This window comes from Ambystoma mexicanum, chromosome 1q, assembly GCF_040938575.1.
Source record: "Ambystoma mexicanum isolate Mex_15411 chromosome 1q, UKY_AmexF1_1, whole genome shotgun sequence".
NCBI classification, from domain to species: Eukaryota; Metazoa; Chordata; class Amphibia; order Caudata; family Ambystomatidae; genus Ambystoma; species Ambystoma mexicanum.
Window position 1 is genome coordinate 406,769,323 of NC_090922.1, and position 72,089 is coordinate 406,841,411.

A 72,089-nucleotide genomic window follows, 5' to 3' on the forward strand; every position below is an offset into this window, starting at 1 on the left:
TGGAAAGACTTCTGGTTTGGCTATCTCAGCGGCCTCCTCCAGCTGGTTGGAGAAGTCCCTGGTCAGAGTGCTGATTTGGACTGGAGGCTTCAGGTGGGAAAGGCAGCCCTCATGGACCTGGGAAATCACCTCAGCCCTCCTGAAATCACAAGTCACATCTTCCTTACCATAAGGGCAAGAAGTATACACAAGGAAGGTCCCCTCATGCCGGATGAAAATCCTGTCTGGTGTTGTATTTTCCTCACTGTCACTGTCAAAACAGTCCTTGGGGATTGGTCCTAACAGTTCATTTCCTAAATCAATGGAGAAATGTCGGTCATCAACTGCCATTCCAATAATGGTGCCTCCGGCTAGAGTAATATTCTTTAAGTGGCTGTTATCCACCTCTATTGGAATGGTGTCATGTTCTATGTTGACTAATGGTGTTGGGTTTACCCCTAACCCTTGCTGTTGAAGAGAAGCATTTAGATGAATATAAGCATCAGGGTTTTTCAATTTTTGTCCTCTTTTAACTTTCACTTCCAGGCAGAATTGTCGGGTCCTTTCTGGGATGGTGACTTCTTCTTTAAGCTGAATTTCAACTGCATAAGGTAGCAATTGAGCTGACCTAAATGCTTTTTCTTGATCATCAAAGCCCATGGGATTATCCGCTAATCGGGACCAAGCTTTGAAGTTGATTATGTCCAAACTAATGGCGAAGCGATTGAGAATGTCACTGCCTAAGTAAAAGGCGGCAGTGACGTCTCGCACGACCCAACAATTATGGACTATGCTCTTGTTGCCAATGGAGATTTTGAGCACACACCTGCTTGGCAGGAGATGTTTGGAATTGGGTGTTTCGAGATCCATTTCCCATTAGTCTATCAGTTTGAATGTGGGAATGGCTGGATCTTTTGGGAGTTGGTGGAACATGGCTTCGCTGATGAAGCTCTTACCGTTGTGCACTCACACTCGAGCGAGAACAGAGTCCTTCCCATCATTTAACTGAACAGGGATGAACAACTGCTCTCCAATTTGCTGAATATCAGCCAGGCTCTGAGCTGATTTCACATCTTTCTGGACTATAGGAGTGGGAGTTTCTGATAGTGGATTGGTAAAGAATTTCAGAGTGTTTCCTTCCAGTTTTGAATACCACCTTAAACTAGAAGGAAGGTTGATTTTCAGAAATAGAGAGGACCCCCCACCACCAGTCTGTTGTCCTACTGCTATTACTGTCACGTCTGGAATTTGGTTGTTCTGGAAGTGAAATTCTACTTGGTCTGATTTTTGTTCAACCATGTGGCAGGTGCCGTTTAAAGTAACATGGTTGACACTCTGTTTTAATTTTATTGGTCTGCTAGTCTGGGTCCAGAGGACCTTGTTTACACAATCTATTAGGTGTGACAACCTTCTCAGGAGGTCATTCCCTAGTAAACAAGGGGTGCCCTCTGGAGTCTACTATAACCGGGTGTTTCACCTTGTGTCGCCCAATTTTGATGTCCAAATCTGCAGTCCCCTCGACAGGAATTTCCTTCCCGTCAAAGTACTGCAGTTGTCCAGGAAGAGAGGGGAGAGGAATACGGTAATTCTCCCCCCTTCCTGCATTTAGTTCATCAAAGGCCCTTTTGGACAGAAGTGTAGCTTGGGATCCAGTGTCTACCAGTGCCAAAATTGTACCCTGACCCTGTACTTGTACCAGGGCATAGTATCTTCCCTCCTTCTCCTCAAGGGGGCACAGATAATGCACATTTTTGGACAACTGGTGGGCTAATTTTCTGGTTTTGGACATTGCTAGCGAAGAGATTTGGGCAGAATTCTGTGGAGAGCCTGGGGAATCTGAAAGAAAAACTTGGCAACTGGAAATGGTTTCGGGTTCTGGGCCGCCCCCCCCTTTTTGGAGGCAGTCATCAGGATGGGTTTGACCCATGGGATTTTGGTATTGGTGGTTCTGGGATAGAAAGATGGGCGGCGACAGCTCAATCCCCACATCTACCCAGTCTGGATTGGAATCTCTTGGGACCCATTTTTCCTTGGGAGGAGTTCCCCCATCTCTGAAGGAGAAGATTCTATTCCCAGGCTCTTCCGAGGATCCCTCTCCCTCAAATTGTAAGACCTGTACCTCCTCCACAAAGTGGGTCTGTTTGGGTCTTTTGTTTCTCCTACCTCCTCTCTGCTCCTTGGGTGGCAGACTTTCAGGGGTAGGAGATTTTGTTTCCGGTTCCTGGTTTTCCAGGGGCTGTTTACAAGTTGGGAAGTAAGCTTCCTCCAAGGCTTTACACCCCCCTTCCCTTTGTGCCTCCTCCCTGGGAACCGGTGGGTTATCGGGGTGCTGCCCCATCATTGTTCTGGAGCACCAGGCCCAGAGTTTGGGGCATTATGCGGTGGCATGCTCATCTGAGGGTTCTGTTGAGTCCTCAGCATGTGACCCAGATCCCGTGCCATATTTTGGACCTGGTGCTCAAGTTGTGAAACCCTCCCACGCTGATACGGGGCTCTATTTTCTCCCCTGGGCTGATCCCGGGAAGGGTAGCTATCCCTTCTCTGGTAATACCCCGGATTGGGAAGATTTGGGTACCCCTCCACCCTTGGCCTCCCCTCTCCCGGATTAGGTTGTCTGGGCTCAGGGAATTGGGGAAAGAAGGATGGATGGTTTTGGGGTTGGAAATTGGGTGGATACCTGGGAAAAAAGTTCTGCCCAGGATTTGGTGAATTTCTGCCCTCCTGGGGGAAGTTATGAGGGAAGTTCCCTGGGTTAGGTGCTTGGCTGGATCCCCCCCTTGGGCTGGAGGAGTCCACACATAACCCAGGATGGGTCGGTTTCCCTTGTAGTGGGGACTTACATAATCAGGGGAGCGGGGGACCCCATTTGTGGGACTACCTGCTCGACTCCCTGTCTGTGACTGGCCCGAGGGCCTTCTGGGCTGTGAATTATTTGGTGCAGGCAGGTTTTTAGGCCCCCCCATCTCCAAATCTAAAACGGGGGCAACCTTTACCTCCGCCACCTTGGCAGCAGCAGGGGTGCTGTTGGTTTTGGGGTTTTTCTGCGCATTACTTTTATTTTCTATGGGCTTCTGCACCTCATAGATCCGGGTAGCCTGTTCAATGACCCAGTCTAGTGACCTCTTCTCGTGAAAATCTCTCACTAGCTGGGTCATGATGTATTTGGGCAAGGCATGGAAAAAAGTATTGACAAATTCTCTGCTGTCTGTGCGCACCCTTCTGGTGGTCTGCGCAAAGGCACGCTTCAATTCTTGTACAAATTCTTGTGGGGCCTGATCCTCCCCACATTGCAAATTGTAGGCTGCCTTGCGAGCCTCTTGAGGATTTCTATGAACAGAAAAATGTTTCAAGATGGCCGCCCTATATGCGGACCATCTTGAATGGTTTTGGTCCTCCAGCCCTGCAAAGAAACTGGAGTATTCTGGGGAGAATGTCCATTTGACGTACTGGATGCAGCTACTGCTGTCCTTCAAATGGAAAGTCTCCATCATTTGCTCATAGAGCTCCAAGTGTTCCCAAACAGAATACTTGGCGTTCTTATGATAAGGCGTGATTACACTCCTTATTGCCTTTATTTGTTTCAATGGGTCCTTAAGCAAGGCCCTTTTTGCCTTATTGGCCTTTTTGGTTCGGGTAACCCTGGTCCATTCATCCTCTGACTCCGAAGCACTGCTCCCAGAGGTGCCCGTCTGATCTTCCAGGTTTTCCCGGATTCTGCGAGCCTGGGAATGGCTGGCAGAATGTGGGGACCTGGTCTCTTGCATCCTGTAACGCTCAGAGGAGTCTTCAGATCCCTCCTTGCTGCCAGGATTTGATGGGTACCCCCCCCACTGACCTAACTGGGCAGAGGTTTTCAGGATACCCTTAATGGGCCTACTCTCCTGGGGTTCCCCACTAAATTGCACTGTGCTTGGGTGCCCATACCCGGATGCCCGCCCCTCCATTCCTGGGTGGTACTGGCCTATGAGCCCCATACTTTTGGCTGGATAGTAATCTGCCATCCCTGTGGCCCTGTGCTCATGTGCGCCAGGGGACATGGGGGTGACCTAGTCCAGGGACTGAGAGAGATGAAGGCCTCTGGTACTAGGGCTTCTGAGGTTATGCTCAGGTGTTTCCCTTTCCCAGCGAACTTCATCTCTGTCAGCCCCTGCTCCCTGTTGCAATGCAAGAGCCTGTGCTTTCAGTTCCTCAGTTAAGGCCTTACTAGACTCTATCAGTCTCTCCTGCATGGCTACCTGTTGCTGGAGCCTATCATTGTGCTGACAGAGAGCCTCATTCTCTCTCTCTGTGCCTCCTGATTGGTCCTGGAGTACTGGGCCAGTCTTTGCTGCAGTAGGGTTACCTCCTGAGTCCCATCCCTACTGGCCTGATCCTTTCTTGCCAGAGCCTCTTCCACCCTCTGGTGTGTTCTGGCAAGTCGTGATGATCTTTTTGGAGGTCACCCAGCCCCTGGAGGGCCAAGTGATTTTCTTCAATGTTTTCTTTTAATTGGCAGACTTCCTGGCCTAAGGTGTCCCTTTCCTGGCTAAGAGCCTGCATCTGTGCCGCCAGGTCGTCCCTCTGCCTTTGAAAGGCACCAGCTTTCTGGCGCTCTTCCTGAAATTCTGTCTGGGTGTCCAGGTCTTTCAGAATCAGTTTATTGCTCTCCTCTTTTTCTCTATCCAATTGGCTTTGCAGGGTGGCTACCTGCTTTGTGCATGCCCTATTGAAATCTATCTGTTGCTCCAGCTTTTTCTGGCTCTGCAGTAAGGAGTCCAACCTGTCTTGGTGCTCGTTCTGCAAAGCCAGAATTCGGGTATCCTGGTCAGCCTTTTCCTGTTGCAGGATGTCCCTATCCTCCTTCATTTTAATGATGTATTGTCTACTCTTGTTTTCTGACTCCTGGCTTCTGTGCAGCCTCTGCTCAGAAGAGACCAGGTCAGATTGGGCCTTTTCTAACGCCATCTGTTGCCTATTTGCCAGATCTTGGCCTTCAGCACATTTGTCCTGCATGGCTCCCATATATAGATACAAATATGCCGCTATCCTGGCAATCTTATTGTGTTCATCTTTGGCCTTAGAAGCCATATATAGTTCACTCAGGGCCACATGTAAGGGACCCTGATCTCTCCACATATCTGACCCAGTTGTAGTGACCTGTTGTGTGATCGCCTACAACCATACATTTTGGCCCTGCTCAGACCATTCACCTCTCACAAACAGTTTATGTAAGAGGTGCTCCCTAGCAATCTTCATATCTACCAAGGTCGTCATTCTGGAATTTGAGTTCCTTCCTGACTTACAGAAGTTTGTATTTTATTTTGCAAAAAAGACCGTTTCCTTAGAGCGTTCCTTTGAGGAGTGCTTTCACAGTGTAAAACAGTGTGGTGATCTAACCGGATATGTGTATCCGGTCAGTTGGCACACTGTATTAAGCTGCACAAGTGGTAATTCTAACCCAGAATATCCCGGCTCCAAGCCCCCACTCTGTAAGTACTCCAATCAAGCAATCCCACTAAGTCAGTGCCTTGTCTGGGATGCCCAAGGGAAGCCCTTATTTATATATTTTTATGGCAAGTTATAATATGGATGATGAACCCTTGTATAACACCCCTCTCTTAGAATCCCCCTTGACCCCACTGAGCCAAGAAGTAGGCTTGTTTTGCAAATTTAAAAGGTTTATTTGAAAAATTAAACAATATATATATATATATATATATCACACTTTTATAATACATTAATAATTGATATCACACTTATGAATATAATGTTGATCAACAATGGGTAATCTGACACTAGCACACTTCTTTACAATCAATGAGGAGTTGGTATAGGATGGATAAGGCAGCGAAAATACTTTTAGGGTTTCAAGGGAAAAGCAATGAGGAATAAAATGCAGTACGGAAATAACTTGATATGATTTTAGCAAAAGATAATATAATCACCTTTTCTCTGGCAATTCACCCCCCCCCCCTATGCAATGTAAGAAATGGAAGGAGAGCACACAGTCGTCAAGAATCCCAACAAAATGCAATACGAAATGCAGTTCCCCCCTAGCAAGCTTAGAGAAAAACAGGTATGATTATAAAACACAGGCCCAAAATGCTTTGAATGTGGTGGCAATGAAGTGAAATGATGCTAAAATTGATTTTAATTCCCTGTAGGAGGTTCAGGGTGAGTGATATCTAGTTTATATTGGTTCAGGCTCACTTTAGCAATGCTCTATGAGTAACTTGCAGGTTAAAACGAGTTTTAGCAAAGGAAAGCAAGGAGCTGCTGATTTTTACACGTGGCTGAAATTGTGCAAAATGTCAAATCGCGGCAAATTTAATTGCGTGCGTCGAGCGTAATTACGGAGGCCCTATAGGGATAAGCCGTCAAGGTCTAGTCAGGTTGGACGGGACTTCCGACGGGTGGTTCTGAAGTCCTGGCTATCTGGGTCAGCTCTGCTCTGTCTGTCTGTCAAGCACCAGTTCTGGTCTCTCTGGATCTCTGGTCTCTCTGGATCTCTGGTCTCTCTGGATCTCTGGTCTCTGGAGGTTGATGGATTTGAAGTCTGGAGTCTCCCGGCAAAGCGTCCCGCAAGAAAGTGGAAAGTGAATGTCCTGCCTGTCTTTCAGTGGTCCTTTTTATGTCTTTAGAAAGTGGGTGTGTGTGTGGCATAACTGAGCCTGCCCCTCTCTACTTGTCATTGGCCCAATTCTCCCCTCTCCCATGATTGGGGGAAGGAAATGGATTGTCATCATGATGAGGTCTGTTTATGGGTCAGAGGATCCTCCCCTGGTCAATTTGCCCACAAATCTATTTCTGACTCAAATACATATTTCCAAGATACACAAGTGGTTGACATTACATGTACATATTACAGATGAATTAAGACAGGTCTCTGTTCAAGCCCCATGTTCCTGCGAGCTGAGATTCAGAAATGACAACATTTTGCGCTTTTTGGTCAGTTTACCAATATCGGACATTTACCAAAAATTACACAAATGTGCGCAAGGAGTATGGACATTAATTGATGAACTGTCAGATTTTTAACATGCAGACATTTGGAGTAAGAACCTATTTTCTGCTAGCAACCACCCAGAATACACCACAGGGTCCTAACACCTCTTAAAACGTGCACAGAAAAATCACAAGAATAATGATATTACTTATATAATTTTGACCAGGCCGCACTATGAGTTATCTATCTTTTTAAAATTATGCCCTGGTCAAAAAGGGGTGTGGCTTCCCACATCACATGGTGGAATAACTGGTTTATCCACTTCCCCCAAGCTCAGCTTGCTAGCAGAGGCACTGCCCCTTCCAGTTTCTCCCAAGAGGAAGCCACTTTACGGCCCCCCCCAATATAACATTTGCCTGAGTCCAGGACAGGGCTTTGTTCAACTTCCTGCAGTCCCCAGGTGCCCCTCCCCTAACCCAATCAGAGAGGTGTCATCTCCTATTGGCAGGGGCAGCAGGATGCAGCTAGGCCTGGGAAGAGTGGCTGAGCCGGTTTCTCCTGTCGGGGGTAGTTGTCAGGCAGAATTCAGCTAAATGTCACTTTAGTTCCCAGTTTTCTACATTCAAATCCAACTTACATGCAGCTATTTTTTATATATACATTAAATAATTACTTCCTTCAAGTCATTTCAGAATATAGTTTTACATTGTATCCACCTCTTAGCAAGTCTTTCCTTGGCCTGGTTTGGGTTCATCTGTTCAGTTTTACACAAAAGTCTGGTGGTTTTAAAACGCTGGCTTTCTGATATTGGTGAGCACCGGTATTGCATCCATTTTTGACATTAAGAAAATGAATTCCCCACAGTTCTGGGTTGCTTTTGGCAATCAGCATTGCCATTCCCAATGGTTTCAGGCTACTGTGTGTGTAGCCCAATGGTGGTTTTAGGCAGTGCCCTCCTGTGCACACAACATAGGCAAAAATGGGTGGCAGCCTATTCTTCATGTTTTCCCTGTGCACTCTCTGGGGATTTCTGGCCATCATGATGTTTTCAATGCCAGTAATGCACAGTTTTATGGTAGGGCTTGGATGCATGGGTAAAAACATCCCACAGAGCTGACCTCCAACCTGTCAGAATCGGGACACAGACAAAGAATATTTCTCCCCCAGGATGAGTATTACAACATGACCATAAAAACATTAGCAAGTACTTAACTCAGTAGCTAGCCTATGCTGGAGGAATGATGTGATGGCATAGTAATTAGGAATCATTTACCTACAGGTGATATCCAACTAGAGAGGGCAACTGATCTAGCTCTGAAGACATCAGGAGAACGTCATAAAAATATTCCTTAGACACTCTGAGAGGTAAGCCTTGTAAGTTTGAATAGTCACAACAGAAGCAACTTCAGACATGTTACGTACTGACAGTCCCCCCTTTGTATATATTCTCTTTCAAGGATTGGAAAAGAAAATTGAGATGTCCCACATCAAAATCAAGATCCCCTCCCCAATGTGAAAGATGGAGCACAAGACAACAACTGAGAAGATTGTCTTTGTAACTGTTTTTCTGTGACAATAATTGCCACAGGGAAAGTCCTGAACAATGCAGAGAGACGATCCAATTCCACTGAAACCGGTAGACTAGGAGAGGATTAGGCCGATGACCTGATCCCCTGGACTCATAGATAACAAGATTGCGCTTGTGTAAATCACATTGCTATTTTAATAAGCAGCACTAACCTATACAGAGATACATATGGAATAAGATTACTATTCACATGTTGTTGCTTTTTCAGTAACTTGATAAGTCACACAAATTGGAAGCAATAGGAATACAAGTATTAGGATTTGAATTCCAATAAGAAGTGTGTGCCTAGTTTTAATGGATGAGTAAAGTAGTGAGAGAGGATAGGGCGAGATTTCTCTTCTATCCCCTAACCGTGATAGTCGATACACCAGGGCATTAACAGGGTGAGTTACATATAACTGAGGGATAAAGAGTTATTCTGTAGGGACAGTTAGTTATCTGTAGGGAACTGAGATTGAGGAATAAACTTAAAAATAAATGTGTTCTGGACTTAGTTGGAGCCAAGATCTGGAGGTGTGTCTTGTGTGTTTGAAACGCTATACCCCTTGCAGCACTCAGATTTCAGTTAGGTCTGATTTCGATAAAAGCACATGCTCAGTGAAAATTATTGTCTTTTTTAAAAAAAATTGCTCTCACCAATTCCTGGCTCTTTTTATGCAGAAATGTATATGTGTATGGTGCAGGATTTTTGTGGTGGCACTACTAATTTTGTATTACTGCTCTGTGTGTCATGTGAAAATGTATTGAACGGATTAAATCTGGACAGAGACCTGATCAATAACCCTGACCAGGTTAAAAACCTTCTCTATGATACAGAATGGATTGAGACAGTGGAACATTTCCATAGTTATCCTTCCATGAGTCATCTTGTCCATGAACATTAAATGTCACCCTACTTAATCCAGTTCCCTAATAGTCACTACAGATCAATCATATTGAGATTCCGCAGGGATCTATTACCGACCAATGAGGTTCCTCTTAGGAGGGGTATGGTCACATCAGAAGAATCATTGTGTACGTTTTGCAGGAGTAGGGATATTAAGGAAACATCTAGACACTTGATCGTTGCTCTGTCCTTTACTAAATGGTCCGAGGGTGAGCTATTTAGGGATGTTGTTTGTATCCATTAATTGTATTAATGTGACATCTTGTGGCAAAGATGCTTGCAAAGTGAAAATATTTGAGATGGTTTAGCAGTGGCAGCCTTTTTTTAATCTATTGAACTTAAGTCAAGTAATTGGTATTTTTTATTTTGTATGTCTTCGCTGGGGTTTTTAACTATGTATTAAATAGTGTAATCAATGTAATAGATTATGTAATACTGTGTATGGCATTTTGTAGGCTTGTTTGTTGTTTGGTATACATGTGTGTTTATGATGCATCCGTTTTCTTGTGGTAAAGGTTTTTTTTATAAACCATAAACAATAAAAAAAATCTGTTTGTGGAGTGCGGCTACAAAAGGATTTGGGTGAAGGAGGACATCCTTGAGGTAGTAAGCATTGTGAGTTGGAAGGGGGGGACTATGTGTAAAGAGAGTACCAGTACTTAATGCAAGAATTGCAGCTCATCAGATGATTATAGCTCATCCACGCAGGAGCTGAGCACCTAGATTGAAAGCAAAACACTCCAAAATATTGGGCGATGCATAACATATGCAAAAACGTGAACAAACCCTTGAGTGAGCTCCCCTTTTAGGGTGACAGCACCCCAACAGAGATGTGTCAATCACACCAGCGGACACTCATCAGGGGAGTACGCCTCCAGGCAGGAGCTGAGCGCCCAATAACGATGAGGACAAATCACTCGGAACCAATAAGGTGGCATGCAAAGATGGTGGAGGTCAGCGTCCCAGGTGAGATGCACTGATCACACCAGTTGCACACAATCTTGCCCGCACACATGCCTCTATTTTAGAAAAGTCTTCCAGCATAGTGTCAGGGCTGCCCAATGGAGAAATATGTGGATGGATGTTAGCCTAGTGGCATAGAGAACATCTTCCTACTGTAAGAAGCGTCCCCGTTTCTATGCTGGCCTGGCCGGGCGACAGAGGACAGGAGAAGTTGTCTTTCTACTCGGGATGCTGCTCGGCACAGGGGTACAATGATCTAGAACATTCTTTAGCCGTTACTCTAGACAAGCGTTGCCCCCTTGCATGCCTGCAATATAGTTAAATACATTGTCTAGTGAAAGCTGTCCGTTGTCAGCGTTTCAGCACAGGCTGCCTGCCGGGTTGAAAGGATGCATTTGAGAGGGAACAGTAAAATTGCCGCGGTAACCGAGATATGTGAAACCGCAAAGTCGAAAACTGGTGAAAGTGCACACCTGTGTGGTTCGAAACAGTAAGGGAGCTGGCGTTGCAAGTCTGGCCACATGAACACGGGCTTGTGTGGAGAGGGGGGTTGCTGGCGGGGGGGGGGGACATCGCGCTGTCTGTCTGGGCCGCTGCTACCTACTGCTGCCAGCTAATTGATGCAAGTGGGCAAACATTGGAAGCGGCATTATGACTGAATGCAAATGGCCACGCACACTGCCAGGCAGAGGCAGGCAAATGGAAGGCGAGCGCAGCGTGTGAGTAGTTTGCCGTTCACATCCACGGCAAATGCCGTGTTCTTTTCAAACAAACTGCTTAATAAGATTCACTGTGCGGCTGGCCCGTGGTAATCCGCTTAAACCGTGGCGTGTATACACAGCGACCCAGCCCTTCGTACTCGCGCTCCAATTTACGTCACCTCCCAACCGCCTCCTGAAATATCGTTATGACGGATCGGCCGTTCGGGCTCTCCTCCAATCGTGACATGATGAGCAACATTGCCAACACCTGGTAGGGCACATGACGCCATGGCAGCTAATACCATTCAAGACACTCTGGGGTTGGGTGTGGGGGGGTTTTAGGGGGCATAATCTTGGCGAGAATAGGCCAATCAAACAGACACAAAACGACTGAAGTTACACGTAGGTTATGGCTTAATGGGATACTCCTTCAATGCGTTAAGAAGCACAAACTACAGCACGCCCACCCTCAAAGATCCCCTTGCAGAGTGACACAGAGCGCACGCTCTCATGAATGATATGATTGGTTATTTATAACGCGCTTAATACCCAGAGGTTTCTAAGCGCAGACCTGGGGATCGAACCTGTGTTGCTCTGTGTTGTCTTGCTTCCAAAGCGAGCACGTTGCTGCTATCCTCCCGAGGCAGTGCGTGGTAGCATCTCGGGCGTGTCAGTACATTGGCAAAGTGGCGTGGAGTGGGGAAAACAGGGAAGGCAGCACCGCCTGTTTACTCGCCTGCATTTCCTCGCAGCCTCGTCCCAGGCCCTCTTCCTTCCCGTTCCTTGCGCACACCCTCACATGCTCCTCCTCAAGCATCCACGCATTCCGTGCCTTTGTCTCCCTCCTCTGGCTGCAGCAGCCTTCCCCTGGCTGCGTTTGCTCCCCTCCTGGTCCATGCCACACGCTCTCTTTTCATCTACCTCCCTATGCTTCCCGTTCTCATGTCATGTGCATTGGTGTGCACGTTGCAAGAACCCCCACTTTCTCCTACCCTCGGTTCTGCAGGCTGGCTCTTTCTTTCCCGAATACCCTTCTTTGCAACTTCTTCCCACGGTCAGAGGTGTTCTAGGTCCTCGCGTTGGCCATGTGCCCTCTCTCCTCCCAGGGCCCCCCCCTTTTCCTGTAGACACGCATTCCTCCCACCTGCTTGGTTTGTCCTGTTATGCCATCCTGCAACCATGCGTACCCCTCATGGGCACCCCACTGCAGCAATGGTGTGACCCTGTGCATATGCTTTCTCCTGCTCCATACCTCCTATTTGTGTTGCCCTTGTTTATCTTGTCTGCCTCTCCTCATTAAGAGGTATATGATACCACATTGGTTTTTTAAATTTATTTTTTTAGTGTGCACGTGTATGTGGTGCTTAAGTGCCATCTAAAAGATGGAACTATTGTATTGAAGCATAGATAGGGGGGAAAGGGGTTGTCCGGAGGGGTAGGCAGCTTGTGGAAAGTCGCTGACAGCTCAAGACGATGCTAAACCCTAGGGTAAAATAAACCCACTACCTGTTCCTCCCCACCCAAAACATCCCCTGGGAACTCTTTCAGCTAGCTCTATCAAGTAGTGACATCAAACGTTATGTTGTATAGGGCCGCCCCATTTCTAAGCAGTGTTCTGAGAATTAAAGCCTTAAAAGTGTTACCTGTCCCAAAAACATGTCTTTACCGAGTGTGCACTCACTTGATTTACATACCATGTATGACACCTCACATCTGTGCCTTCCACTGAAATCCTGTTAAAAACAGGCAAAGGCAAAATAAAATGTGTGCCTTGTGTACAGTTATTAAGTAAGCATTTACAAGGCACTGGTATTGTGTACCTATGTACTTACATTATTGCAACAGCTGTTGTCAGGTTACCAGACATTTGGTCGAAAAAAATTGGTCGACCAGACAAATGGTCGAACCAATTTGGTCGAAAACCAAATGGTCGAATTTTTTTATTTTTTTATTTTAACCCTTTTTTTTATTTTTTTGGGGGGGTCCCCCCCCAACCCCCTTTTTTTCTCTAAAAACCCCTTTTTTTACAAAACGAAAACCCAAAAAATGAATATATAAATAAAAAAAAAAATTCGACCATTTGGTTTTCGACCAAATTGCGTCGACCAAATTGCAGTCGACCAGTTTTTTTTCGACCAATTGACTGGACACCCTGTTTTCTGTTGTCATATTATGGCAAAGTAGTACCATTATAGGTTTTCCAGTCAAATGCCTTTCCCATGGCCACACAGATTCCACAAATAAAGTTACTGCAAGGTGACTTGGCACCCTCTCCTGGGCGCCGACTTACTGCTGCGCCATGTGCCTTTCGCCCAGTTAGGCCACGTACTTTTCTTGCTCTAAGCCCGCCAACCCTATGGGCCTCATTACGACCCAGGCGGATTTCGCGGTGCTAAATGCACCGCGAAGCATGGCGGAAAGCCGCCGATAGCGCCATGGGGGTTGGCGGATTTACCGCCCCATTCCGACCTCGGCGGAGCGGTAAATCCCCAATCCCCATTCTGCCCTTCCCCATTCCCATTTTTGCCCCATAGGGTATAATGGGAGTGGGGAAGGAGTTAATTACGCCACCGTAAAATACGGTGGCGTAATTAACAACGAGGTCCCGTAGCGCCATGGTTTTCTCCGGCTGGTAAAACCAGGCGGAGAAAACCTCCATGGCGCTACGGGAACTCGTAGTATGGCGGAGAGGTACGCCATGCACTACGCTGGCGTAATACCCTCTCCGCCAGGGTCCTAATGAGGCCCTATGTTGCTTGTGTCCTAGGAAAGAGGCCATGTGTGCATTGCACACCCTCCAATGCCAGTCAGTACTAGTTGGTGTCCCTGGAATTTGCCCTTAAGCCACTCCTTTTCTGATATGTTAATTAACCCTCAAGTCACTGGGCGGGAATCACCTGCTGTGGACTGGGTTAAAGCAAGCCCCAGACATATCCAAGACTCCAAAGGTCTCTCACCCATCCAAAACAAAAAATATCTGATTCCAACCGGCCTGGTGACCCAACAGGTTGAGAGGTATATGTTAGCGTCCCTGTACACCACGATCTGGTGATGCCCCTACCCCCCTGTATTTATCAGACCCAGCTCCCGCCTCACCACTTTAACTGCGACTGTAACAGTGTTCCGGTGTTCTTAGTGGGTGATAGGCATTAATGCGGCTTCAGTGCCAGTGGTGACAAAAGGCGGCAGTCGAAATCTTACCCAAGCCACGAGCACCACACCAAAGGACGGACACCCCCGGCAGTCTATGACCTAAGGCCTAGACTTGGTGAGGGAACAACCAGAAGAGGACTGGCCTATGGGGAACTCTGGAGATTTCCCAATAGGCCTCTGCACCCTGGCCCTCTCCGCACCCTGGCCCTCTTTTGTGTGGCAACCTGTGTATTTCCAGATTTTCTCATAGGAAAAGGGTGGGGCTTGTGGAAAATGTGTAATATGGGGCCACTTTGAAAATGGTTTCCAGGGCCTCTTTTGGTTCCCAGTCCACGCCTGGTAACAACTCCGATGCCGAAGGTCTCTACGCACATAGCGCAAAACGACGCAATGTAGACACTGATTGTTGTGTACAGATTGGACGATCTCACACAGGTTATGCGACTGGAGATGGATTGAGCCTGTGCTTTCCACACGTCCAGGCTCCAACAGACCTAACATTCACCAGCAGAACTCTGGGACAGAAACTCTGACAGGGCGCCCTTCACCTGGAACCCAGTAAGTGCCCGACTGGGCTCGCTACCATGCTACCAAGCTAGGTGCAGCGATCACACAGCGGAGTCCGGGGACGCGGTCATTTTCTGACGAGACAAGCCCACGTTCGCTTTGCCCTTTCGTCGGTGGGATTGTCTCTGCCACTTTTCTTTCAGATTTGAGTATAATAAGGATTGCAATTAAGCGAGTAGCAGGACGAAAAGGCGCACCGGCCAGAGAACGAAAGAAGAGGGACTCTTCTGCGCAACATCCATGCCTCGGAAAGGGCGCAGGGGACTTGCACGCATTCCTTAATCGTGGAAAGGGCGCATGGGACTTGCACGCATTCCTTAATCGTGGAAAGGGCGCAGGGGACTTGCACGCATTCCTTTTTCGTGGAAAGGGCGCAGGGGACTTGCACGCATTCCTTAATCGTGGAAAGGGCGCAGGGGACTTGCACGCATTCCTTTTTCGTGGAAAGGGCGCAGGGGACTTGCACGCATTCCTTTTTCGTGGAAAGGGCGCAGGGGACTTGCACGCATTCCTTTTCCTTGGAAAGGGCGCAGAGGACTTGCACGCAATTCCTTATTCGTGGAAAGGGCGCAGGGGACTTGCACGCATTCCTTTTTCGTGGAAAGGGCGCAGGGGACTTGCACGCATTCCTTTTCCTTGGAAAGGGCGCAGGGGACTTGCACGCAATTCCTTATTCGTGGAAAGGGCGCAGGGGGCTTGCGCGCATTCCTTATTCGTGGTGAAGCAGTGCAAAGTCACTCTTAACCGTGCCCAAAATTCCACGAATCGGGCCCTAAAAGGGGCAAATTCACAGAAGCGTTTTATAATTGTGCAATCCAATTTGAAAACGCTCTGCGAATCAGGCCGCGAACGTGCTAATGAAATCACTCATCCATTGGTTCCAGTAGATTTGAGGTAGGCATGTCCGAATGATAAGTGCGTGCGAAGTATTTTCCCACGGTCAAATTGCACTCTGCTGGAGCACCTGCAAGGCTGCTCATTTGCACCAACAATTGTGAACTTGGTGGGCCCGATTCATGGAATTCGTGGAATTTTTTGCACGGTTCAAAGTGAATTGGCACTGCTCAAACGTGACTTGGCAGTGCCGACACAAACCCTGATTTGTGGAACTGTGCATACTGTATTTTTGCCCTGCAAAGTGCGGCCGTCATTTTGCACTGCAAAAATACACTTTGCATGGCTCCATGAATCGGGGTTTGTTTTGGCGGTGCAACGTCACTTTTCAGCAGTGCAAATTCACTTTGAAATCGGGCAAATATTCCATGAATCGGCCCAGTGATTCTCTAGCATTGAAAGCTGCTTTCTTTTTATTGCATTTAAAGTGGTGGTGGGGTGGGCAATTAATAATTCACAGAAGCGTTGTGTAATGGGCAGTCTCTATTTCCGGTATAGCGAGATGTCCTCCAGTGCATTTTCTTGGAATGTCCCCTTTTAGGAAAGACTGAAAGGGATTGAGTTTTGGGCTCGAGGTCGCCTGCCACCCCAGTACAGTGCCGGGTCCGTGCAGCGTTACAATCCCCATCGTTCGCAGCCACATATCTCCCGGCCTTGCACAGCAAAAGCGGGACTAATTGAGTCAGTACTCTGAGGTACGGAGGGGGAAACAGCGGCGGTTTCTAAGCGTGAATCACAAGCTGGAGCTTTGAAGGGCGTATGCACGCAAATCCCACACATATGTGCGCACGAGATGCACCACACAGCTGGCATTTTCGCAGCGTGCTGTTGCTGCGTTACCCCGGCTTTTGCTTTAGACTTTCTTTTGTGTTGGTAAACAAGACACGAGCGATTTTAGGCTTCAGGGAAGAGAAAGCACGAGCCCGGCCGTTAACCCGAGAAATGCGCTCAGCTTTCAGCGCAGACTTGATTTACGAAAGTTGCCCCAGCCGCGCGCAGAACTGCAATTGTTTGGCCCTTTCTCCTCTATCCCTGCCACCGTCTCCCTGCGACCACACCACGGAACGGGCACGTCTGGCCGACATCTGGCTCCTAAGTACCGACTCGGGGAGCGCTTTCAAAACAAAACCGGAGCACGTGACTCCATCAGGCATGCGGTGCACAGGGGAGAGCGCCCCTCCCTCTGCACGCATTGTAATAGCCTTTCTACGGCGAGAGCGCGGAGTCCCACCGCGCAGCGCCCGCGTATGCGCGCAGAATGCCCCGGCCCCACATATGGCGCGCAGCACGGCCCTGCGAGCCGGTGTGGGCTGCGAGACACGCCTGTATAGAGGACCCCCTTCCTGCGCGGGGTGATGAGCGGGAGCGGGCAGCCGGCGCGGCGGGGATCGATGCTAGGACTCATTAGGGCAAAGTGAGGTGCGGGAGTAATTAAAGAAATAGAGCCGTCAGCGCTTTCCGGGCTGCCGGGGAAACGCGACGCCCCTCTGCACGAGTGTTGGGGAAGCTGGTCGTCCTTAGAGCTCCCCAAGCCCACGGCGGTAGGTGCAGGGGAGGGGGCGCGCCGCGATACGTCCCTGTGGGGAAAGGGATCGGCTGCAATCTGAACAGATTACACGCCCTGATCGGCGGGGATGGCCCGGGCTTCTTATGCTTTTAATCTGCTTTTGCCACGATCCTTTTATGAGATACGGAGCGAGAGACCCATCTAGTTAATCGCCTGATAAAATCTCTCCCAAGCACCCCTGAATCGCGCTCCATTCGAAGAGGCCGAGTCTGCGAAAGCAGGGGGTCATTCTGTCACTTGGATGACGTTTTCAAGTAATTTGCCGAGGGTGCATTTAGGTATTGAAGAAAAAAAAACACATTTGTATTATTAACCTTTAATAAAAATACTATTACCCAGAATATGATGACCATAGTCTTTGTTTTACCCAGGAAGCACTGTCTTTTTTATTTCTTTTTATTTGATGTTTACCAACTTCTAGGCACCGTGCTTTACCTCCATCTATGCACACGCAGCGCTATGCAATAAACTCACTTGGCGTACACGCATGCATAGGTACGCACGCGCGGCATTAGGCTAAATGCATTTACTATGTGGTGTGCAAATCCAGCTGCGGTCCATGCCTTGCATGTACCCATAACTGTTGTCAGGGAGAACCAATCACCAGAATTAACCTCGTTTATTTCCAATGCGTCTCTTCCTATTAGCAGTGCTCTGTCTTGTTGCTTGTGTCTTCTCGAGGCATCCATGCCCTCACCCCTGGAAGGGGAGACGGGGCGATTCAAGTGCCCACACATCTTGCCCTTTTTAACTAAAAATGATTGTCTCGCTTTGCGGCAAAGGCTGCACAGGGGCAAGGGTGGCGGTCCCCGCTCACGCTTCTCAGAGGCAGAAAGTTGGCGCGGCCGGTGTGTGTGCGTGTGTGTGTGTGTGTGTGTGCACCGCGGCTGCCCGAGTGCCATGGCCATCCAGAGGCCGGCCCTGCTCCGGGGACCAGGAACAGGAGACTGTGGGTGCCGGGGAAGCTCTGAACAGCCCACAGGATCCTTCAGTTTCTTCCAGACTGACACCACCCCGGGAGGAGGAGGAGCATCGCCTGCGTAAAAGGCGTCAGAATCCTCAATTTCCAACTTAGCATCTTGGCAGGACCTTTTCCCAGCCCCCCACCTCCTCCCCTCCTATCCTTCAGTCCGAAGGCAAAAAACGCTGCTTGAGAAGAAGTAGGCAGGCAGCGAGAGGAGCGCAGGGGACGTAGCAGCAGCGGCAGCAGCAGCAACAGCAGGCAGCAGGCAGGCGGATCCGAGCCGGCTCCAGGTCCGCTCCGCCTGCAGCCCAGAGCAGCCCGGGCAGGCACATGGAATAAGGCGGCTCCGCGGACCCGGGCTTGGGCTTTTTCTGGCTCTGTGAGCGCGCGCACAGACAGGGTGTATGCATGTGCCTGGCCATGTCCTATCCCCAGGGTTACTTGTACCAGCCGTCGGCTTCCTTGGCTCTCTACTCGTGCCCGGCTTACAGCACGAGCGTCCTCTCGGGACCCCGGACAGATGAGCTGGGGCGCTCCTCCTCGGGCTCTGCCTTCTCGCCTTACGCCGGATCCACCGCCTTCTCGGCCCCTTCTCCGGGCTACAACTCCCACCTGCAGTACAGCTCGGACCCGGCGGCGGCGGCGGCGGCAGCGGCTGCGGCGGCCGCCTTCAGCGCTTCGTACGTGGTAAGCAGCCTCTGGGACTGGTGGGCGCTACTGTTGCCTCGGACTGCCCCGGGGACCCCTCTGCCCTGCACAATGTGCCCCGTTTCGCAAGCGCAACAGCAGCTCTGTGCCGCCACGGACTCTGGGCGCCTCCCTATCCTCACACGCACCCCCGTCCCGTCCCCTGGGGCACTGACACCTCTGTCACCCGTATAACTGGGTCAGCTTCATATTATCACCCGTGCGCTAGTGCTGGCGTGCAACCTCACAAGACCCGGGATTTTCTATGTAGTGTAACGTGTTGTCTGTCCATCCCACGGGCACTCTCCTGCCCCGCAGCTATATGTGTGCCTGCAAAATGCATTTCCCCATTAACACTTAAATAGAAAAGCACTGCCCCTCCCGTTCTGTATTCTGGTAGCTTCGCTTTGAGCGGTTCATCTCATTCTATAACTCTTCCCCCCATGGCCGAGTGGCTGCTCCCAACTGACGCAGAAGCGCGTCCCGTTCCACTGCCACCCGTCCTGGGAATACCAGAGGCATTTGGGCCCCGGCCCCGCGTCGGTTCAGCGCATGCCCAACTTTCCGCACTACGAAAGTGCGGAGCTAATTCGGCCTCACCGTAGCCCCCTTTACCGCCTGAAGGACAGTGGCCCAGTCCGCATAGAATTCTGTTCAAGTGCCCTGGAGAAAGAACAGCGCCCGCCCTCTTATTTCCAGCCCCTCGCAGCCCGTGCCACATTACACCCTGGTAACAGCGCTACACAATATCCACAGTGAAGTGAAAGGAACACTGCCCGCCTGTCCCCCAGCTCCCAATCTGTAATCCCGCGCTAGAGCGGTAAATGGGGCTATTTTATTGTAAAGGTTGACCCCCAAACGCCAGAGATTAAAGGCCGATTTCCAGCCCGAACTTTAATACGCACATGCCCAGACTCAGCTCTGGTGGGCCGCCACTTGGGCGTCAGATCATCTCGCCCCTGCTCTTTACCGCATGGGGGGTCGGGGGGGGGGGGGGGGGTACACCTAATACACTGCAGATTGAAATGCATATTTTAGTTCTCCCTGTAAAAGTGTCGCGCGTATAAGGGCAGCGTTTGCATACTTTTGTTCCCTGAGCATTTCTGGAATGGCGATTCCACAAGTAGTGAAAGAGTGGGAAGATGTGCTCGGACGCCAGAGAATCGGTGGTCCGCGGACTTTGGTGTTTCCCCGTGGCCTGTATTGGGAACTGGGTGAAAAATGTGGGGCGTAATTGGCGTGCAGGTGTGCAGTACACCCATTATTTCTGCGCGTGGAAGATTACCCGGTACAATGGGAGACCCGAGTCAGTCCTGCGTGGTAAATGCCAGGGCGGGCTGGGATTTTTCATCAATATGTGTGTTGTTATTTATTTTATTTTTTTACTAACTAGTAACGTGGATTGTTTTGTACACACTGGATTTCCTGGCATTAGCAGCTACTTATTGTTACGTGTGAGTGTGAACTACGGGTCAGGGGGCAATTAACTGAGCCCGCGTCCGTTCATAGCAGATGAAGGGGGTGGGGGGGACCCAAAGCGCCGTTTTGATGGTTACATATTTGCTTCAGCTGTGGAAGATAACCTAGCGCCTTATTAAAAGGTGCAGTGCCGGGTTGTCCTCCCTGGGCGCACGCCTGGACGCGTGGCCTCCCGTCCTATATGAGGGCCTCTGGGCGGTTATTTGGGATTATGGACTGCGGCGGCCGGGCTCAGGCCCCTTCACTGCGGCTGTTTGCTTGGCCCGCTGCGCGGTGCTCCGCTGTCAGTTCAGAGGCCATCCCCCCGTTATTGCCCGCGCATAAACGCGAGAATAAATCTCCGGATCTTTTCAGCGTTAATTAGCATATGCCGGCGTTATTAATGCGCGCGTGTTCACCGTAACGGCCATACACATACATAATTAATTCCTGTGTGTGTTTATTACGCTTCTGCATTTGGCAAAGGCGGTGGAGGTCATAGGGCATGCATTTCAGTTTTCCTCAATGTCACAACAGACACCTTTCCCCATCTGAGAGGTTCTATGGCGGAAACCCCCGTAGTGTCGCGTGGATTGTGTGGTGCGGTGCAAATGTGCATGCAGAGACTGCTGCTGTTATCGTTCACACGATGGCAATGTGTGCCAGCATTGGTGTGCATGTTTGGCTGTGGTGGGGTGCCTTGTCGTTGTAACTCTTTACTCTATAAATGACCACCCTCCTCACCTGTGTCTTGGCTCTTCTTTCCCAGGGCTCCCCGTATGACCACACCACGGGCATGGCAGGCTCCTTGGGCTACCACCCCTACGCTGCGCCCCTGGGCTCCTACCCCTACGGAGACCCGGCCTACAGGAAGAACGCCACCCGAGACGCCACGGCCACGCTCAAGGCCTGGCTCAACGAGCACCGCAAGAACCCGTACCCCACCAAGGGCGAGAAGATCATGCTGGCCATCATCACCAAGATGACCCTGACCCAGGTCTCCACCTGGTTCGCCAACGCCCGGCGGCGCCTCAAGAAGGAGAACAAGATGACCTGGACGCCGCGGAACCGCAGCGAGGACGAGGACGAGGACGAGAACATCGACCTGGAGAAGAACGACGACGAGGCGCCCCTGCACAAGCTCGACGAGAAGGGCGACCCCGACGCCGACGCAGGTGGGTGCCCGGCGCGCGCATTGCTTCTGGCGGTTCCGCCTCAAACCGCCGCAGGGGGCTGCCGGTGCATTTAAAAAACTCCGCACCTGTGGGGCCGAGGACGGGGGCGAGCCTGGCTGTGGAGGCCGCGCGGCTCCGCTCATCGGGTGGGGTGCCAGCATGTGGGCCAAAGCCGGTGCCCTCTTGCCAGTCTAGCACTTAGTCTGTGGGCGCCAGGCTACCGGTCACTAGCACCCGCATGGCGGGGGGGGGGGGGGGGAAGGGAGGGGGAGGGGGGGTTCCTGGCCTAGCAATGCAAACTCCCCCAAACAGTATTTTGAACAATCTGAATCGGCAGAGCATGCGTTTGGAATTTTTCTTTTGAACTGAAGGCGCATGATTTACAAATATGTGTTTAAATGGGAAAGTCCAATTAAAAACATGTTTGTAAACCAGGCCCTACGTGTTGCCTAAATGATACCTGTAGGAGACTTTAATGCATACCTGTGGGGGTTGGGGGGTCGGGGGGACAGTATTTTGAGAAAATTATTCTGTATAAGAAAGCGTAATATTTAGTCATATTACGTTCGCTTTTTGATTGTTACGTGGTTTAATAGCTGTTCGATCCCCAGAGGAAATCTGTTGGATATTACGTGCGTAATGCGCTCACATCTAAACTGTGTGCTTTTCCCCGCAGGAGAGCTGAAGAGTCCCTGTGAGAGCGAGTTCGACCGACTGGATTCCGACAGCCCCCCGGATAAAGAAGTGGACCCAATCAGGTGTGACTCTGCGCTGAAAGATCCCGAGGACAGAGGGGATCTGCTGTCCGGGTGCTCCTCCAAGAGCCCCACATCTCCCCCGGCAGCTGCGTGCCCGGGGGCCCAGCCCGCCCCGGAGGCGGAGGACCCCCAGCATCAGCAGCACTCGAGCACCCCGCACAGCCTCCACCCACCCCACCAGCACCACCTCCTCCACCTTCCGCATCAGCTGCAGCCCATGGACCTGGCCCAGCCCAGCGTCCTCCACTCCGGCAGCGGCGGCAGCGGGACCTCTGTGATCCACTCCCCCCCGTCGGTCATCACCAAACCCAAACTCTGGTCCCTGGCTGAAATCGCGACCTCCTCGGACAAGTCCAAAGAGAGCGGCGGCGGCGGCGGCGAGGGGGCGACCGCAGGGACAAGGCCTTCTCAGGGACCCTCCCTGGCCGGCAGCGCGGCCTCTCCTTCCAGATCCCCTTCCTCGCAGTGCCCCTTCCCCAACAGCGCCGTCCTCTCGCGCCCCCTCTACTACGCCTCCCCCTTCTACCCCGGCTACACGAACTACAGCACTTTCGGCCACTTGCACGGGCACCACGGGGGCGCCGTGGCGCCCGCAGCCGCCCCGGGCAGCACGCACTTCGGCGGATTAAACCAGACACTGCTGAGCAGGGCCGAAGCGCTGGCCAAGGAGAGCAAACTCCGGCACCAGGCCCAGATAGACCTTTGCAAAGACTCGCCCTATGAACTCAAGAAAGGTACGTCCAACATTTAATTCCGCTTCCTCTGACAGCCCACGGACTCTTTTTTTATTTATTAAACGGCTTTTTTGCAGTCTCCCGCCCCTCACCCACGCGAACCATGAACAGCGAAAGGCGGGCCTCCTGCCAAAGTCTTACCGCATCCGAGCATCACGACCCAAACCCGATTTCTACGGAAACCCATGCTGTATATTTAAATGTAGCAGTTTTGTATTTAAATGGATTCTACCGGAGCTTTGAAGTAAACTACACATCTTGAGACACCTGTATAAGCATTATTGTTGTTTTTCGTGCATTTCATACCCAGCTTTAAGTTGTTTTTTTGCCGTAAGTACCGATACAGGTGTAATCAATAATTCTGACCTTGCTGTTCTGTTTTGCCTCCACTGACCCCACGCACGCACGCACACACACACACAAACACACACACACACACAGTGCGAGGGGCCTTGGTCTGCAACACCGGTGAGGGGGGAGTTCTGCATTCGCCCTTGTAAAATGTAAATATCTAATTAAAAGAGATTTTACCATGAACCCGCCCCCCAATCATTGCGTCTTTGCAAATAATGCATTGTATCTGCCACTGACGCCCCCGGGGCTTTCCCTGCGCGCGGCTGCGGATGTGTCAGCGCTGTCAGCGCGTCTGTGGCGCTGGAAGTTTTCAGATGTAAAATGGCAGCCTGTGCCCCATGTCTGTTACGGCAAAGTGATGTCGGGTTCGTGTATGTTGGGGGCAGTCGGGGCAGGAAAAGGTCAGCAACGAAGAGAACTCCGAACTATACAATGAAAGACATGCACAGCATTATTTTTTGCTAGAAAACCTTTACGGTTGGGGGGGGGGGGGGGTGTAAAGCACGTTTTGATTATAGTGGAGTGTGTTCTTTGCCTAGCGCGAGCGCAGGCCTCGTTTTGACAGGGAGGGCTGTTGTTATTACCGTTGCAGGCTAGGCAGGGCAGTATTGTGTGCAAATGGCCCGCAGAGTGTGCAGCGAATGTGTGTTTCTGGCGCGTGATTCACGAGGCTTTCCTCAGCCGATGAGACCTCGCTGGGGCCCGGATACACACGATGCTCAGCCGAGTGGCCGGCCTGGAAATGTGTTCCCACTCTCACAGGTAGAGGTCACCCTTGTCCTGCATTTGGAGGCTCCCTTGGCAGGTGTCGACTGGTGTAGGTAGACATCCAGCAAACTGACCGTTTCACAACACACTACGAGAAGAGGCTACACAGCAATGATGTGTTTTTACAGCTGTTCCTTAGAGCTCCGCTCGTACGATTAGAATGCAATTGTTCGAGAACCATCTCTCCACAATACCTCACCCCTCTCAATGTAAAAAATAAGCAGTTTTTGAGTGTCTCTTTCTTCCTGAATAATTGGAAGAATTAGTTAGAACGCATACACATATTGTCCCACCATTCACGGGAGGACGTCACATGATTTATGATTTTAGGCAATGGGCATGTTGATGGACAGCTTCGTTACGTCACCAAAATCCCTCCAGATGGATGGGTAATGATGTGCATGCAAATGTATGTGAACATGTCTAGAATGCAACAGGATACCATGCGTGTATTTGTTTACAAACACACAGACACACGCACTACGCATTATGCAAATACATAACAATACAATAGTTATGAGCGTTTTATTGGAATGGTGGCATGAGCATAAACAAGTAATTGTAATTGTTTGCGCAATTATGTCACTTGTAAAATAAGTTGTACCCCTTCCCGATGTGTGGGTAAATATATATTAAAACCATTACCAGATATATCCTGTTTCCTATTTAGTACATACGTTCTATGCCCCGCTCTCAATATCATACTTAGCTGCCTTGAATGTAACGGGCCCCCTCCTTTGCCCCCTCCTGCACCCCTATTCAGCCATCCAGCCCCCTGAAGCGACGGCACTGTATGCACGAAACACCCGCCAACAACATAAACATACATGCACACATACCGTAGTCTGCCCTCGCGAGAACGTGAGTGGGACACAGGGGCGCGTGTCATTTGCAGAGGAAAGTGAAATGTGAAAAGTGTCTACCCGCGGGTACGTCATTTCCGTGTCAAGACCCGCAACTTACTAAACATTGTAATCTGAAAATGTGTGATTACAGTGGTCGGTGCAAAGAAACATCCAGAAATACAGATCTTTCCGTGGGTTCCTTTGCCACATGCGTGTTAACACACTATTAAGACCTTAATGGCGCAAAGCAGGCCGGTTCCAAGCCAAATGGCCCCCACAGTCACTCTGATGCTTTGTGGAAACCAGAACAAATCACATCCCGTAATATTATCTAACGACAGACTCCGTCATAACGAGATTGGGCGGGGCTCTGTATAGGAAATATCGTTCTAATTTATTTATTTCTAAAAAGTATGCGCGTTTCGGGCTTTACATCCCACGTGCCTTGTTGGATAGCTGCGCAGCTGTGCTCTGGTTTAGAGAGCAGTCCTGCGTCCTTTCATAGTTCCGAGTTCCCTCAAGAAGTGGGTCTGCGCCCTTTGCCGGGTGTTGGCGCCCTTCAGGACTTGGCGCGTTTGGTGGGGTCGGGTCACAGTTCCAGGGGAATTGCCGGCTTCTGTGCACTCCTGTCGTTGTGTAGGACATCTTGCGCATGATAGGAGGAGTATATGTGTCTTGCTCTGGAATGTGAAAGGTTTTATTGAATAGCGAAAAGAAAAGCGACTCATTTCTGGATAATGTTCGCTTCCACTCAGTTCACTTTCGGAATCACAATAAAGCACATTTTCGTTGTTAACGGACCCCTCGTCAGAAAATAGAGATATCGAATTCGCAATAAAAATAATGGCATGCCGTGTGCCAGGAATACTTTAAAAATGCGAAACGCCGGCTCCTCGGGGTTAAGCGCTAAAAGAAAACTGATAACCTCTGGCAAAAGTGAGGCACACACTTGTCAATTTTTCACGCGCATTTTACACTTGGTCTCCAAAATTCGTCCTTCAATAATGAAACAAAACAAGAGGCGAACACTGAAAAAATAAACATTTAAAGTTACAGTTGAGTGCAATTCTTTGGGAAAACGCGGGTTGTGTTTCCCAATCTCCATTTTCCATCCCAGAGAATAAATTCAGCGTGCCCGCGGGTCGCGAGATGGCGTCGGGAAGGTGTTAGTACGAATAAGTATAAATACCCCGGTGACCCCCCGAGCCCACATCCGGGAGCCCTACTATGTTCCAAGGACTGACGTCTTCACTCACCGCCAGACTTGGTGCAAAACGGGGAGGCTCACACCATGACACAGCTTCTCGCATTGGTCCAATGCCGCGTAAAGCACACGTTCGTCTACCCGTTCACCCCGGCGCGGGGCCACTCTCTGAGGTGTCCAGAAATCACAGTCCTTGCCCACTTTGCCTCCTTAATCGCGAATGGACGCGCAGCGATTTCTCCAGAGAAACTCCCGGCCGTTCCCGTGGGACCCCGGGCGTTCCCCTGGGACCCCGGGCGTTCGGCGCATCCCTCTACACATGTATATAAACATGTTGGGGGGTGGGGGGAAGAGAAACGACCCTTTTAGCTTATTATTCGTTGGTGCGGGAGAAGCGACATTAAAGGACACAATGAGCCGAAAAATCTCAATAAAACACGCATTCGTGTTAAATTATTTGCCACATTAACATAATTACTAAAACCCTTTTTTGTTAAGCGCCCTGATTAATCACTTCATTCGTTTTCAATCAAAACAACTTAGAAGGAGGTCTAACGTAGTTTAGATCTTTACAACCTTCTGTTTATGCGTCACAGTTTAGCAAAATGTGAAGAGCGAAGGTACAGGCAACCCCGCGCGAGACTGTGTGGAACCGCGTTTCCCTTTCTGCCCTTTCCCTGGCGGTACTTAAGCGGGACACTACTGAAATGAGCACTTCCTGTTCAGCGTCCGCGGGGCGCTGCGCTGATGCCTGAGAAATAAGTTCTCACGCGGCGATGTGTGTGTGTGGGGGGGGGGGGGGGCACCTGGTCCAGATGCCCTGGTCAGCAGCAGAGGCAAGGCCCTCTAACTGGAGGTGATTGCGAGGAAGCGCAAGAAAAGGCCAAGTGGGGGCCACGCTTCTCCTCTGTGGGATGAGTAACATCAAGGCACTGCTCAATTTGAGATAACTCGAAAACCAGTCACAGTGGCATTGCAGGGGGGGGGGGATTATGTGTCATGGTGCCCTGAGTGTCTCCCAATACATAAGTTGGTGACGCCGAGCAACTCATCGTGTATGTTGTGCGTGTCTCTTCTGTCCGCTCACTTTCTTCCCCCTTTTGGAGTGATGTTCTGATAAGTGTCTTCTGCCACATAATACTTGTGAATGGTGGCCTTCTGTTGCCCCTGCCTGTCTGTGGCGTTGAGAAAGTTGCAGACGCGGTTCGTCCATTTTGTTTCAAAATAGTTTTTTTTTTTTTTTTGTTAGGACAATGTGCAGTTTTGTCTGTAGTACAAGACTGAATGTCCAACTTTGGGTTGTTGCATACCCCAATGTTAAAGGTGTTGTAAGGCGATGTATTCAAGCGTGCCAATTTGTATGTTGTGACATGACCAATATGCGCAGTCGCTGTTCTGACACCGATATGCACAGTGGTTAGTAGGCGGGAACAAACATGCAGATATGAATGGTTGTATTGTGACATGGTGTTTTGATTTAATAAGATTGTGTAAAATTTGACACACACTTACCCATATATCACAATCCTGCGATATGTGCGGTGTGGAGGGGGACAGGGTGGAGGGCGTTGCAACGCTTTTAGTGCAGTGACCCACTACCTCTAGCACCGAAAGACGTGTGGAACATTCATAGTTGCACTGCTCCATGTCACCAAGTGCAGCATTATAAGAGCCTAACAATCCCAGAATGCATAGTGGTATTGGCCAAAGAGCCAGGGCTCGCTGAAGCTGAACCTAAGGGACCAGATGACAACCACGTATGTTGTCCATATACACTATGCAGTAGATAAACCCACGTTGCTTCTTTAATACTATGAAAAGTTAGCCACACAGGTATCCGCGACCCACACACCTAGACAGGGAACAACGCACTGGTAGTTTCAGCCCACACAGCTGCACTTATCATGATATAGGGGAATGCCACATTATTTCACGCCGCCCTAACCACTCTATCGACCCTGGGTATATGGACATTCTTAATGGACGCAGTAACATATACCAGGACTTTAAGTAGTAAATCAAGCGAACCTCCTCCTGGCAAATAAACAGAGATCGAGTCCAAACCCCCCAATGAGAGGAAACTAAGCCGCCGCACCCACCGCGTGCCCTGCGCCGGGGGCAGACGAACCGCTTTTATAAGTGATATAAAAAGTGGACTTGTCTACCCACCTACGTGCCTTGACGTGTTTCCCCTGAAAGTAGCGTCATTTTTCAGGGGAGGTGCAACGTGATTGCTCCTGGACGGTGCATTAGCGAGCTTTGCGTAAGCGAGTTATGGTCACACGCACTGTAATGATTACTGGGGTATTATTTTTTTTTTTTTTGTATGGGAAACACATCGTGCACAGGTGGAGTTGATGCACACGACCGAACGCTGGGGAGACGGAATGATCCGCTTCCCGAGCCCTGCCAAAGTGAAGCTAGATGCCAACTGCACCTACCTGGCTAAAGCGAGAAGCCACGCGACCAACTCCCGTGACACGAAAGACAGCAGGCGCTGGACCTGTGGACAAGTTGCAAGATCGTGGCCCACTACTTTAGACCTGTGGATATGCTTGTGTGCTAACAAGATGGCGGCGTTCTCGGTGCACGCTGGTGGCCACTACCCAGTGCTTTGCTTGTCGATCACCTTATTTTGAAACGGTTTATTTCCAAGCTGTAGAAGGGGAAATTAAGTTATTCAAATGCCAACACAAAACAATAAAGATAGAGGTGATATTAAAAAGACCGCACACTGTAGGGCCCGATTTAGAAAAGCTGTTTACAATGACGCAATCCCATTTAAAGCCGCTTTGTAAATCAGGTCCTGTTATGGGAGAGGTACTGCAAAGTTTGGAGGCAGCCTGGCAATGATTGCAGAAACGGTGTTTTTAGGATGTCTCCAATAGGTTGAATGCCTCATGTGCTCTGAGTTTTCTGAGCGTGCCTGTTACGGCTGCAATTGCGTTGGCTAAAACGGCTTCTTGTGTAGAAAATGAGAGCATTTCAGGAAGAAACCAAGTGGGCATATTTAGCTGACCTGTCTTATTCAAAATAAGAGTGAAAATGCTTCTTGAACAGAGTTTTAGGACTGAAGTGAGACTTTTCAACCATTGAGTGACGTCTGCTTCCCTCCAGTTAAGCCACCCAATGCATCCAGCACCGCACTCGGTGTTCAGAGTCAAATTCCAAACTTGTACACCTCCCCATTAGGGCAGGCAAGGGCTGGACTGTGCAGAGGGTGGGAGTGTGCACTTTCTCTTTAGGTCAGCCGTTGGGGGAGCCTTTTCAGATGCTTACATTGTTTTCAGAGAAACTTGTGTGTGACAGCCGTGGCCCAAATAACTGGAAATTGTTTTGCAAAGAGCAAAGGGTGACTATGGGTAAGTTAAAGAGGAGCTGAAGAAGGCCTGCTTGCCGAGTTGTGTAACAGGAAATCCCGTATTCTTCAGTGTATACATCTGCCTGGCTTCCCGCCCATCCACAATAACCGGCCTAATCCACAGGGCGTTTGCCAATGGGGGTTCGCCATTATAAAATGCTTCTGTGAATTAGGCCCAGTGTGTGCTCCTATCATTTGTGTTCTTATACAGCGCTTCATGCCAGGCTCGTCTTGCTTCTAGGTGTTGTAATAACAAGTGTTGTCATTAACCAACTTAATGTTAATCCTTCATCGACCTCCGGAGGATGACGAAGGATGAAGGGCCGAACTGACCCTGCCACCAATTTCAAGGCCGGCACCCTGGCTGAGGCAAGTACTGAACTCCTGAGCTGCCCGCCCGATCACCAAGCCTGCCATGAATGCACCCACGCGCCTGCCTCTGAGCCTGTAAGGGAGACATTGCTTTAACATTCATACACTAGGAGCTGAGCTACTCAATGAATTGTCATTCCTGTTTTTTTTTTTTGCTTTCAATATTTTACTTATTGTCAACACTATTTTAATGAAATATCCTCTCCTCTGTGTCCACCTTTCTGTCTGATTTGGTTGAGGCTACTCGTGGCTACTATAAATGAGTTCAGGCACGTATATTCTCATCAAGATAGAATGCAATAGCAAAGTCACACAAGGAGCATGACCCATACGTGTTTTGTTGTTGTTCATACTTTCTCCACCTGCGGCCAGAGAATTGTGTAACACTGACATCACATAATAAAAGTGATGTCTAAGTAGTCAGGCTTGGCGTCCAGGAGTCCATAACATGACACCACGAGTCTGGCAATTGAACCTGACATGTTCTCAATGATACTAGTGGATGGGCGCAGAATGGCTAGCGGAGCAGGCGGGAGGGGCTGGCGCACCAGTGAACCAGGTCCAATATCCCCGGGCCCAAACAGTTGCCGAAGTCTCATTATGGCGCTTCCTCTTCATGGCCTTTGAAGATATCCCCCATTCCTGTACTGCGCAAGCACGCAGACACCTGACAGACATGTTGGTAATAAAGCTTCATATAGCAACAGGCGGGGTTCCTTCTCAGGGCCTCTCCAACTGCGTGTACAGGAACTAATCAAGTCAGCACAAAATTAAAAAAAAATGAAACTTTGTGTTGAGAAAAAGTACAGTAAATGCATAATATGTATACTCAAACAGATAACAGACATCAATTACAAGTAATAAATACAACATGATTGAATGAGAACACAAAGCAATACAAAGGCTGCCACATGTACACACACATGAAGATCACAATAACTAAAAAAGTCATATTTCTCATATAAATACAAGGGTAACTTCATTCTCGTATGGCTATATTTAGAAAGAAAGGGCAACATAGTTATGTGTTCAAAATTAATCCAGTTACAAAAAATGTGACGACAAATGGGAAAGCAGTCCTCCACAATGAGTTGCCAAACTAAAAAAATACCTGTTTACTGATATGTATTTTAGTAATGTCCTAGCATTGTCCAATATGACATGTTTCAACCCCCTGTATATATGCATCGTCATTTTGTGTGCGTGTGGTCTTCCCCAGAGACCATCTTCATACGTGGTCATCGCCATTGTATTGTTAATTTTGAACAGTTGGGCTTTATTTCTGGACTTGTACAGATTCCTGTTTGTAGTTGTAAGCATCTGTGATCGAACTTGAATTGTTTTTCTGTGTTCAAAACCTTGCATTATTTGATGATTGGCTTGTCTCTCCCTTCATCATTTCATCAAAGCAATAGGGTGAGTGGTTTCTCCAAACCGGCATGACTCAGTCTTGTGCATGCGTAGCAACGGTTTATTACTCGTGATCCCACACGTGTGGAGTATATAGCTTCATCTGGGATTCGATAGGCCTGATGAAAAGACTGCAGACTAGACCAGTGGTCTTCAAACTTTAATAATGGTCTCCCCCTTGAATAAATATATTGTTTCACGCCCCGAGCTATAACTGCATATATGTTCTATTAAATGCTCATATATTCTAATAAAAAAATCAACATAGTTCCTTTTTAAACAGCTTCCCTCCCCACATCTCCCTTGATGGACACCCTTTTGGGTCCCCTAGTTGGGCCAGCTACACAGTTTGAAGAACACTGGACTAGACAAGGGATGCATTTCTGCTCTCCTGCTCATTAACCCGTGCCCCAAATTGTGCTAACTGCAGGGCCTTTTATGGACGAGGGACTCCCTACTTGATTGACATAATGCAGCACTAGGATAGGGTGAGCAGATGTCCCCGTTTTGCCAGGATTGTCCTGGCATTAGGCCCACTCGCCTCCTGTCCCTGCAAAGCCTGCACCAGTTTTGGGGAAAGTGAGGGTGAATACATCATCCCATCATGCCCCTTTACCGAAAATACACCAAAGAAATGTTACTATGATTTCTAATTTTTCCAGGGGTGGGATCGTTACCCTCAACCTTCCAGTTAATAGCCACATGCACTAACTGGCTGTGCCACAGAGTCTGCTTGGAAACGAGCCTCACAGCAAGGCCTGAAATATCAAATGGAGAAAAATGTCCTTTGTCTGGACACGCTTACAGTCAAATCCACACACTTTATATCCAGGTAAATGGCTGGACACCCCCACCCTGCTTCCAACTACTGAAGTACATTAATCATAGCCACTATCGAAATGTAGTCTTATTTTTATGTCAGTGGCCGGTCCGTCTTTTTACTTTTGGCCGGTCCGTCTTTTTACTTTTAAAATCTAGTCACTCTTTGTGAGGCGCAAAGAGCCCCTGCACTTCCTGCTGACACTCTGCACTCCTGGCTTTCTTATCACATGCAAGAAGGAGAGAGCGGGGGCGGTGGGGGTGGTGTTGCCCTTTCCCACACTGGCCATGGTTCTTAAATGGATTCCCACTGGGAAATTGACACAAACCAATGATGAACGTGCCACTTTCCGGAATCTTCTGCCAGCAATGCGCATGCCAGTGTACACAGCCCCTATATCTAGACTGACGGTCAGCACATTTTAGAGAGCCAAGAAATTGCTGTCGATGATATACATTATGCGGTTCATCAAACATGGCCAAATATAACACAGAATCTCATCACAGCATAAGGAGGCGTCTCAGTGCTGATAAGAAGAATAACAGATGTTTACTGCTGCCCAACTTAATAGCACTCATTTTATCCACCTTGGAATAATGAAGGAATGAGTGCATCTGCCGGGGTTCGAACCTGTAACCATGAGATCAAACAGAGATCCCCATAGAATCACTGGTTGGCATAAGATCAAAAAGCATGCCATAATATTGCATAATAAAAAACACAGCATCACATACCAGTGATCCCTGCAATGTTATCTAAAGGCTTCCTTTCAAAGGAGATAGCCTGGTTATTTGCAACAGCGAAATATTTGTGATTCTGCTTTTAATCAAACTCGATTACTCTAAGGGCCTGAATCATGCCATTTTTGTACGGTGCAGAGTGACTTTTGACGTGGTAGGTGGTGCTGAGCACAAGAAAAGCATATACTCAGGAGAAATCATTACTCTGGGAAGAGGAGCCATGTTAGGCCAGGAAGGGGCACGAGCCTTTTAAAGGAGACACTCTAAAAAGGCAGCGAGGCACCCACAAGCAGAAGCCAATCACCCGGACAACTGAATGAGGTCATCACACTGGCCTGGTTCTATTGGGTGCTGCAGTGCTTCTCCCGTGAGTCTTTGCGGGGACCAGGCTCCAACACTTGGTTGCAGAGCAGGAGGAAGGGGGAGTAACTAAGAATGAGATTGGGAAACTGCAACTAATATGTAGGTCACCTACCATCTCGAGCGTACACCTCCAGCCCCCCACCCAATCCACCCACCCCCTCACCACAGTCCCCGAGACCCAAACCTCTAAGAATCACAGTTCATCATAAAATGCGATCAAAGTCAGGGCCGTTTTTATAAAGAGCAATGTATGAGGAATGGTTTTGATTGTTTGGGTTTACTTATGGGTTGATGGTTATTAGATGGAAGGATTGCTCTTTATATGGAGGCATTGCTGTTTGTCATTTTTAATGTATAATTGTTAAAGGTTTATATGCAGAACAGTATCACAGTAAATAAACACATAATCAGTTTGTTAATACTAATGCTCGTCCCTGTACTTCAATTGAAATGTGAAACAATACAATGCAGTAGCCGACTGGAAGAAAGAGCCGATAGTCCGAACCTACTGTTTTGATCTGTTTTGGAAGTGTTGCATCTACTGCAATGTCTCGTTTCTCTCTCTACTCCCAGGGCACGGGAGAGCTAATCTACTCCACCGTGAGACCAGCCGGGTCTGTACCGCAGTGAGGCGCTACTGATCTCGCCCAGAGATGGGGCCCGGGCTTTATTGATTCGTCAAATCCCGGGAAGAGAACTGTTAATTAATTATGGGTGCTAAAAATGCACCCCAGCTGCTTCCCTCGGCCGCCGCGAGCAGAGCGCATTCAGCACTAATCACCTCCCGGGTGATAGGGGTCCGGAAACCCGAGCTAGGCCTGGCAGGTGCTTCATCGCCCCCTTGGCATTCCTGCGCCCCCCAACTCTTCCAGGAAGCGCTGTTATTAATACTAATACGAGTAATGGCGGAGCTCTTGTCCTCTTTCGTCGCTGGGCTCTCCCCTCGCCCCCCCTCTCCAAATATTGATGCTGACATTGTAAATCGTCCTTGGAGTGGCAGAGGGCCACCACCCGCGGCTGATGATCGAATGGGTTTGTATTCTAACAGACACAAACGCCGAGTGAAATAAACACTTGTTGAGGAGCTCTTGATAGTTGTTGAGCGGTGTCTGCACAGCTATGGGGCCTTCGGCTCAGCCTGAGTTACCCTCTACATCAGCACTGTACTCTACGCAGGCATAGCGTGACCCCTAGAACATTACTCTCACCCTGCGGGTGAGTTGCTCCCTGCTGCCATGACTGCGAGCTACTTTCCTTCCGGGTCATTTGAAGTCACGCGGCCGAAGGGAGCTGAAACTGTCATTGTTTGAGGACTCCATTTGCTCCTTAAACAGACTCGCTTCATTTTAACAAGGGGCGCTCTATTACGGACCCCATCCACCTCGTGTGAACAAGGAGTGTGTTCGTGTGTTTTCTTCTTATGCAGCACATTTGAGTTGGGTGGACTTTTTAGACAACTTGGGCCTGATTTACAAACATGTTTTCAGCGCAACTTTCCCATGTTAAAACATTTGTGTAAATCAGGCCCTCTATGTTTATGTCTCGATTTGTAAGGTAAGTAAAGTAAACACAGAAACAAAACGTCTACCCCTTCGACCTGGGCATGACAGCAACCAAAAGACAACATTTTCATAAGACCCCACAGCTAAAATACCGTCCCCGCACACCCTCCCCTGGCACCCCCACCCCAAGACAGGGATATGGCTTAGATGGTGGGGGGTAATTAGTCAGATGGTCGTGTGGATTGCGTGTGGATATCTCCCTGTATCCAGTAATTGAGCTGTTCACTGGCGACTTTGGAAGTCAGATTACCCTATGATATAAACAGCTTGGAATGCAAATCACATTCTGATTGGTCAGCTGTGTCTTGCTGCGTTTCCACTGATAAGGTAACGCACACGCACGACCTCTCACATTTATAGCATGTATTGGAAATGCGGTTGATTGATTTATGACCGTAGGAATAACTGTGTAGGGTCCTAAGCTTAGCCTCTGGCATCGAGCTGTTTTATGGAGTCCAACTGCACTAAAGAGCCACGCCTTGCTAATTAATATTTTCACAGACGACCACAAAGGGTGCAAATCAAACGTAATTTCATTTGGTAATGCGCTAAAAAAGATGTGTAATTAAACGTAAAGTAAGTACTACGAACGCAGCCGGTCTTTTAAAGACGCCGCTTCCCCGCGTGGGGAGCCGGAGCTGCCTAGAAGTCCACTGGGCAATGCATGTGCAGCGCTTCCCTTTGTGTGGCTAGCATCCTTCCCGAAAATGCGACCTCAGCCCCAGCATCAACATTTGTGCGTCTGGCTCACTTCGCAGTAATCGCATTCTTTACGGAGCATGCAAGGGTGTGCAGTTTTTTTGGGAGATCGAAGTGCTTCCTCTCCCTTGACTTCTCGGATTCTTTTCTAAAAACTGAAGAAAAAGTGCCCTTTTAATGTTCGGTATCCAACTGCAACGTGAACTCCGTGCTACTTGCTTACACACGTAGCTTTTGCAAGTAAGAACGCGTGACCCAATTCGGACCAATAGGGTGTGATGCTTACATGTCAAGGAGGGAAGGCGGTGTTCACATACCCCAAACCACGATCCTATTGTGTTTTCGGGATCAGTTTTAATGTCTCGTACGCTTGCAGCGGGCGTCTCCCGAGTTAGATGAAAAACGCCTGAACTGAACTCTAAACTTTGTGCATTAAAATGCCTAGACGACGTCATAGTAAACCTGCAATTTGGTTGGGTAGTGCATTGGCCCGGGAGATGGGGCCTAGTTTAATAAGGAACGTGATCAAGCGGGGTGGGGTGTAGAGGGGACTTAACTCAGAGGTACCTACCCTTCACACTTGAGGGCGGATATGATGCTACCCCCTGCCCCCAGTGGTGCAACTCGAACTAAGTGCACGGTGGACAGGGCAGTTGGTGGTTGGGGGGAGGAGCAGGAGGAACTCAGTAACATTTTAGGGCAGGGACAGCTTTATTACTTTCCTGGGCTAGCTGTACTGTGACCGTGATGATTCCCGAGGATTGTGCCACAAGCTGCTGTGAAATTGCATCTATCTCAGTGCGCCTGTGTTCCTCCAGTGTAAACGAACCATTTACGAAGGGCCTGATTCATGGAACGATTTCCCATGGGATTGCGCCGTTATAAAACGCTCCCATGAATCAGGCCCTAAATGCTGACTTGAAATCACAAAGCATCCCGTTGTCATCCATCACAGCCTAAAGGGATTTCCTTCCGAAACACATCATCCCAGTGTAACTGCATATTTGGAGACTACCCTTAACATGGGGAGCAAGCCCCCCCCAGTTAACACACCACAGAACACATCATTTGTCTGATTAAGTCAAGCCCTGTCTATGACTCCCATAGAGCCACATAGACCCCTGCCCCTGTGCCACCAATAAGCTAAGAACCAGGCCAGGGTACAGGCCGAATATATATCGATAGAATAATGTGTGCAATGAATAATTGCACCAAAAGGTTACACACGCCACCTTCCCTGTGGCACCACAAAACAAAGCTAAAAAACGAAACTCACTTTTTGGGACTTCACTTTTGTGTCTCATGTACATGGAATACAAGCCAAATAAACAGCTCAACCCTCCTGTCCCACAAAAACCCCAGAATGTCAAAATTAAACAAAACCATAGAACATTAAAAAAATGGTGATCTTGGTAATCCTTTGCTGAAGTTGGATTTAAATCACAGTGCCATTGTTCATTTTTGGAAAACAATTTCTACCACTCAGTGCGCTTGACTTATAATCTCCCTGCACCCATGTCAAAATGAACATTGTGAAAGCACACCCAACATTGAAAAACAACACATTAAACACATATGGAACCTTCCTTCTTCACCCTGAAGCAATACCAAAGTCACGTTCTCACCCTCATTAGAGAGTGTACATTTTTCAATTAGGAACTACACTTACACATTTAGCAAGTATGTTTTCTGCCCTGCACCAAAAACCCAGACATTCAGTTACATTCAGCACTCTTCTGCTTAAAGGCCAGATCTGAGGAATGGTGACAGGAATTTCATTTATAGACAAGGACACCCCTTCCCTTTAGGGAATTCTCAGGTTGACAAGAAAAATAGTTGTAGCCGATGACATTAACAGACTATAGTTTTTTCACACTGGGAGTGAGTTTGTTAATTTCGAATTGTAACAAATTCAACCTGTGTTCTTTGGCTATAGGGGATTTCATTGAATTATTATTTATCAACATATACTATGGGTCCACTTGCATCCCCCCACCCTTTAACTAAGGGGAGGGTATTAAATCAAGAAAATCTCCACACTTATTTCTGTTTGACAAATTACTTACATTGTATGTCTGAGTTTGGTGCTCAGAAAAGACATCAGCGTTTCAGGACACCATCTTGGGGAAGCACAGGGATCTGCTCAGGCACTCCAGTCATGGACAACCACAAGCATTCATCCCTCTATGTTACTCTCCTTGCAAAGATCACAGCCTCTTTAGTCTTTCCCAATTGCTGTCTCCCAGGTAATGTTAATTCTGCAGCATTTTTTCAATAGTTGCACCCAGATGATTTTTAGGCAGCACTCCCATCACTGGCTTGTGCATCCACTTTTTAACCTCAAAACCACATCTCAGAAAAAAATTAATTAGAACATGCTAGCTTACAAGCCCTTAATTTTAATTGGACACCTACGGCCTCTCCACCCCCAAAACCTAGCCCTTCTCTGTGGCTAGGCTCCCAGCGTTATGTAGTTGAAATGATCGGAGGAGGAACCCACCCACTGGAGATTTCATTTTACAATTTTCCATTTTCACAAAAACAGTCAATACATGAAAACTTTCATTATTTTACACATAAACCTAACAACATATATATGTATTTGTTCCTCTAATCAGACCGCTCATAATGCACTAACTTTCGTCTCGACAGGAGGTTGTAGGCGCGGACAGCAATTTTCAGCAGTTTATACCAAATTTGTAATAGTTATGAACATGAGATGTTCTACCCATATATTTAATTTATTAAGTCATCACATCCCTGAATCTCTGCTTTGTGACATTTTCTGGGGAGTTAAAAACACATTTTAGGATGTATCTCTTGTCCCGAAGGTCGAATTTTGATAAGGGTTACTTCAATAAATAGGCCTGTTCAGCAGCTGTTTAGTGATACTGGAACAATTATGGTGTGACTTATGATCCTTTCGGAAATGAACAAAATATGATTGTCTGTTTAAACTAATGGGAATCTTCAAAAATATACGCAGATCATGACTCTTATTTCACAGTTAAGTTTCATTTCTCCTCTAAACAGGTAATCTCCTCCAATGTTGACTTTTGCCTGGTATAACGTCATCAGCCTTTTTTCTCCGAAGACTTAGGGTCATTTTGTTGCTTATCTCAGAGAAGAGGCCCCAATAACATTCCCTCCTGGTCACTGCTTGAGTGTTCTTAATAGAAACTAAGCCCTTCTCAGGAACATACACTTATGTGGTACACCTGATGTAAATACCACTAAAAGGCAGACTGCTAGAAGGAAAGCACAGAGACAGGTCTAGTCATGTTACTTTTTATTCTATAACGGACACCTTCCCCTTAACTCCTCCACTTCCTGTTCCTTTGGGTCCTCTCTTAAAGTTACCATGTCTTACAAGGGTCTCGCACACAACACCTCCCCCTTACATAACTCATGTCCATCTCACATTTCCTCAAGTAGTCTAATCAGCCTCTTCACACTCCTTGATTGTAATCCACTGTCCTTTCGTTCACCTTCGGGGTCTCCCCTTTGTCTCTTCTTTCTTCCGCCCCGGCTACTTCTCCACTGCACTGCTCTTTGTTTCTGTCTCCTCTTTCTTCGTCTTCCATATCTTTGATACACTGTTTGAAAAAGGAGGCATTCCTGGTCACTTCTGTCCTCTCATTGTGGGCAGTTATCATTGTCCCTTTGTGTGAGGAATTTGACCATCCGCACGGTGGGTGCTCTCACCTTGGCTTTTTGAAATTTTATATGTAATTGAATGATGGTAGATCAACCTCTGGAAAATGTGTGGGGATAAACCACAAACATTTACCTATGCTCACCGCACAAAATACACATAGACCCGTGTAGTCTGGGTGGACACAGCCTACAGTTGCCATTCCTCCTATCCTATTTAGGTGGGATATGACATCAGGATTACACCATGTCATCTCAGAAGTGGAGGGCCAATCCTTCCTACTGCCATGGCCTGCCTAATTAACTAACAAAGGCTCCATGGATCAACACTGTCCTTTTGTTTACCTATGTTGCTGGTGGCAGCTTCACATACTAATCAGAGTTTAATTCAAACAGGCCCACATGGGGCCTGGTTGCTGAGGCTAACAGAGGAGACAGGAAACCCCAACATCCTTTGATTTGCACTGTGTCAACCAGAGTGATCCATTAACAAGAGAAAACCTTTGATCCACAACAGACAGGAAGATGGGTAGGATTTAGTAGTACATGTTTTCACTGTGACAAATCAACTTCCGGGGCACCAGTGGTCCAGGGTGAATATCGGTTTAGCCCCACACCTCTAGTGTGCCTCTAGAGCCTTGCCCCTACCCCTGAACTTCTTCTCTGAGAATTCAACATCCACCTGGATGCTTCTAATCCTTCCTCTGTGATTTTCGGCAACCTCTGCGACATGCTCTTTCTTTCCATTCTTCTCTCTGGTCTCACACACTCTGCTGGACATACTTCGGATGTTCTCATCTCCTCAGACACCCTCCTCTCTAACCCTCTCACTACTCCTCTCTCTTGGACTGACCACTTTCTACTTTCATCTGCTACCTGCCTTTGCAGTACTTCGGCCCAACAAGCTTGTGTCTGTGGATGCCTTTGCCTCTACTTTCTCTGCTCCATGTACTGCTGCTGCTGACTCACAATCTGACACAGCCCACTCTAATCTGCCTCTATCTATCTCCAACACTCTGGACATCCTTTCCCCTGTCATATGAATCCGACTGAAGCCTTTCTCCAAGTGCAACTCTTGGTCTGACTCCAACCTTGCTGCCTGAAACGCAAGTGCAGGGTGGTTGAGAGAAAGTGGAGGGCTCTGGGCGCATCCTCTGAAAAACTGGCCTGCACCTGCCCCAAAGGTAATACAGACTCCCTTCCCTGTCCAAGAAGAGAGGCTGCATTCAAGCCCACATCGCTGCAGCCTCTCACAACATGGCCAAACTCTTTAAAATCTGCAAGGAACTGGCCAATCCCACGGCAGTCTCTTTCTCACCTGTTACCTCTGAGCCCCTCTGTATGGCTCTGGCCTCACACTTCACCTCAAAAACCCAGGATATCCTGTCCTCTATTTCCTCTCCCTCTCCCTCTCTCACCCCCCGCCCCCTCTGGCCAACTCCCCCTCCTCCTTTCTCCTTTTTCTGTATGACAACACCTGACAAGGTTTCTAGACAAGTCTGATCTATGAACGTTTTGTCCAAACAGGTACTCCCCTGCTCCTCCAGGACCATTAAGGACCATAATGACACCTCACTCAAGCCTTGGCCTATTTCTGTAATCACTCTGTCGCCACTGGAACTTTCCCCTCTCTTCTCAAGCACTCCCTTTTGCAACCCTCCTTAAGACGTCCTCTGCTGATCCTACCTGCCTGGCTAACGATCGCCTGATCTCTATCATCCCTTTCCTGGGAAAACTCCTGGAAAATCTGGCCATCTCCCAGCTTACTCTCCACACTGAATCAGTTGTTTGTCTCCATGACCATCAATCTGGCCTCAGACCTATCATAGAGACAATTGGAATGAGGATTCAACAAGGGAACCCTCCCGTCACCTGCACACTTTAGGATGTTTGGACTAAGTCCACTCCTGTTTTCTCATATTAATACAAAAAACATATAAACCAAAGAGTTCAGTTGTGTGTTTTTATAGCAAAAGTTTATATCTAAAGTGTCAAATACACAATATTTCAAAAGGAGAAACATTTACAAATTCAAGAAGCAAAGCAGTGCAATAGTAGGTCACAATAAATTTGAAACAATGGTGGAATCTAATTCATGTGGCGACGCGTTTCGAGGATACTTTCCTCTTCTTCATATGGCCAAAAATGAATTCTTCATACAAAAGGAAAGAAACAAAGGGGAGAACGTTTGTACAAGTTTTTTACACCTTGAGGTAATTCATTAAACTCATGCTGTACATTTCAGTCTCATCTGTGAGCCAGAACAGACTACATTGTCAGAGAAATTGTAATTAATCTAGTACCACAAGGGCACATTCATTCCCAGTTAAATTCAGGGTGAGGGGAGGAGAAGAGGTTCAGAGAGATGTTTCTAGTCCAGTGCAAGAGAAGTCGTCGTTCAAAAGTGTTTAGAAAGAATGTAGGTAGGTAAAGGAGCCATATAGGACAAGATATATGAAAGTATAATTACCAGTAAGCAAAGTGTTCGAGGGCATCGGGTGCAGATAGAGATCCTTGGTGGTGAATCAAGCGATGTGTAGATCCTCCACGGGAAATATAGTTTGCTGTAGTCAAGAAGAAGACACAGCTGCAACAAAAATGAGGAGCAAGTGAATAGAAATCAAACTATGATGAAAGGTAAGTTCAACCCTAGGCACTAGAAGAAATGTAGTACCTGTGGAGTGTACCTCAGACCTACCATAGGCACTGAAACGACTCTCCTGAAAACCTGGGAAGATCTGCTCTCTAGCCTTGATTGCAGTGTTCCTTCTGTCCTCATCCTCCTTGATCGTTCCTCTGCCTTTGACATGGTCAATCACAACATCCTGCTCAATTGACTCTGTGTGAACCTGGGCCATCACAGATCAGGCACTGAGGTGGTTGTCCTGCTTCCTCTTGGACCGGTGGTTGTCCTCCTTCCTCTTGGATGTCCCCTCTGAGGTCCAACTTGTGGAATTCCAGGAACTGTCCTCTCACCCTGTTTTTTAAACCTCTACTTGCCCCTTTGGCCCACCTGATCTCTACCTTCTCAAACTTTTAGTTTAATGCGGATGACTCTCAGCTCTCCTTCATGCTACCCTCAGCCTCCTACCCTCTCTTGCTCATTCCTGACTGTCTGTACGTGATTCAGGATTGGTGCCCCTACAAAGATCTCTGCCTTAATGCCAGTAAGAGGGAGATCCTTCACATTGGGACCTCTGCTCCCACTTTCCCTCTCTCACTCTTGCTGCCCTCCTTGGGCCCTTTACCATGGCCTTCCTGTCAGACAAAAAAAATAGTGTCATCTTCTACTCCACTCTCTCTTTCCCTCCTCACATCTCGGATGTCACCAAGAAGTCCCATAACCAGCTTCAGCCCCTCAATGGTACTCTTCCCTTCTTCAGCTTCCCCCAGATGCTCACTGTATCCAGAGCCCTGGTTATCTCTAGGCTGGACTACTGCAATAACCTCTTCCTCAATCTGCCTTCCGCTTCTCTCTGCACTCTGCAACTAATTCAGAACAGGACTGAAAGATTTATCATTGGCCTCAAGCCCAGGGACCATATCGCTCGAGCCCTGAAATCTCTGCACTGGCTCCCAGTGGCTGCAAGGATCACGTTCAAGACCCTTTGTATTGTCCACAAGGCTTTCTGGGGCTCTCACCACATCCAATGTTCTCTTCCTAAATACTTTCTTTCTCGAGCCCTTCGATCAGCTACCTCCAACTCTCTGAGGGTCAGACGCTTCTCCAGGCAGAGAGTGGGGGGTAGATCTCTCTCCTCTGCAGGTGCCTCCCTCTGCAATGGGCTCCCTGCCCCTCTCAAACTTGAGCCAGACAACCTGAAGTTCCGGAAGCAGCTCAAGACATTCCTTTTCTCCTCTGAACCGGTACCCAGCCAGGACACAGCATGCCCTGCTAGGATCTGCCAGCATACTTCCTATGTGGGAAGTGCCAGAGAGACTCTGAACAAAGGCCAATGTCTGTAAACACTCGCCTCAGCTCTGGGCCATCCGTCTTAAAGGACGACACAAGCCCAGCGAAGAAGCTAGGAGGAGTGTCACGACAAGCATCAACTAACTTCCATCTTTTACGGACATTTTTGAAGCAGTCGAGCCCTCAAACCGCCACCAGCTGCACCACTGACTGTTGTCATGCTGCAGTCACAAAAGCTGTCCAAGAGGCCTTGACCAGCGCTCCAGATCCAACGACCAACACAGAGACAATGATTCTTGAACCTGAGCCTCTGTGTAGGCCAGCCTGCAGCTGTCCATCCAGCCACGCCTGGTACCCCGATCATGTAAAGCACTTTGGATTAAAGTGCTATATAAATTCAATAAAATACAAATACAAATACCCACAGCTGTCTCCCATCTTCAACTCTGTCACAGGAGCTGCAAAGCGTCCTGGAACTGACTCGACCCTGTCGAGCATCAAGATCATCCCAAGCACAAGGTACATTGTTTTTCTGTCACATTGCTCCCTTTGTGTTGAAACCAAGTATACTTGAACTATTGTGATTAATTCCTATCCGTCAGTATCCAGAGTGCATTCTGTTTCCTTCTTTGAAACTGTCTGCCCTCTGCAGTCCTATGCAGGGTGGGTTGTATTTTGTAGTGTGCTAGAACTGTCTGTTGAGATAATAATGAAGTAGATCTTTTTATACAACTTTGACCGGACAGTCCCTTTTATCATTGGGTAATAATTGTATTTTTGCTGGGTTGCAACTAACCAACGATCCACAACCTTGCGGAGATAAGTCTGCCATTCCATCTACGTTACCAAAATTAGACATCTAGGTTTATAATTGACTTGTGTTTCCAATCTGTTCCGATCCCTTCTGGTGTACTAGAAGAGTGTGGCTGATTAATGGTTTAGAAACCGATATTCATCCCTGGAACAACAAGTGCCCCGGAAGATGTTTCATCACAATGTGATCCCAGTCACCCACAATGGAGTATCCTCATACCGGGAATCAGTCTTCCTTTGTACTCTCTGTTTCACCAGCACTTCTTCCTCTTCACTGAACACCTTCAGTCTTGCTCCTCGTTACCAACCAGTCCACACTTTGGCTCGTTCTTTTGCTCTGACGTTACGTTCTCTTTAATCAAGTTTTCTTGGGTCCTGGTCTGCTCCCCCTTTCACAAACGCTGCTCTGGGTAGCCTAGTCTTGGCCTTGTATGCCACCATGAGTTCCCCTGGAGTTTTCCCCATCGCACTGTGTGGCGTGTTTCTTTAGTGTCGCAGCATCCCCCACAATGCTTGCTGTACGGGCATCCTCTCGATCATGGCTTTTTGAATTGTTCTCTTAATTGACGCCATTAACCGCTCAGCCATGCCATTGTCCTGCGGCCATAAGGGTATGAGTTTCTGATGAATTAATCTTAAGTGAATTGCGAACCGGTGAAACTTACCTTCTCGTGGAACATTGTCTCGTCTAGAGGTAGGGGGGGTACCTTGGCATGGGAAACATTGTCTCACCATTTCTTCTACCATCTCATCCATGAAAGAGAACCATGCACCCTGTTGTAGTAATTTCTTTGTGGCATCCACTCCTCTATGCCCTTCATGCACCAATTGCACCACACTTCCCCTCAGTGCACCTGGAATCACCAGTCGACACCCTTGCAGTAAAATGTGATGATCAGACACCACCAGCTCTGCATGAATTTCAGCCAGCCTCTCTATCTCCTTCCATTTGGCATTGCTGTGTTGCTGTTGTTGTCATTTGAATTCCTTACATCTTTTAGTGGTAGTCAATTAATTGACCATGGCCACCGGTCAAACTTCTTGTGATGCCTGTGCTAGTTCCTCTAGCATCAATGTTGGCAGAAGGGCATTTTCTGTGATGTAATGTAGATATTCTGTGTCTCCTTCTCTCGGCCCTCGGTGCCGCTGTGATGATGGCATACTTGGGCAGATAGCAGGAACAGTAACCCGCCATTCCAAGAAAAGATCTTACTTCCCCCACCTGTGTGAGAGTCAACAGCACTTCAAGTGTATTCACCTTGTCAGGATCAGGTTGCATGCCTTTGTTCGAGAAGATGTGACCGTAGAACCGGATTTTGCTCTTATTGATGTTACACTTTTCACAGTTTAGTGTTAGCCCAGCCTTGCTCAGTGTTTCACATACAGCCATCAGAAATGAGTTGTGTTCCTCCTGTGACGTTCCGTCAACTAGTATGTAATCGCTATAGTTAAATGCTGACTTGAAGGGTACTAGAAGTTGACAAATAGCCTCCTGAAAAATGTCTGCGGAGGAGGAAATGACAAAGTTGTGCCTAAACAGACCCTCATGAGTTATTGGCTTTGATTTGGGGTGTAGTTCCAGTTGATGATGCCCCTGGTTTTAAATCTAGCTTTGAAAATCTTGTGGCTCTGTTGAGTTGCACAACCATTTCCTCAGTTTCTGGGCCCAGGTGTCTTTCTCTCTGTATTGCTGTGTTTGCCACCCTCATGTCAACACATAGTCTGATCTTGTTGCCTTCCTTTGGAACCACGTGTATGATGGTGGTTGTCAACTTCCCTCTGTGAGACAGCATGCGCTGAAATTGTCCAATTGATGGTAGTGGTGTGCTGGCACCCCATTGAAATATGTGCACCATTGATTGTGATAAGATGCTTCTCAAGCAAATCTACTCCACCATGATATTAACAGTGGCGCTTGTGTCGATCAGGAAACACTGTGTTACTTCTCCCATCTCGACCATGACTTTCAGGGCTTCCACTGACTTTTGATCGCCATGCATTAGGTTCACAAACTCTTCTGTATATTCTGGGTATATTTCCTGTCCCACATTTTTATATTCTTGTTAGGAGTCCCCTGGGTGTTCATATTGCTCCGGATAGTACATTTAGTGCAGATTGTTCCTCGTAGTTCATCTCTTCATATTCTGGGCCTTGTTCCATTGTCCTCACCATCATTCATGGGATCTGTGAATACGCCTGTGGGGGCCTAAATGACGCCTGCAGCGGTTGTCCTTTTGACATTCTCCATGTCGTTTGCACAGGTCCTCGTACGGCCAGGGAAGGCCTCCCTTCTCAGCATACAGTGTGATAGTGTCCTTCTCTCCCACACTTGGAGCACCTCTGATTTATTGCGGGGAACATCCCTGCATGTGGGAATGCTAACTCACATCTGAAACACATTCTCTGAGGCCTGGGTGCAGACCTCATCTGTTAGTATCCCCCTCTGGATGATCCTCTTGTCATGGCGGGGAGGCTTGTCGGTCCTCTTGTCATGTGCCAGGTTGATGTAATGGTTGCCACTGGCTCATATTTTTTCATCTTCTTGTTTGGCGTCTCTGTCGAGATTGCTTGAATCTCCACTCTCTTGTGAACTCTCGCCAGCTCAATCCCCTTGCCAATCCGGAGCTGTATCTTCAACAGCTGCTTCTGGAAAGTGGAGGATGCCCACCCTTCCATCACATGTAGCTTGATGGCTTTGTTGTCTGAAAATCATGCAAACTGGCAGCACCTGAGTTTCTGTCTGAGCATGGTGATGAACTTATCTTGTGTGGCAGTTGCAAGCACTGGTTGAAGACATACCTTTCATAGTCCATGTTTGGCTTTATCACTAGTTTTTTGTTTAGCACTTCCACCAGGTCCTCGACTGACATTTTGTCTTTATCTGGGTCATTTTAATGATTCCATTAATTTCTTTGCCTGCTAGATTAGTGATTTATTCTCTCCAAATGGCTCAAATGAAGTTGTTGAATTCTTCCACCCACTCAACCCACTGGAGCCCTTTTTCCCTTTTTTTGTGCTGGGACTGCAGTGCAAATGGAGTGGGCCATGTAATGAATGCGGCCCTTGTACTTGTGTTCCCCAGCATCTGCTGGTCTGGTGTCTGGCCCACCATAATCACTAGCTCTCAGGATGGTTTCCCTGGTGCCTCTGGTTGTGGGCCTGCTGGGTGCCCCTCCCGGGTGGCATCTTGCCACTAAATGTACATACCTCACTCACACTCTCCACCTTCAGCCTCCCCTTCAGTGTTGTGGTGCGTGGCCCTTCCGAAGGTGGGCACCTTCCAGAGATATAGGTGTGAATGGGTGGCAACAGGCCACCAGGCTGTATCAGGGCCCTATGTGAGCTTGTGGTGTGGGCAAATTTGTGTTTTGCAGAATCCCAAGGGCACAAGGGGTGTTCGGCCACTGCTGCAGGTCTCGGAAATAATGTTGGCTTGCTGGGTGATCCTTATCAGGATGCATGTGACTCGTGGTCTGTAAACAGGACCACTGGGCCTGTGAGGCGCAGGATGTTGCCCCCATTGGCAGTTGGGCACATCACAGATTGCAGTTGGAAGACAGGCTGCTGCTCGTCTCAGCTCAGCTCCGGCAAACTGCAGCCAATCTTGGTCCGGTCCATCTCAGAAATTCAGGGACCCTGAATGCCTCTTGCATTTCTCGCGCAACTCACTGCAGTGTGGCCACTCAGAGGGAGTACCAGGACTCTGTGGATTACAACGGTTTTGGACGGATCCTAATTTGACCCCTGCAGTGCACAAGGACCCAGGGCGCTGTCCTGCGCGGCGGGAAAGAGTGTGCTGCAGAGAGCAACCCCTGGGCGAAGAATGCATGCTGCGGAATGCAGCACCAATGATGCTGTGGATTCTAGGGGGATGAAGGACACCACTCCGCGGCAGAGATCCTGTCCTGCGGTGTGAGCCGTTTCTCCTTCTTCGCCAGTTGTTACACCTGATGTAAATACCACTAGAAGGTAGACCGCTGGAAAGAAAGCACAGAGACAGGTCTACTTGTGTTACTCTTTATGCTATAACTTACTCTTTTGCCCTTAACTCTTCCTCTTCCTGTTCCTTTGGGTCCTCTCTTAAAGACACCATGTCATACAATAATCTTGCACATGACATTATGTTTGTGAAGGTTACATTTTCTTGTTCACATGAGGCCTTCTGTTTATTATTTTATATAATTGCGTCTTGTCGCCACTTGTTCTTTTTCTCATCATGATATGTTCATTTTGGCAGGGGACATTTGAACTCTGATTTTATTACTTCAGCTGCAAAATGCACCCACTTTCATGAACACAGTTTCTTTTTTCTTGGCTATGTCAATCACATGCAAGGCCCAATCAGTTAGTGGATTTCTCTTTATTTGAAACAGCCTTATGATATGTGGCAGATGAAATCCTGCATTTTTAGTTTGGTATTCATCTCAGTATGTTTTTAATGCCCTGCATTGTTTAGGCCCAATGTGGCTGAAATGCAGTTTCCTTCTTTTTGGGCAAAATATATCCCACACCGGCAAGTAGTCAGTCCCCTTTACATATTTATGTTTTTCAAACACTTGCCAGACCTTATCATTTCCACAGATTTTGGAGCTCTGCAGTTTGGCGCACCTATTTTACCTCATCAGTTCTCAAGTGGGTTATTTCATAGTTAATTAGTAGTCATTTGAGTATTTGGCACAGTCATCTATTAAGCCTTACCGTGTGTGTAGCTCACTCTCGCTGGGTGTGTTTGTGTCAATGTGCTTCCGAAGTATGCTTCCATAAGTGAATTAAACAAAGCACAGGGCTCTTAAGGACCGATGGGGTTCTAAACTAGGACTCATTTGCTTCAAAGGTGTGCGCTTGTGCACCAGCCATACTTCTGTTTATGTTTAATTGTTTTCAACTGATTAGGTGTGCATTCACGAGTTTGCTTAAAGGAGCCTTGTGCCCTTTTAACATTTGTGAATGTGTGCATTTGTTAGTGTTGCTCCCAAGAACAACCCTCAAAGAGCCCTTTTGTGAAACGTAGCACCTTGCCATAAGTGCCTCCAAACGTTACTCCGCCCCCTACCAGACTGCGAACTGCCCCTGAGGGCCTCTCCTCACTGAGGGGCCTTGAGCAACCAGATATCAATCCCCGCCATTTAAGCAATTTAATCTAATCGAGTATATTTTGTCCAGACACCTCCTTCCGAGCAAAATGGACTTCTATTTGCTCAAATCGAGCCACGCACTCCCCGCGCTCGTGCCTGATGGCTGCAAATGTAAATCTGCACTTATTTAATTGGACCCGGTCCCAAGATAAAAGAGATAAGCAGCTCCCGGTTTGCCAAGTTATTTCCAGAGGCATGCGGTGATGTGTGGAGGGAAAGTTAATGAACGAGAGAAGAGACGTGCTTCACTTAAAATTCCTCGGGTCTAGACTGGTGGAGAGGAGGCCGAGGCTTCACCCGCCTGAGTGCAGACACTGCACTGCTCGTTAGGACGAGTGGCCTTTTCAGAAGAGTGCCTAACATTGAATCTGCTAATACGGAGACTTGAACTCAGGAGAAGTGCACATACGCCACTTGTGTCCCCTGCCCCTGTCATATCGTGCTACTGCTTTGGAGTTTTATTTACATGCGAGGGTTGTCTTTCTTAGAAGACGCCACGTGGCACTTGAAGGAGAGGCCTGTGATTATCAGAAAGGACAATTAATACATATAAGTCTGTTTTCTCCCCATTGTCTACTTGGCCGGGTCGCCGTTTTACACCCGGGAGCTCGGCACAGGGGCGCATTGATCCAAACAGCGCCCCCACCCGCTTCCTCTTTCCTGGTGCGCCTCGCCACGGGCCGGGCAGAAACACGTGCTCAGGCTTGGTGCCAAGGCCCGCGCGTTGCCTGCTGACGGCTGATTACTGGCATGATTTACGGCCGAGCGGGAGCGGGCGATAGCGTCAAGGCAGCAATCTGGGGAGATAAGACAGCACCCCCGCGAGGCCCTCGCCGCTGTCCCGCCCGGAGCGGCGCTCGAGCCCCTGCAACAGGCCGCGAATCAATCGCGCTCAGATTACACGCGCGCTCTATTACTTGTGCTCGCCGGTAATCTGTCCCCGCTGACAATGGGAGGCCCTAGATTTATGTCAGCGCCCCTCACCTGTCCCGCCCGGTGACAGCGCAGATATTTCAGCCGCGAGGCGGGGCTCCCAACCCTGTGGCTGCCGTGCCGTGTGTGTGCTGCCCCTATCCCGGGGAGCTGATAGAGCCGTGGCCCCGCAAAGCAGGAGGGCACACTCCTCCGGCTCAATCAGACGGAAATCAGGGCAGCAATTTGAGAATGCAACTGTTTGCGACGTTGTTAATCGTGAGTGTGGGTATTCCGGTGTGTCAGTGTCTCCATCTTCGCGCGCGTGCGTGCTGGTGCTTGTGTTTATCTGCACGAATTCGTGACTATATATGTCTGTGATGCGGCAAATGTGTTTGCATGTGTTTTTCGTCATTATGTATGTCTGTGTGTGGGAGTCCATGTTAAAACGCATTTGTCTGTCTAGCTCTGTGTGCTTCAGTACCTCCGTGTGAAGGCAATATCCGGGCTCCGTTTAGCTGATGGGATGTCTACATAAGTGTGTGTGATAATGTCTCCTTTGTGTACCGGGTTAACATATTGGCACTGTCCCATGGTTTCAGAGCAAAAGAAAAAATTAAGAAAACAGCGGTTTGCAATTTAATGTGCATTTAAAAGCTATTTTTTTGTTTTTTGTATGTCTAGTGCTGGATTGCGTGGAATAGGAAAAAAGAAAGCGTCGACGCTGAGCATCTTCCCGAAACCGGCTGCACGTTGCGAAGTGATATGGACGGGGCCAGCCCGCCCCCACGCCCCCTAAAGTGCAAAGTGTTGACGAGAAGGGGGCTGCCGGTGGACTCAAGGGGGAGCTCGCACCCAACGCTGTGTGCAGATGTCACGCTCTCCCTTAATATTCTTTGTTTTCTTTTTTGGTGTTGCTGCCTTATTAAACATGTTAGCTTCTGTGGTGAATCGTTTCTTATGTACTTTGGTACACACCGATCCCCTCCAACTTCAGAATGTGCGTGCACTTTGGCAAATCAAAACGCAGAACAAGAAATCCACGAAGCAGGAACAACCCCTCCCCCACGTATCCCCGGAAAAGGTGTCAGATAAGGAAAAACACCCGGTTTATGCATCAAGCGATGGATTTCAAACGGGGCGCTTGCAGTCGAAAAAAACAGTCCTTTCCCCTTTGTGGTTTAAAGTCAGAGTGACATCTATTCTGAAATGTCCTAGCAGCCCACCCTCTCCCTCCTCCCCTCAGCCGACTTATCTCACTTACTGACCTTCTCTCTGCCCTCTCCCCAAAAAGAATACCCCCGCACCAAAGAAAGCCCGGCTCTGCAATAAAAGCGCGAGGCTTTGATCTCGGACGGTCCTGCTCTGGCTTCTGCGGCCCAATCCGGCGCAGGAACTACGCCGAGTTATTGTTCGCACTTGCTGCGCCCCTGAGTCAGAAGCAGCTGATTTATTAGCTTGTCAAGGGAGGCATTGTTCAAGGAGGCAATCAAAAAGCACTTACCTAGCTAAACTAAAATTACTGCCTTTTCATTGGCTAATTTGTATAACTCCCATGGAGGGACGTGGAAAGTGTTTGATGAGGCATAAAATGATGATTAATGAATTTATTGCCCGGCTGCTCATCAAACAGAAGCAGTATATCTTCCCTCTATTGGGCGTTGTGTCTGAAGCTGGAGATCTGTGTAGAGCAAGCCCAATATGATCTCCGCGTTAGCCTCCCTTTAACCCCCCGTGACCCGGGGAATATCTCCAGCGCAACGCAGGCAACATCAGGGGAGCGCTTAAGACAAAGGACTGGCTGCCCAAAGGGCTGTGGAAAGTTGCTGGGGGGGGGGGAGGTGGCGGCCCTGGCCACTTCTCTTCACATCACTTTGAACGCTGGGGTGGGAAGAATGCGGAGATCAGATAAGGTGTGAGAAGGGGGGCGAGATTTGGCGGGGGAGGGGGCAAACCGATCGTACATTTCCAAAAGGGATCTGCGAAACATCTTTACTGCTCTCTGGTTGAAGAGGGAGCAGGGACACGTGAGGCACAGCCGAGTGCTCAGTGCTCCAATGAGCACACTTATCGGTGGGATAAATGTGTCATTGTATGCAGGGAATTATATGAACCCTTAAGTAAGCCAGACGATGGGTATTGTATGTGTATTGGGAATATAAAGCCAATGGACCCGATTCATGGGATATTTGCCCGGGTCAAAGTGAATTTGCACTGCTGCAAAGTGACTTTGCACTGCAGACACAAACCCTGATTCACGCGACCGTGCACAAGTGTATTTTTTGCAGTGCAAAGTCCGGGCAAAGTCATTTTTGCATTAGAAAATGACTTTGCCCAGACTTTGCACATTTCCATGAATCAGTGCAAAGTCACTTTTCAACAGTGCAGACATTTTGAACCGGGCAGGCAAATATTCCACGAATCGGGCCCTACATATACTCCCAAACAGGGCGACGAAAGGTGTTCTGCTGTCATAACCGAACAATGCTTGTTCGACAGTCTATGCGGATGTATGATGGTGGCAGCACATTGTGGCGTGTTGCACAACACTGGAAGCGGATAATCGTATTTTATTTTCTAGTCATGTTCAAAATAGCATACGCTATTGGACCAGTTCGTGTAGAAATCCACAACATGTTAGGAAGCCTACATGAACATTGGGGCAGACATCTTGAGTAGGCTGTACAAAGCCTACGAACAGGGACGGGTTTCCCACCAGGCGGCATAAACAGGTGTCACGATGAGCCGGTCCCCAGGAGTGCCCACACCAGGCCATCCTCACTCCAAAAAGTCAGTGTCTGTTTGATGTCTCTCCTCTGGCTGTGCACAGAGTGACAGGGCACCAGCGCGACAGATCTGGGGTCCCGTATTATTCCTTTCAACTATGGCAGGGATCATCCAAAACCCCAGACTCCCGTGACAGGGGCCTGCCAGCAGCACACACGTGGTTAAGACTTCCCCAGCCTGCAGCCTTAACTTAAATAAGGAAATCATTTGAGGTAATTCAACAATCAGGATTTTGCAAGTTGGCAAAAACGGACTTATTCTCAAAACATTTTTAAAAGTGCAACGCTATTGGCTCACTCTCAGCAGTCAAGATAAAGGGCATTTACAATGGTATGTGCTACTTACCTTCTCGCCAGTTCACCAAACAAATCACACATTAATTAAAACTTGATGCCTCTGACATGACAAGAAAAATACACACATTGCATGGGGGCACACCACCAATTGTGTGACGTCTTCACTGTGGCAACTGCATTACCCTATATTCAAATCAACTACAAAAGGGTTCAGACACTAAGAAAAACACACATTTGCAAGTCCAACCGTTTTGGCTTCTGTTATTTGTTGTAATGCTTTTGTACTTTGTCAACTCACCAACATTGTGGTCTCACAGCGCAGAGGTTTGTCTAAAGTGGGTACTGGGCCATGGTCGGAGGTATCCTGACTGTGTTCTGATAGGAGAGCGGAAAAGGGAAGGGGCTAGACTAGAACGGGAATTAGATTTAGATGAGCAACAAAGGTTGGGAGAAAGAGAAAACAGACTAACGGGGTGGCATGGTGTTTTTGTAATGCAAATTCTACGGATTTATTACACTACACTAGTAGGAAATACTAATATTAGTCAGTGGCTTTGCCATGGGCTCAAGATGTGCTCAAGTGGACTCTAAGACTCTAATAATTACTAAGAATGAGGAATTTGAGCCTTATTTTTGCCACAATTGGTGATCCAATTGTGTATTTAGAGGATACTTGGCTTACTAGTTGAAGCACAATTTTGCAATTATCAGAACTGAACCATTCGGACACCCCAACATTAGGGTAGTGTCATCAATTATATTTGTGGTTGGAGCCCTTTTTGTTCTCCAAGTGGACTCTTGCAGTATGGAGGCTTCTTTGGAAGGGCTATATTTTACTTTCCCAAAACAAATATTTCTGGCTCTATCAAGCCCAATTGTTCATGATGGCAGAGTGAAGAATTGACTGCGTAAATGGATAATATGTTTAGAAGTATTGGGCGGTGCTGGCGTCAGGGTCAGTTAGTGACACCAGACACAAATATTCTTTGGAAGGCATTAAGCTGCATTTGTTACATTTCTTAAATCACTGAAAATGAGACAAAGCCATACATGAATAACATAAAAAATGGTTACGTCATCAGTTATGTCATCATTATAAACCTTAGCATCAGGGAGTGTCCGTGTCCATCACCCCCCACGCTCTGGGAATGGGCCTGAGGGAAATATGTGGCCCCCTAAACCGACCAGACCCCAAGACCTGCTCACTCCTTTCAGGGACAATTGAGGATCGCTTAATGAGCCCCTGGAATGACACCTCACCATTCCACACCATTCTGCACTGAACCTCTGACCATAACTTTAATCAGCAATAAATCTCCCTTCAAGTGACCCAAATGGTTGAGCCCATAACTCAATTAAATGCACTGTGCTCCAAACTACCGCAGCACAGATTCTCAAACCCAGATGCACAGGGTGGGCGAGCATGAAATTGGAGAAAAGGGCTGACTCTGCAGGTCACCGGTCCCCAGCTGGGCGAAAGAGAGGGAGAGCACCTTGCGGGCCCTCTCTTTTTACCCGCCTGGTATGACTTCTTCACTCTATGCTTCTGACGCTGAGTTGTGGCGCATGCCAGTGACATCCCGGTGCTGCTTGGCGCGGGGGAGAGGGGCACCTCCCTTTCTGGTGGCCCTCCTTTCGTGGCCTCCCAATCTGCCACCCTAGCTAAAATGCAAGGGCTGCTATTGTGAGCGGTGCAGGCGTCAGGGCCATTGAGTGACACCAGATACAAATATTCTTTGGAAGGCATTAGCCCGCATTTATTACATTTCTTACATCAACAAAAATGCAACAAAGCCATACATAAATAAAATCAACAACAATTGTTACCTCATCAATTACATCATCATTACGTCATCATTACCAACTCAAGCGTGGGGGAGTGGCCGTGGCCATGCCCAGCCCATGCTCTGGGAATGTGTCTGAGTGACCCGCTAAAGCGACCAGACCCCAGACCCGCTCCCCCTATTACGGATAGGCTAGGACTGTTAATAAGCCCCTGGCATGACACCGTCCCGCAACAAACCTAGGACCATAACTTAAATCAACAATAAATATCCCTTCCAGTGACCAAAATGGTTGAGCCTATAACTCAATTCAATGTAATTTTCCCCCAAACTGCTGCCCCAAGACCACTGGCCTACCGACCAGGGGCACTCCTACCACTCATTTCCTGAACAGTACTTATGCTTGTCTCTCAACACCGAATGTGGCCAGAAGCCTTGAACTCTGGCCCCTTGCACACCTGTTTGCCCTCAGTACCACATTGTCTCCTACCTGATGGCCCCCACCTATGGCCCGTGGCAGCAGCCAGCAAGGGCTGTCGAACCCTGCATACTGAGATGCCCCTTGTAGTGCCCCTCTCTCCTGTTGTGTGGCCCTTCAATTGTACATACATAAACAAAACAAACGTTCACCCATTCAACAGGTGCCTATGGCAGGAGCCACCTGGGAATTTTTGGAAGCTGCCTTCATATTGGGCTGACCACTGCACTCCTCTTCAGCCTTTTTCTGTCCCGCAAATATTATCACGAGCAAAGCCCCCTCTTTCGCCACCCTTAAACACAGTACACTTGCTTGCACAGATGGAAAATTCACCGGCCAGTATGCCATTGGTCATTCCCGCCATCTAATCAGCAATGAAACTGGAAGCCCTCACTTAGGCAATAATCCCTTGGCCGTACACCAGAAGGGGTGGGGGTGCACCCCCAGGCCGCACCCCTGATGTGCCAAAACGATGGCTTAGTTATATGGTTCCTACGAGGACCCTCCCCATGGAACAAACCTACACGAGAAACTGCCAGTCTGCTTGTGATGCAATCCCTCCTCCTACAGTCACCCATTCAACTCCTAACACCAGGGTGCCACCCCACACCAGCCACACCCCTAGAGAACAATACCGGGCCTCCACAGCCCTATAAGCTGCATCCAGTGCCCTTCCAGATCCCACTCCTCCAGCCCCGCATCAGGCCCAACCAGCCCAGGGCTCCTTGTCGCTGCCCCCATGAGACCACATACTCGGCTGGCATCAAAGACTGGGACTGTTGCTAAGGGGCAAGCATGCATCATACGTGACCCCGACACAACCAAAACAGAAGAATTAGTCTCCTACGCCCTGCCCTTCATTTCCGCACTGCCGGCCTACCACTGGCACATCCATCCAGAGGCTAACCCCATTACATGCTCCCCCCGAGAACAAACAATCACGTGACACTGTAGGTATGTCCTACACCTTGAATACTCACTCCCATTCATCAACTGAACACCAACGTAGGAGTGTGTGACCTAGAACCTACCACAGCCCTTGAGAAATGATACCTGGGCAGCCCTCAGACCCTCGGCCTGCATCTGGCGCCGCCCAGATCAAGATCTCCCAGCCCCTGCAGACCCTACCTGCCCGAAGCCCCCACAACCCTGTTCACACAAATGGCTCCAGACACCAGGATTGCCTCCCGGAGGCAAGCATTCATCACACAAGCCCCCAAGAAACCACAACTGAAAACCTGTCACTTAGCCTGGGACTATGCATGTCAGAAAGGTGTGGCCCCTCCCCAGCGACACCCCTTGAGAAACAATACCCTTGGGCCCAACCAAACCTTGTCCTGCACCCAGTGCCCTTGAATCCTGATCTCCCGGCCACCGCAGACCCTACCTGCCCCAAAGCCCCACAGCCCAACTCCAAGCGGGACCTCATGTACTCATGGCTCTGGACACCAGGACTGCCTCATGGGGACAAGCAACATACCCGCAAGCCCGGGAAACCACAACTAACCCACTTGTCTTTCAGTATGTGCACTGCCCAGCAGAAGGGTGTGACACCCTCACCCACCACATCTCTTGATAAACGCTACCTGGAAGCCCACAGATCCTTGGTCTGTGTCCAGCACCCCCCGGATCTGATCTCCCAGCCCCCACAGATCCTACCTGTCCTGAAGCCCCAAGTCCCACTTCCAGTGGGAACTCACTTACAAATGGCTCCGGACACCAGGACTGTCACCAGGGGGCAAGCATCTATCACGTAAGTCCCAAAACCACAATTGAAAAACTGTCACTTAGTATGGGCAACTACTCACCAGAAACATGTGGTCCCTCCCCAGATACATCCCTTGAGAAATGATACCCATGAAGCACATAGACCCTCAGCCTGTGTCAATCAAACCCGGATCCCGATGTCCTGGCCCCTGCAGAACCTTCCTACCAGAGACTACTGGTGCTGTTCCCACTGGGACCTCACATACAAATGGCTCTGGACACTAGGACTGCTGCCAGGGGTCAATCATCTATTACACAAGCCCCCAAGAAACTACAACTGAAAAGTAGCCACTCAGTATGGGCAAATGCCTAGCAGAAGGGTGTGACCCCTAACCCACCACACCCCTTGAGAAACGATATCCCAAGAGCCCCCAGACTTTCAGCCTGTATCCGGTGCCCTCTCTGGATTCCAATCTCCTGGCCCCCATACACCCTACCTTCCCAAAGCCCCCTGCCCAGCTCCCACTAGAACATCACACACAACTGGCTCCGGACACTGGGTCTGTCGCCAGGGGGCAAGCATCCATAACACATGACCCTTGGTAACCAAAACTGAAATTCCATCTCTCAATGTGGGGCAGTGCTGTGCATGGCCACATTGCCAGCCCACTGCCACATCCCTTGGGAACGATATCCGATGGCCTGACAACAACTGCGGCCCTATCAACGAGGACCCAAGCAGCAAAAAGGCGTCTACTTAAATCACTCATCTGCTCAACAGTAAATGACATATTGCAATCGCTCACTACCTTGAATGGAAGATGACAAATACCAGATTGACATTCAGCAGAAGGCAAACAACAGCCTTTGGTCCCCGCCTCATGACAAAAGGGTGTGGCCCCGCAATCCACCCCACCCCTTGTGAAGGGCACCCAGACGGCCTCATATTGATATGATATGATATGATATGGCATTTATAACGCGATACACAAGTGTTTCTGCATTATTTCTGTGCAGAACCTCACCCGCTAACTTTCCAAAGTCAATCCATTGCCAGAGAGGCCCACCAGGGAGGGACGGCCAGGCTGCTTCCCTGACCCCACAAACCACAGTTACACACACACAGAAAACTGACATAAAGAACACCAAACATCCCTGTCTGTGCTCAGAAGGGGAACCCTGTACAGGAAAACAATACTATTAACAAATTCCACCGGCCTATGCCCATATGGGATTGCTGACATGCAAAGCAATATTCACTCACATTTTAGCACCGTATGTGAACAAAAATCTATACATGTTGGAGAATCTGGGGGTCGAGAGAATTCACCCATTGCTGTACAGAGGCCTCTCTGTGTATGCTTTGTTTGTCTGCCACACCACTGCAAAGTGACACGTCTTTAAGCAAATAACTTTACCCTTAATTGATCCCTGAAATTGATTTACATGACCATTTGGTACCTAAAAAACTTTAAAACATTGACAAAGGTTGCCCGACTCAGACCATGGACAAACTCTCTGGCGTATCTACTGGCACCACCAGAAATGGTAAGACATGTGTTTCTAGCTCGCTGAAGGGATCACATATTGATTTGCAGAGCTTCCTCTGTCAACTGGGAAACAAGCCTTTTATTTTATTGTTAGTTCAGAAAACATCTAAGATTAAGACAAGTCGTTTTGTTTGTTTGACATTTTGTTAAATGTTATCCTGGGTCTGTTTTGTGGAGCTTTACTGAAACCTCATCTGAAAGGAAAAGTAGCTGGTTCCCACACCAAGCACTTGCATGCGTACATGACACTAAATGGGTTTATAGTGTAGGGAGTCAGTATTCTTGCATGAGTGAGATTCTGATTGAAATTATTTGTTATTTGATCTTTTATCTTACCATTTGTTTTAAAATATTTGGTCAGTACACAATTTAAAATCATTTTATAATCATTGTACCTACTCCGTTAGCCCCAGTGGGTGTTATAATCAGGCATATGTTGTGTGGCATGGATTGACCCACTCCGCTATGCTATGCGGCATCACCCGCCCAGTTGTGGGGAAAGAAACAGGAACAATGGTGGCAAAACCCTTGTGCACCCCAAAAACCTACAAAAACCTCCAAAAAGCGTGTGCTTCAGCACACAAAAATAGGGATGCACAACCTACCACACATGGTGCATGTGTGGGGGAATAGAGCACACTCTGCAGAAAAGGTGCCAGTGGGCTCCATAACCAGCAAACAGAGTGCAGAGAGAGAAGCAGCACTTTGCAAATGAAACCCAAAAATGTGCCTGCTAATGACATTTGCTTTGTTGCCAAAAACTCCAAAATGACTATAACACAACACTTTTCAACATTCACAATCTTGCCTGGTGCTAAAATCCATGTATCAAATGAAACATTGTGAAACATACAAAGTCTGGAAACTGACAGCCTCTATGACAGAATCTGGGCGCAGTACCCGGGGCTACCTGAATGACAGCTGTCAGAGGAGGAAAATAGCAGCTTTAAAATGACTTAAAACTCAAAAGTCTGCTGAATTAGCAAACATAAACAGGATTGTTGCCAAAAAGGAATACAGATCTTAGTTGTGTTTTTGATTCCACAGGTTTTGAGGCCAAGAAAGAAATGTATTTGTATGTGATGCAACAAATGTGGGTTTTGTTAGGTTTAAGAAGTAATTAGCTTGGCTGAAGTTGAAAAAACTGGCAAAGAAGGTTTTTCTACCAGAAAGAGGTCCTTCCCCTAAGGAAAACTCACGGGGAGGTGTTAATTGAAGGGTTGGGACAGAATCTTGTCTACAGAGAGCAAAGGAACAATGACAAGCTGCAGCTCAGGAAACTAGAAGTGTGAAGATGGTCATAAATTGCCTCTGGAAGGAGCTTCCCCCAAGGAGGAGCATTCCACTGGACTGCAGGTAGACAAAAATAGGTGGAGCCAAGCGACCATCTGTTGCTAAACATGAACAAAGAACACTTTTTAAAAGACTTATAACTTGCTGTTAAAAATGGTGAAAATATAAAAAAGAAAGAGTTGTTCATTTAATTTCTGGCTGCACGTGTGAAGAGGCGGCAGAATTGTGTGACATGTTCTGGACAGGAATGGCAAGATATGTGATTTTACGCAAAATGTACTGCTGTTCAAATTGTGAACATTTACACACATATCCCAATGTTAAACACGTACACTGGTGGAAATTTGCAGCACAATTGGAAAGTGTGTTCATAGTGAAAAGGGCAAAATTCTGTAGAAAGTGGAGACAAGATCCCACAGCTATGGGGTTTTGAGGAATGGCTGCTATATAAAATATGCAATCTGTGTATGTGATTTTTACAGAGGTTGCACATGTGTAAATATGTATTTTGGCAACATTAGACTTTGTGTTCCAGTGGCTAGGGGTGGATTCTCAGCATCATAAAATTACACCATAAAGATGGCACTCTGTTTCTCTCCTCCTATCAAGGCAGAGAGTAAACTCTAACCCAATCACCTTTCACAGGGGCAGCATAGCTAAGCTGGCCCATACACCCCATTGTGATGTAATTTTAAGGCAAAAATTGAGACAACTGAGAGCACATAGGGACTCACTGATCCAGCCACCTTCCTGATTCCGGCGAAGCACCCTGATCCAGCTTCCTACATCCAGCTTTAAATATTCTTCCAGATCCAGATGCCAAATCTCTTGCCAGCAATAGAGACTATTGATTTCCAACAAGGCCCAATCCTCAAATGTATTCTCCCTACTCAGTAAAGCGCTGTGTGGTGTGAGAAGGCCATTTTGAACCCATATCCAGAAAATCTCTGGCTTGCCACCACTAGGCTTGCCTGAGGAACTCGCCATCCAGCTGATCCCAATACCCACAGACCAGGAGAGCAGATCCTGTGCCAATCTGGCGACCGGCCTAGAGGATCCAGTCCCGTGCCTGATGTGCTGTTTTTCCTAGACCCGACCTCATCCTGACCAGAGCTGATGGTCCCATTTAAAAACTTATTCAGTGAGTATAAATAGGAAGAATTGTGTCCCATAGCGTATGTACTTTGCATCATCTTGTCCCTAGCTTATACCCATCCTATCTTTCATCTAGAACCAGTATTGGTAGAACTATCTTGGCGCAGACTCTTCTCTCATTTCTATTCCTAAACCCTAACTTCATATTGAATGATTAAGAAAGTAATTCCCAAATCAGAAAGCAGAGTATCACACCTGAACTGTTATGAGCGGCCATGAATGACCTTCCTGTGTGGCATTATACTTTTTGTTAGTCTTTAATATAGCATAAGAAAACCTATCTGTCAATTCAAAGTGTATTCCTGTTTTCCATTATCGCGCCTATCTCAAAAAAACAACCTTTACTAAAATGTCTGTAACTTCTTCAGTTTTTGTGATTCTCCCCTTATCGTGAATATGGCACAATGAAAAATGAAAAGTTTGCTGCGATTAAAAAAAAAATATTGTACATGTGTAAAATAGCTCTAAACTGCTTCCAACTTGGATTTTAAGATTTCAAATGTTTTCTTTGGATTACATCATTGCTTGTGTTTGTGTGCAACTATTCAAATCGGCTCCCATAAGAATTTAGAGCAATTTAAGTGTTTTTGAACACATTTAGTGTTTTTACCCAGTCAATTCTAAACACAATTTTACAAGCCATTCTGACAGCTGGACTGTCAATTCCGTTTTTCTCTTGTGCTTGCTGGGGGAAAGTGGGATTGATATTCTGTTTGATTGGTGCCATTCCTGAATACCTGCTAACTCCTCCTATCTGCTTACATTGCCTATTGGGGGGGGGGGGTTGAGGGGTGTTGCAGGGGGAACTGCTAACCACAGTGCTAGCTGATCTGAACCAACACAAAAGTATTATTTTATGTGCTGCATTTGTTTTGCTTATTACCTATTTCTAGTGTACTAAAGATATTACTCAATGTTCTGTCTCCCCATTGGTGATTGTTGTTTATCTATTAAAACATGTGATTAAATTCTCCATACATAAATAAATATTTATCTTTGCAAACCAGCCTGATTCCTGGTTCAATGTGACCGGGGGGGGGGAGGGGGGGTGGTGGGGAGGGTTCCAGGAGTTGTAATATCGTTCAGAATATTGAACCTTTAGACAAAAATAAACACAGATTTCAGTTGTGGACTACATGCTGAGCTTTGACTTGGGTGTATGCCGGATTGAAATCACTTACAGCTGTCATTTGGGACTTTTGTCCATTCCTGCCACCCCAGCCTAGTACATGCTGTTGGCATATGTGACTTTGGTGAAGTCTTCACTCCTTTTTCTCAAGTTTCCCCAGTTCCAGTGTCTTTTGCACCAATTACCGGAACATTCTTATTGTCCTTTCGTACTTCTGTTTTCTACCTGCTCTATCCTAGCAGTGGGATTTGATTAGGCCTCTAGGTCTTTTCCCCCCCTGTGCGTGTGACCATGTCTCCTTTCCTTACCCCAACCCTGCGTCACTATTCTTAATATACACTGTGGTTCAATGTAATACCAATGGCGCACAGGAAATGTACCTGCTCCATGGAGCTCCACAGAGTTGTTTAACAATTTCCAAAGATTCCCTAAAATAAGAGAAAATCCTATCTGATTCCAAGAAGATCTCCAAGTGAAAATAGACTGTTATACCCCAACATGCTGTGTTCCTAATCACTTGCGTCAAGCTGCTATAACCATGCACATATTCACCTTACTTCAAGAAAGATACGTTGACAAAGATGCAATTAGCCTCCACAAAAACCCCTTAGGGACAATCTGAAATGACTCACAGGCAGTTCTTTCCATTCAATTGTAGAAAGATGTCCGAAGAAAACTGTTCATAGAAAGTTCAAGGTATATAAGCAGTGCAATAACAAACATCTAGAAAGGCTCAAATGTTGTTTTATTCAATATTTGGGGATCCCAATACAGCTGACATAACTCAATAAGCTGCTGTGTCTGCATTTATAATTGGAGTGCCCCACAAGACTGCATATGAAATGAAACGAGCACTCATAAATTAAGAAGGAACACGTTGAACAGAAGAACTTTTAGCCACACAACCTGTTAATTAGACGGAAGTAAGCCAGAAAGAAACAACCAAAGCTAAATTGATGTCTCTGAACATCCAGCAGCTCCAACCCTCTTAAAGGAGAATAAAGTACAGGCCAACATAGAGGTGAGGGGAAAGTTCAGGGGACGAGGAATACATGACATCCCAGGATCTGGGTGCAACCTGGATCAACAGTTGCCACATCTTTACAATGGCTAATGTAACTAGTGCAAATAATTTGGACACTGGAAGTCTGAATATCCCAACATACTATCCCAATAGACTGTCATACCATTTCCTCCACCATTTCCCCAGTCAGCCTTACTTCATTCAGCTAGACCTCCTGTTTGTCGAGTCCACAGTAGGACAGCCAAAGGCCATCGACATCATTGCACCATAAATTCAGCTTGATGCATCTCCTCCTTTTGGAGAATTCTTTGTAACTGGAAAGATTGTCTCTTGTTTAATGGATACTGGAGCATCTATTTAAAAGTTATCATGTTCAACATTCTCCATGTTCAGGTGAGCTTATAAATGCTGAAAGTTTTGTCAGCACAACCAAGACCCCATCCTGCCATACATACCCTCACTGTCATGCTGAGTCCTGTTTCTGAACATCAAGCTTTCTTAAGTAACACTTTCATAACTATGAACGTTCTAGAACTGGACATTCTGTGTAAAATGGGTTTCTCCATTTATAGTTCTCCCAATGGTCTTTCTTTGGATGTTCCAATTCAAAGGGAACTGACATGTTTGGCTGTGTTGCAAGACACTTCGGCTCTGATGGATGGACTGCAGACAAAAATAATTCCCTTCTTACAACAGGGACTGTCGGACCAACATCCTCCACAGTTATGGTGCACACGTGCAAATGTGGTTGGGCCACATTGACTGTAAAACCTCTATAAATTATTCTGAATCCAGCCAAACCTCTTTTCTGTGTTCCACAATATCCCATTTCAAAGGAAGCAATATAAAGAATGAAGCCCATCATTGAATCTCTACTTCAGCAAGGATTATTGCCCCCACCCATATTCACTGCAATACCCCTACTCTTCCTGGGAAGAAGCAGCTGAAAAACATATCTATTTGTGCACTATCTCTGTTCTGTGAATGGTACAATTTGACTCTATGTTCTCATTGTTCCAAATACATCAACTATTTATCATGTATTCCCACAACTGCAACCCATTTCGTAGTAGTTAATATATGCTCAACATTTTTGTCTATACCCGTACACACCAACAGTCAATATTTATTTCCTTTCACTTATAACAATTTTCAATGTAACTACACATTGCTTCCACGGGGGATTGTCAAAAGCCTGAACATCTTTTCCAATATTTTTAAAAGAGATCTTGACTCTCTTGTGTTTAAAGAAGGGTCTGTCTTGATACAATATGTTGATGACATGCTGCTGGTATCCCCACCAATAGAATCCAATGATATATATTCTATTAATATTTTTACAGCTCTTGCTTTGAAAGAACAAAAAGCACACACATAAAAAATCCAGTTAAATACAAACCGGAGCCCACTACCTGGGGCATGACCCCACTATAAGAGAGGAACACCTGTCTCATGCCCCGATTGAATCCACTGTTCTCCTCTGTGAATGGTACAGTTAGCTTAAACCTGGTTGTAGACCTTCCCAATTGGGCACCTTCCCATAGCACAGGTTATTTGGCCATGTTCTTTCTCAGTAGAGGGTTTCACAGACCTTCTCCAAATTGTATCCATTCTAAAAGTTATGAAACCCTTCACTCATAAACAGATGGCAAGTTTTCTTGGGATGGCAGGATATTGCTGCCAATGGATAATGAGTTACACCGTGCTTATGAAATCTGCGCACGCCGTTACACTTGATTTGAACCCTTTCTGTGGACCCTTGAAGCTGATGAGGCATTTATCAAAAATCAAACAAGAGCTGTCAAAAGTCCATGTATTAGGTTTGCAAGATTATCCAAACTCATGTCCTTTTCATTACAATTGACATGATGCTATTACCCTAGGAGTCTTAACTGAGATGCATGGTGCCACACACTGCTGTATTGCTTACTATAGGTCAGGTATGGGCACTGTTGCAGCAGACTTTCCATACTGCCTCTGATCTATCACTGCAACTGCACTTTTCATAGAAAAAGCTTTCACTTTGGTCTTAGTTTATTCAGTGACTGTGGCAGTAAAACATTATTTTACCACTTTGCTTCTGAATAAGCCTGGATGATCTTTCTTAAAAGTGATCTTAGTGAGTTGGGTAGTTTTTTGGATTCCAGTGGATTTTTATTTCAGCCAGAATCCACCCTAAGCTATCCATCTTCAGTGAAGTGTGGCCGATGCTTGGACAGGGTTTAGGCTGATTTGTAGGAAAAACATAAACAAAACATCTGAAAAGGCTTCAGGAATGGAGATAAAGGTTGGTGGAAAGGGAAGTGTTGGGTAAGGATGAGTGGGGAGCATTTATCAAGAGGAAATTAAAACTTGTTTTTCTCTGAATGTTATCCAAGTAGGACAGCACAATAACCTCTTCAATAAGAGTCCTCTGTGGATTAACACACTACAGAGATAAAGTGTAACACGTGTACTATCAGCAATCCCAAACATCTGTTTCAGCCTTGTTGGGCTGCCACAGTGAGATGAAGCTGAGCCTCTCTAATGTACAGTGAGCAAGGTGTCCATGTCTGGATTACCCTTGGTTGCTTATGGTGAAACCCCAAATATCACACATTAAATAAGAGTGTGGGAGACCCTCTACTGAGGACGAACATGGTTCAAGTAACCTGTTCTACGGAATTTCTTCCACTCATCCAATGATCATCCAAATTCACCAAAAACAGGAAAATTCTGTTGATTCAAGGTTCAGTCAAATGTATTTGCTAATGCTTTCTTCTGAAAGGGAAAACACAACACATGTCTAACTCCTATTTGGCAAAATATTAACATTTGGTTGATATATGCTTCACATGTATCAATTTCTCTTTGCTTTGTTTTACTACAACTCCTTCTGTTGGTCGAGTTGATTCTATAAGACAATGTTTCTTTTCTCGGAAATTCCCATGGTCAACGAACATCTGAGAAAGCAGTCTGTATGTAATATGCAGTACTAGAAGCTTATTGATTGCAAAATGCTCATTTAGCCCAAGTTGATGAGATGACTACTCTCACACATGCTTGTACTCTAGAAAAATACCAATCTGTTACTATACGAAGGGATTCCAGCTATGTCCATGGCATCACACATACTGTAGAAGCAACAGGGCTTTCTAACCTGTGCTGGTACCCCATATATGCAACGGTTCTTATGTGGCTCTTCATTAGAGGCCTTGTTGTTCCATCTGGAAGACAACAGTATTTTGAAATAATGCAAGTCCCTTGTAACGCCCCCTCCCCCCAGCCTTATTTATCCACATCTGAAATAAACCTGTCCGAATTTACTGACGGGCCCTGCCATTCACTCAAACTAGATGATTGGATTTATGCCCAAGCGCACCAGAGAAAGTTGACACTACAACCATGCTGTTGAGGTCCAAACATTGTCCTCCTCTCAACTCAGCTGTCAAGTGCAGTGCCAGGAACATTCCTTGTGGTGTCATGCCTCTTCCTGCAGACAGGCCGAGCCTCCAGTTAAAGCCTCAGTACATACCACAGCATTTATCGAGACCTCTTTTTTTTAATTAAAAAATTGTGTTTGATGCAAGCATCTTTAAAATTTACCAAACAACACAAATACTTTTACAAATCATTAAAAGTTAAGATAAGTAGAAATAATAATGACAGTTTACAAAAATGAAAAGTGTAAGTCCAGCATTGGTAATACAATAAAGTTATTCAAAAATACAAAATAAGCAGATAAAGTACATATATCCATATTCATATTTGAGGTCACAAACGCAAATTATATATCCTATTAGATAGATCCTTAAAAACTGACACTGATAAAGTATCATAAATACCAAGATTCGATATTTAGAATAAGCAAACAGAAACAGAGTAATTTCTATTGTTTTCATAAGCCTATCATCAAATTAAGACCCAAGTTCATCTAGTTGTGTTTGAATAAAACATAAGAAGCGTGTTAAGCAGGTTATTATTTTCTCCCCACATACAAAAACACCAAAATAATTCTCGAGAGAATGTTGAATTATTTACCAAATATTTGCTCAAAATTGACAAACGCTGTGTTTCAAAACATTGGCAATAGAGTATTAAATGTTTCAACGTTTCTGTTTGAATTAGATTATAACAGAAGCGACATCCTTGATCAGACAAGTAAACTTGGCTATCATGCCAATACTTTGTTTGTTCCTGGGTGTTAAACAAGTTAAATCTAAATCTCATAAACATTTGTCTAACTCGTTCACTTGGACAGATCTTTAGATAATGCATCCTTGGTATTTGCTTGTGCCTAAATTTGGCATATTCAGAAAGCTGAACATAACGCTCCAATTGGTCACCAGTAGATACCCAATGAACTTGCAACAGTTTTTTCTTAACCTGTACTGGTCGGTAAACTAGATCATACTCACCCATACCCAATTCTGTTAATGTGTCGAGCATTTGATTTTTATACCTAGCCATTGAACTCAGAGAATCGTTATTTATTATTTCAGCGAGATCTTCGTATAAGGAATTCGCCGGCAGTAATAAAATTTTACCGAAGTTGTTGAGTCTCCGCCATTTTAACCGACAGGCTAACGACGATAAACCCAGTTCATGTCTGATACAAGCATTTGGAAGACTTTTGGGTAGAGCTAGTACCTTTTTCCAAATTAGTCCTTGTACTCTATTTAACTGATTGTCCAAATTTAATAGACAAACATCAAGCCCATAAAGCAAAATCAACTCTACTTTAAGTAAGTAGAAATCAATTAGTGGTATCAATGAGAATTTACATAATTTGTTAAGAATGATTCTCATTTGTGCAATCAGCGGAGCTGCTTTAATCGTAAGAGCATTTTACCAAGTAAGTAATTAATTAGTAGTGGTTAGATTATACCCTAAATATGTGAGACTTATTTTGGAATGAATTGGTTTTCCTCCTAGTGACCAGTCATAGTGATGGCTTTTCTTTCCTTTTTTTTTTACTGGAGAATAAAAAGATGTTAGATTTATGTGTATTGATAGAGAGATTATGATGGCTACAGAATTCAGCAAAACTATCTATTTTTGTCTGCAGACCAAAAGGCGTTCTGTCAAATAAAATGACATCATCTGCAAAAGCCATCCAACTAAGACGTAGACTACCGAGTTTAGCAGGAAAAGATTTCTGACCAAGCCATAACTCATCAACGTCTGCCAGATAGAGATTGAATAGCACGGATGCTAGGTTGCACCCTTGTTTAACACCTATTTCTGTGGACATTTTTTCAGTTAATGAGCCGGTTTGATCGATTCTGATTTGATAATTTTTATTCTGATGGAGTAATGCAATAATGGCTATGAGATGAGTCGGAACACCAAGTTTGGCCATCTTGGACCATAAGATGTTTCTGATTACGCTATCAAAAGCTGCAGCTAAGTCCAAAAATGTCATATATTGTCAACCTCCGGAACCTCGGTAGGTTTATCTATGATGTTAACTACCTCCTTGGCTTCCTCCTCACCTGAGTCTTCTGGCGAAGTGTCGTGGCGGAATACCTTTTTTCCAGTCTTCTTCTTTTTTGAGAAGAGGTATGGTCGTCCGCGGTGGGAAGCCACCCTGATTCCCTGCCAAGCAGGGAAGCAAGAGGCTTCCTTCCCGCAGGGACCGGGTAAAGAGGGAAAAAGGCGGATGCCTAAAAAAACCCTCGGAGAACAAAGTCACAATCCTGTAGCTTTTAGAGAGCGAAGTGCAGCAATTCAGTAGACCCGATGTAAGAAGCAGAATGGCTAGATCGAGGGTCTTGAGCAGGCGATGGAAAGCGAAGCAGGTCCTTGGAAGAATCCAGTAGTGAAAAATGAAGGAGTAGGGGAGGACAAGGGGCACAGAGAAAACCAGAAAGTGGCGGAGCGCCACGGAAGGGAAAGAAACAAAGAAGGCGAACGGCGAAGTGACGCCGACTGGAGATCAAAGGGTAGCAATATGGAACGAGGAAAAACACAACGGAGCAAGCAACTCGGAAAGAAACAAAGTTGCAACGCACCGAACCCGGAAGTGGGCGGTGCTTAAATAGTGAAGCCGGGAAAATGAAAAGGAAAGACTAGAGCGGCAACCTGGGAAAGGAACAGGGAAAAGCAATGGATGACCTAATGGCGCCGCCAACGCCAGGCGTTCCATAGCCTCCACCGGCGACTAGACGCCGGCGGCATGACAGTATGCCCCCTTCCAATGGGATACCTCCCCGGCTTGCCTGGGAAGAGACGGTGAAACCTCTGAACTAAAGACGGGGCATGGACATGGGAGACAGGTTCCCAGGAATCCTCAGAATGGGGGTAACCTTTCCAATGGATAAGGTATTCCAGGCGCCCACCCCGAAAGCGGGAGTCCAATATGGAGGCCACCTCGTACTCTTCCGGGGGTAGGGTAACCGGAGACGGAACAGCCGGAATGGAGCGGAGATAGGGATCTGGCCTAAACTCCCTCAAGAGAGAGGAATGAAAAACAGGGTGTAAGCGGTTCATGTGTTTGGGCAAAGAAAGCCGATAGGCAACTGGGTTGATCCTATGCAGGATGGGAAACGGCCCCAGGAATCTGGGAGACAACTTAGAGGGGTGAAGCCAACGTGGGAGGTATTTAGTGGATAACCACACTTTGGTTCCCTTCTGCCAAGTGGGGGAAGGCAAGCGCTTGGGGTTAGTCTGGTTACAATAGCGCTGACTACTTGCCCGAAGACTATTGATGGCAGACATATGGGCTTCTTGCAAAGAGAGGAGAAGGGAGTCTACAGAAGGGACCGTAGAAGGGACAAGAGAAAAGAAAGGAGTGAAACTGGGATGATACCCATAAGAACAGTAGAAAGGGCTAAGACCAGTGGCACTGTGAACAGCGTTATTGTAGGCAAACTCTGCAGTCGAGAGTAAACTAACCCAATTGTCCTGCTGGTTGTTGGTAAAGCAACATAGATATTGCTCAAGAGTAGCGTTTGTCCTTTCTGTTTGTCCATTAGTCTGGGGATGGAAACCAGACGATAGTGCACGCTCAATCCCCAGTCTCTTACAAAGTTCTCTCCAGAAGTGTGACGTATATTGGGATCCTCTGTCTGAGATTATCTTACTGGGGATTCCATGTAAACGGAAGATCTCTCTTGCAAACACGGTTGCCATCTCTGCTGCCGTGGGTAACCCAGCCAAGGGTGTAAAGTGGGCCATTTTAGAGAAACAATCGACCGTGACCATGATACAGGAACATCCCTCTGAAGCGGGCAGTTCTACGATGAAATCTGTGGAGATAATACTCCAGGGTCTCTTCGGTATCTCACTCTGCTGTAGGTAACCAATGGGTCGTTGGGTAGAATGCTTGGATCTACAGCATACAGGGCAAGAGCGGACATACAAGTCCACCTCTTTCGACATATCTGGCCACCAAAAACTCCGCCGAAGAAGCTCCAGAGTGTTCTTCGCCCCTCGGTGACCAGCCACAAGATCGTCATGACACCATCCTAGTGCGGTGCGTCGAGTCTGGGAATCAGGTAGGTAGAGACGATGTTGCTTGAATCCCAGGCCATCCTGTATGGAGATGTCATCTGAGTGAGGAATGGTGTGAGAAATTCCCTCAGATGGTGTGCCTTTACGTACCTTCTCCAAAAAGGCATCTACGGTATATATGAATCTTACGTCAGTTAGCAGTAAACTGGGAAGTTCCCTGTTCGTTACACCGGAACATGGCCTCCGAGAGAGTGCATCTGCTAGAATATTCTTAGATCCCGGGAGATAGGTCAATAGAAAGTCGTACTGGGAGAAGAAATGGGCCCAACGGGCCTGACGTGAATTGACGCACTCCATCTTTTGTAGGACTTTGAGGTTCTTGTGATCCGTCCTTATTTCAAAAGGGTGTGTTCCTCCCTGTAGCAGATGACGCCATTCTTCGCAAGCCGTCTTCATGGCCAGAAGTTCCTTCTCTATAACAGAGTAATGTGATTGACTTTCGTTCAAAGTTTTGGAAAGATAGGCTATTGGGTATTCAAGACCAGCATGTTCCTGTAAGAGGACTGCACCCAAGGCAGCTGACGAGGCATCGGTCTCAACAATGAATCTTAATCCTTGGTCGGGTTGCCGAAGGATGGGTGCAGAACAAAACTTCTCCTTTAACAATAAGAAGGCTTGATCAGCGTCTTGAGTCCAAGAAAAAGGTTCGGACGTCTTCTTGAGTAGACTAGTAATAGGGAGAACCGTCTCCGAGAATCCCTGAATGAATTTGCGATAGAAATTCGCAAGCCCAAGGAACCTTTGGATGTCCTTAACAGATTCCGGAGTAGGCCAATGCAAAATAGCTTCGGTCTTAGTTGGATCCATGCGGATGCCTTCCGCAGAAAGAATAAACCCAAGGTAGATCACCTGAGAAACTCCAAAGACACACTTCTCTACATTGGCCTTGAGATGGTGGTCCTGTAGCCTTTTAAGAACTTGAATGAGATGAGTGCTATGGATCTGTGTGGTTTTTGAGAATATCAAGATATCATCCAGGTAGATTATGACACTATGAAAAAGAAGATCAGAGAATGTTCTGTCCATAAAACGCTGAAAGATAGATGGAGCATTAACCAAACCGAACGGCATTACTCGATACTCGTAATGATCGAACGGAGTCCGGAACGCAGTCTTCCATTCGTCCCCAGGATGGATGTGTAAAAGATGGTAGGCTCTTCGAAGGTCGATCTTAGTGAAGATCCGTGCTCCCTGCACCGCCTCTAGGATATCCTTCATGAGAGGCATGGGATAACGGTCTCTTACTGTAACTTGATTTAGGCCCCGGTAATCAATACACGGTCTTAATTCATCTGTACCTTTTTTCGGAACAAAAAACAAAGATGCCCCCGCAGGCGAATGGGAATGTTGAATGAGACCGTGTTGTAAATTTGAGTCCAGGTAGTCCTTGAGAACTCTCTTCTCCTTGAGTGAAAGAGAAAACATGCGGCCAAACGGAACCACTGCATTGGGAACCAAGGTGATATGG

At 47.2% G+C, this 72,089-nt stretch overlaps 1 protein-coding gene across 2 annotated transcripts; it reads left to right on the forward strand.

The window, feature by feature from the left end:
* Nucleotides 1–16,913: 16,913 nt before the first annotated feature.
* On the forward strand, nt 16,914–50,974 carry IRX5 (iroquois homeobox 5). 2 transcript variants are annotated; one of them, XM_069639608.1, is made up of 4 exons: nt 16,914–18,874; nt 21,102–21,507; nt 22,184–22,999; nt 50,609–50,974. In XM_069639608.1, exons 1-4 carry the CDS (start codon nt 18,596–18,598, stop codon nt 50,626–50,628), a joined length of 1,521 nt encoding a protein of 506 aa, XP_069495709.1. In that variant the 5' UTR covers nt 16,914–18,595; the 3' UTR covers nt 50,629–50,974. The 2 variants fall into 2 exon arrangements, with proteins under 2 accessions (XP_069495709.1, XP_069495715.1); XM_069639614.1 differs by lacking the exon at nt 50,609–50,974 and having other exon boundaries at nt 16,916–18,874; nt 22,184–23,536.
* Nucleotides 50,975–72,089: the final 21,115 nt, after the last annotated feature.

Coding starts and splice junctions, on each gene's coding strand:
- IRX5 (XM_069639608.1), top strand. CDS start 18,596: ATGTGCCTGGCCATGTCCTATCCCCAGGGTTACTTGTACCAGCCGTCG. Junction 18,875..21,101: donor CCTTCAGCGCTTCGTACGTG/GTAAGCAGCCTC, acceptor CTTCTTTCCCAG/GGCTCCCCGTATGACCACAC. Junction 21,508..22,183: donor CGACCCCGACGCCGACGCAG/GTGGGTGCCCGG, acceptor TTTTCCCCGCAG/GAGAGCTGAAGAGTCCCTGT.